At 55.2% G+C, this 62,388-nt stretch overlaps 6 protein-coding genes across 12 annotated transcripts in view; 4 read left to right on the top strand and 2 right to left on the bottom strand.

The window, feature by feature from the left end:
• Positions 1–6,424, top strand: part of adamts1 (ADAM metallopeptidase with thrombospondin type 1 motif, 1) — a 7,435-nt gene extending 1,011 nt beyond the window's left edge. Inside the window, exons 2-9 of the mRNA XM_066705798.1 lie at positions 1,035–1,375; positions 1,480–1,612; positions 1,726–1,893; positions 2,063–2,352; positions 2,583–2,769; positions 2,931–3,109; positions 3,508–3,683; positions 3,833–6,424. Of these exons, the coding sequence (XP_066561895.1) occupies positions 1,035–1,375; positions 1,480–1,612; positions 1,726–1,893; positions 2,063–2,352; positions 2,583–2,769; positions 2,931–3,109; positions 3,508–3,683; positions 3,833–4,553 (2,195 nt within the window). The 3' untranslated portion in view covers positions 4,554–6,424. The remainder of the gene's footprint in view (positions 1–1,034; positions 1,376–1,479; positions 1,613–1,725; positions 1,894–2,062; positions 2,353–2,582; positions 2,770–2,930; positions 3,110–3,507; positions 3,684–3,832) is intronic.
• Positions 6,425–8,032: 1,608 nt separating this feature from the next.
• Positions 8,033–13,909, top strand: cyyr1 (cysteine/tyrosine-rich 1). Of its 2 annotated transcripts, none has more exons than XM_066705795.1 (4): positions 8,033–8,478; positions 10,022–10,121; positions 10,345–10,505; positions 12,604–13,909. In XM_066705795.1, the coding sequence occupies exons 1-4, from the start codon at positions 8,379–8,381 to the stop codon at positions 12,735–12,737; spliced, it is 495 nt and encodes a 164-aa protein (XP_066561892.1). In that variant the 5' UTR covers positions 8,033–8,378; the 3' UTR covers positions 12,738–13,909. The 2 variants fall into 2 exon arrangements, with proteins under 2 accessions (XP_066561892.1, XP_066561893.1); XM_066705796.1 differs by having other exon boundaries at positions 8,050–8,457.
• Positions 13,910–16,113: 2,204 nt separating this feature from the next.
• LOC136750748 (amyloid-beta A4 protein) lies at positions 16,114–37,759 on the top strand. Of its 2 annotated transcripts, XM_066705785.1 has the most exons (17): positions 16,114–16,319; positions 28,047–28,214; positions 28,480–28,609; positions 28,701–28,813; positions 28,921–29,108; positions 29,229–29,440; positions 30,141–30,308; positions 31,195–31,328; positions 31,419–31,493; positions 31,647–31,805; positions 31,888–32,016; positions 32,235–32,334; positions 32,419–32,637; positions 32,969–33,022; positions 33,288–33,388; positions 34,393–34,539; positions 34,719–37,759. In XM_066705785.1, exons 1-17 carry the CDS (start codon positions 16,257–16,259, stop codon positions 34,818–34,820), a joined length of 2,262 nt encoding a protein of 753 aa, XP_066561882.1. In that variant the 5' UTR covers positions 16,114–16,256; the 3' UTR covers positions 34,821–37,759. The 2 variants fall into 2 exon arrangements, with proteins under 2 accessions (XP_066561882.1, XP_066561883.1); XM_066705786.1 differs by lacking the exon at positions 30,141–30,308.
• A 422-nt stretch (positions 37,760–38,181) lies between these two features.
• gabpa (GA binding protein transcription factor subunit alpha) lies at positions 38,182–44,015 on the bottom strand. 2 transcript variants are annotated; one of them, XM_066705788.1, is made up of 10 exons: positions 43,619–44,015; positions 41,051–41,150; positions 40,740–40,884; positions 40,530–40,614; positions 40,096–40,350; positions 39,819–40,013; positions 39,668–39,724; positions 39,391–39,531; positions 39,044–39,236; positions 38,182–38,797 (listed from the first exon to the last, which is right to left on the bottom strand). In XM_066705788.1, the coding sequence occupies exons 2-10, from the start codon at positions 41,125–41,127 to the stop codon at positions 38,569–38,571; spliced, it is 1,377 nt and encodes a 458-aa protein (XP_066561885.1). In that variant the 5' UTR covers positions 41,128–41,150; positions 43,619–44,015; the 3' UTR covers positions 38,182–38,568. The 2 variants fall into 2 exon arrangements, with proteins under 2 accessions (XP_066561885.1, XP_066561886.1); XM_066705789.1 differs by lacking the exon at positions 43,619–44,015 and adding an exon at positions 42,170–42,331.
• Positions 44,016–44,121: 106 nt separating this feature from the next.
• atp5pf (ATP synthase peripheral stalk subunit F6) lies at positions 44,122–47,402 on the top strand. Of its 2 annotated transcripts, none has more exons than XM_066705793.1 (4): positions 44,122–44,263; positions 46,009–46,179; positions 46,373–46,503; positions 47,290–47,402. In XM_066705793.1, exons 1-4 carry the CDS (start codon positions 44,142–44,144, stop codon positions 47,319–47,321), a joined length of 456 nt encoding a protein of 151 aa, XP_066561890.1. In that variant the 5' UTR covers positions 44,122–44,141; the 3' UTR covers positions 47,322–47,402. The 2 variants fall into 2 exon arrangements, with proteins under 2 accessions (XP_066561890.1, XP_066561891.1); XM_066705794.1 differs by having other exon boundaries at positions 44,200–44,311.
• Positions 47,403–47,910: 508 nt separating this feature from the next.
• jam2a (junctional adhesion molecule 2a) lies at positions 47,911–57,901 on the bottom strand. Of its 3 annotated transcripts, XM_066705790.1 has the most exons (11): positions 57,698–57,901; positions 53,323–53,388; positions 53,100–53,213; positions 52,532–52,681; positions 52,156–52,358; positions 51,293–51,395; positions 51,028–51,135; positions 50,785–50,800; positions 49,896–49,967; positions 49,598–49,631; positions 47,911–49,436 (listed from the first exon to the last, which is right to left on the bottom strand). In XM_066705790.1, the coding sequence occupies exons 1-11, from the start codon at positions 57,747–57,749 to the stop codon at positions 49,404–49,406; spliced, it is 951 nt and encodes a 316-aa protein (XP_066561887.1). In that variant the 5' UTR covers positions 57,750–57,901; the 3' UTR covers positions 47,911–49,403. The 3 variants fall into 3 exon arrangements, with proteins under 3 accessions (XP_066561887.1, XP_066561889.1, XP_066561888.1); XM_066705792.1 differs by lacking the exon at positions 49,896–49,967 and having other exon boundaries at positions 57,698–57,900; XM_066705791.1 differs by lacking the exons at positions 49,896–49,967; positions 50,785–50,800 and having other exon boundaries at positions 57,698–57,900.
• Between the last annotated feature and the right edge of the window lie 4,487 nt (positions 57,902–62,388).

Below are 62,388 nucleotides of genomic sequence, written 5' to 3'. Positions count from 1 at the left end.
CATCACGTATCCGGTATTAGAGTCAGGCGTGGCGTTTCTCCTGCTGCCTGGGCACTGCACTGACACCGGCCGGCATGTCCCGGGCTGTGTCCCCCCTGTCCCGGGCTGTGTCCCCTCAGAGGGTCCGGAGGCAGAGCTGTCTGGCAGCTGATATACAGCCTTTCCGTAGGACCTGGGCAGGACGTGGATTATATATTATATTATATTATATTATATTATTTAGGTCGGTGAGAGCCGACAGATCGTCTTCCCTTGTGTTTCACACACTTTAGCTGAATCTCCCTCTCCTGTCTCTCTCTCTCTCAATTCAAATTCAAATTCAATTCAAATTCAAAAAGAGCTTTATTGGCATGACAAGGTTACATCCGTTTTGCCAAAGCAAAACTCTCTCTCTGTCATGCGTTTCAACAGACTTTATTATTATTATTATTATTATTAAACATATTAATATTTACTATCATAAATTGTAAATTGCAACAGAGGATTTCGGACGGAAGAGTGAGCGAGAGAGATTGTGCCGTCCGGCTCAGGCGCAGCTCGCTGTGAGAGAGAGAGAGAGAGAGAGAGAGAGAGAGAGAGAGAGAGAGAGAGAGAGAGGTGCGGTGGGGGGCGCTGGTTCAGTCGCAGCCGGGTCCGGTCTCTGACAGATGGGATCCACTGCCACTCTCCCCTTCCCAGTCCAGCCCAGCGCAGCCCCAGCCCTCCCCTGGCGGTGCCACACGGTGAACCCTGGCAGGCTCGCACCGGCGTCACATCCTGCGGCTCCATTACGGGGAGAGGAGAGGAGAGGAGAGGGGCACGGACTCTGCCTTTCTTTCTTTTGAATGCGTTTTCTGTGCGAGGTCAGCGAGTGTGAGACCCACAGCGCCCCCTGCCTGACAACAGACCCTTCACAATTCACTGCTCGCTCATAACTCCCCCTGGCCCGGGCGGTTGCATCCGTTACTGGTTATTGAAAACTGATCTGCTGAGCTTATTCCTGCACCGCCGACCACAGTGATGTTGACCCTTGTCCTCGCCCCTCTCTCGCGCAGCTCCCCTCAGGGCCCGGCGGTTCGCGTCCACCCCGCGCTTCGTGGAGACGCTGCTGGTGGCAGATCGCTCCATGGCGGACTTCCACGGCGCCGGGCTGCGGCCCTACCTGCTCACGGTGATGGCGGTTGCGGCCCGGCTGTACCGGCACCCCACCATCCGCAACCCCATCAGCCTGGCCGTGGTGAAGCTGCTGGTGGTGCAGGACGAGGAAGGGGGCCCCGCCGTGTCCACCAACGCCGCCCTCACCCTGCGCAACTTTTGCCAGTGGCAACGGCAGCACAACCCCACCAGCGACCGTCACCCCGAGCACTACGACACGGCCGTGCTCTTCACCAGACAGGTACGGCGTGGCACTCGCACGGAACACGGCTGAGCCCCAGGTCTGTGCTAAAGCCCACACGGGAAACTGACCTGACCGCCTGTGCCGTCTCTCTCTCCCCGCAGGACCTGTGTGGCTCCCACTCCTGCGACACGCTGGGCATGGCGGACGTGGGCACCATGTGTGACCCCGAGAGGAGCTGCTCTGTGATCGAGGACGATGGGCTGCAGGCCGCCTTCACCGTGGCCCACGAGCTGGGTACGTCCGCACTGACGCACTGGCACTGATGCCCACACTGACACTGGCATACTATGTTGTTGACTGTGCTGACACTGTGTGCAGAGAATTACCATATTCCTCCCCCACTGCAGGCCACGTGTTCAACATGCCTCACGACGATGCCAAGCACTGTGCCGGCGTCAACGGCATCCACTGGAGCTCCCACATGATGGCGTCCACACTGTCCAACCTCAACCAGCTGCAGCCCTGGTCTCCCTGCAGTGCCCTCATGGTCACCTCCTTCCTGGACGGCGGTCATGGTGAGTGGAGCGCACTCAGCATAATGTTTAAACGGTGCTTTCCGTGTGTGCTTCTCTGTTTGTCATGGTGGAGTGCGTGTGGTGTGTGTGAGAGCGTGTGAGAGTGTGTGGGTGTATGTGTGTGTGCCACATCCCCCTTGACTCCCTGCCCTTTTCCTGCCCTGCTCAGGCCAGTGCCTTCTGGACAAGCCGCAGAAGCCCCAGCCGCTGCCCAAGACCCTGCCAGGCTCAGTGTACGACGCCCACCGGCAGTGCCAGCTGACCTTCGGCCCAGAGTCGCGGCACTGCCCGGACATCAGCACCACCTGCTCCGCCCTGTGGTGCACCATGACAGCCGCCGGGGGGCTGTTGGTCTGCCAGACCAAGAACTTCCCCTGGGCGGACGGCACACCCTGCGGCCCGGAGAGCCACTGCCTCGCCGGCCAGTGTCTGACCAAGAGCCAAGCCGCCCTGCACCAGGTGAGCGCCTGCAGGACTGGGCTGCCATGTCTCTGAGCTCTGGCTAGTGCCGGACCAGGAGACACGGCAGGAACGCTTCTGTAATGTAAATAATGACGTCACACTCACGCTGGAGACAGGGAGAGATGTTCTGTACAGGTGGCAGTTGGGCAGTGTGTGGGTTGGGCGGTGATGGGGGTTCTCCTGCCTGGGGGCTGTGTGTGTAACTGGCTGTGGTCCCTGTGTTTCAGATCCCTGTGAACGGCGGCTGGGGCGCGTGGGGCCCGTGGGGCGACTGCTCGCGGACCTGCGGGGGGGGGGTGCAGTACTCCTACCGCGACTGCGATAACCCCCAGCCCAAGAACGGCGGCAAGTACTGCGAGGGCAAGAGAATCCAGTACCGCTCCTGCAGCACCCAGACCTGCCCCGACAACAACGGTAAGAGCCCCCCCGTGAGTCTCTCGCTGCCTGCCTGGCTGGCTGGCTGCCGGTGTGGTTTGTGCTAGCGGCCCGTCAGAGGGCTCGGCTTGCCACAAGTCCTGCCGTGGGTTTGGTTATTGAGGTGGGTGTCTGACCAGGCTCTCTCTCGCTCTCTGCAGGTCTGTCCTTCCGGGAGGAGCAGTGCCTGGCCCACAACGAGCTCTCCTCGCAGGTGTCGTTTGGTCCCGGCCCGGCGGTGGAGTGGGTGCCCAAGTACGCCGGGGTTTCGCCCAAGGACCGCTGCAAGCTGGTGTGCCGCGCCAAGGGGACGGGCTACTTCTTCATCCTGAAGCCCAAGGTGAGGATACAGGACACTCTCTCGCTGCTTTTGAAGGCGCTATATCAAATACAGTTTATTATTAGTAGTAATAATGATATTTCAGTACGATATGTTCTAATGCAACAAGCAGATGTCCTGGTACAGCTGAGTCGGCCTGTTCTGCTCTGGATTACTAACCCAGCGCGGGCGGTGCAGGGCCGGGCGCTCTGGCTTTGAAGCTGATACAACAGCTAGTCTTGTTTGATTTGTTATTTGTTTTTTTCTAAAAACAAAACCAGTCATTTGAGCGGCCTGTCAAGGCTCGTGTGTGTTCACTGCTCAGTAGCTGTGAGGGGGGCGGGGCTGCTGTCTGTGTGGTGTGCAGCACTGACCTCTCTCTCTCTCTCTCTCTCTCTCTCTCTCTCTCTCTGCCCCAGGTGGAAGACGGCACGCCCTGCAGCCCAGACTCCACCTCGGTGTGCGTGCAGGGCCAGTGTGTCAAGGCCGGCTGTGACCGCGTCATCGGCTCCAGCAAGAAGTTCGACAAGTGCGGCGTGTGCGGGGGGGACAGCTCCACCTGCAAGAAGGTCACGGGGTCGCTGGACCGTGCAAGGTGAGCCCCGAGCCCCGACGTCTAGCACTGTGAGCCAGCTGGGTGGGCCGGGACAGCTGGTGCTGGAGGCCCAACCCTGCGATACCTTTCGCTAAATACCGATATCTCTCTGAGCGGCCCTTAGTGACCTCTGTCCTCCTCTCCCCCAGGCCGGGCTATCAGGACGTGGTGACCATCCCTGCCGGCGCCACACACATCGACATCAAGCAGCGGGCGCCGGGCGGCTCCCAGCAAGACAACAGCTACCTGGCGCTGCGCGGGGTAGGGGGTGCCTACCTGCTGAACGGCGAGTACACGCTGACCACGCTGGAGACGGACGTGTCCCTGCGCGGTGCCCTGCTGCGCTACAGCGGCTCCTCCGCCGCCCTGGAGCGCATCCGCAGCTTCGGCCCCCTGCCTGAGCCCCTCACGGTGCAGGTGCTGTCGGTGGGCAGTGCCCCGCGGCCGCGGGTCAAGTACAGCTACTTCGCCCCCCGGCCCGCCCCGGCGCGCCCCGCCGTGTCCTTCAACGCCATCCAGGAGACAGCCGCGGCCGACTGGGTGCTGCGGGAGTGGGGGCCCTGCTCCCGGAGCTGCGGAGGGGGCGTGCAGCAGCGCCTGGTGGAGTGCCTGGACCCCCGCGGCCGCCCCTCCACCGACTGCGCCCCCGAGCTGCAGCCGCCCGGCTCCCGCCGCTGCGCGCCCGCCGCCTGCCCGCAGTGGCTGCTGGGAGACTGGTCGTCCTGCTCCAAGAGCTGCGGCCGCGGCTTCCGCAAGCGCCTGCTGCGGTGCGTGAGCGAGGAGGGCCGGGTGCTGCCCCAGGACAGCTGCCCCCCCGCGGAGAAGCCCCGCCCCCTGCTCGACCTCTGCAACCTGGCCGCCTGCCACTAGAGACAGACAGGGAGAGAGACTGAGAGACTGAGAGATGGAGAGAGATGGAGACCCGCAGCGTGGCTCTGCTGCAGCGCTCCTCAGAGAGCATCGCCCCACTGCCCAACGCACCCACGCCGTCTCTGGGCTTCTTCTTGCCACCGGTTTTTATTTTTGCTCCTCCTGGACTTTACTGACTCGCATACAGACTGTTTTATATAAATCAATACAGAAACATTTGTATATTTAGATCAAATCTCTTTACATTCCGGAAAGAAAAGAATGTTTACAGTTTATATTTTATTTTTTTATATATAAAGTGTTAAACTACAGAACCGCAGGGAGCGAGAGAGCCATCCTGGGCTGCCATGCGGGACTTGCCAGGCCCAGGTTCTGGGGCTGCGTCCGGCCCGGTGCACTGTGGGAGCTTCAGTTTCAAGAGCAGAGACAGCAAATGAATGCAAATGCAGTGTGGGGGTGCGAGGGCGTGATTGTGTCGGGCCCTGCTCTCCTCTCAGTGCGCTGGGTGCATTGTGTACTCTGCGTGAGTGTGAGTGTGTGAGTGTCAGTGTGTGTCGGCCCTGGCTCTGCTCTGGGCGGTGTCCTGGCTGAGAGAGCACCTGTGCACCTGCCAGTCCTAGAGCGCTCCCAAGCTACCTCAACACCGCCGGCGCTGCAGCCAGGCCCCATCCTCTCAGCCTCTCAGCGGACTGCACAGACTGCTGCTGCCCCCCTGCCTGCTCTGCCCATCTGACGCTGCCCTGGGTTCACCGGGGCGCCCAGCGTGGCTGCAAGGGGTGCTCAGTCTTCAGAGACGCAGCAACACGGTTTAAACAGAATTGGAGTTCTGAGGTTAGGACTGCAGTACCGTGGGATTCTGAAACAGTTGCCGTGTGTGTGTGCATGCGTGTACGTGTGCCTGTGCCTGTACATGAACAGGTGTTGTTCTGTGCCAAACCCATTGTTCTAAGTGGATGCAGGGGTCCACGGAGCGAGGGCAGGAGAGCCGCTGTCCTGAGGCTCCCAATCCCAGCTGAATCGATGGGTCTTGATAGTTGCTGCTAAATAGTAGTTTGTCACTAAAGTGATCCCCAATTAACATGTAGTCTAAATCTGAGTTCCGATCCACATGCACAGTGTCGGTGTGTCCGCAGGCTGAAGCTCACACTGCAGGGCTGCTTCACAGTCCCCCCACCCCGAACCCTGTCTCTGCCCCCCACTGAGGTCCTCGTATGATTATTCTCTGGGCTTTATTTATGTGCCGGGCTGCGGGGCCGTGCGGTGACCGCTGCACGACAGCCCACAGGCACTGCTGTGTTTATGCCATGTTCATATGATTGTTTCTTGTGTTTCTATTTTACATTTTTTATACAGACTGTCTTTGCTTTTCATTTGGTCACGCATACCTGTTGTGATGGGTCTTTTATAGTCTGTTTGTGCAGTGTTGAGCGTGTGACAGCGTGTGAGAGCGTGTGAGAGCGTGTGAGAGCATGTGTGTGTCTGTTCAGTACAGGAGGGGAGGGGATTCTTGGAGCCCCGCACTCCCCCCCGGTGAGGGAGCCCCCACTGCACACCAGCCTCTACTTCATAAGTACAGGTGTCCTGCCTTCTGAGAAGGACTGTTATTATATATTGTGTTTGTACATACAATCCAGACATTATTTATTTTTGTACAGCCCTCTTAATATAATCTTTATTATAAATTATCGCTTTTATTATTGTCGTTGTTATTACTGTTATTATATTATTATAATTGTTATCAAAAAACAGAGGGTGGTTGAGTGTTCAGAGTATTTATGCAGTATTATATATATATATATATATATATGTATATATATATATTTGATGGATGCTAGGTTTTGCAAACTAAAAATTAAAAAGTGACCGTTGAACTTTCTGTGTCCTGAGTTGTTTTCCTAGTGGGGGTGGGCTGTGGCGATTGTGGGTGCAGGAGAGTCACACTCCCCACTGAGGGAACGTCCACTAAAGCCCCCAGGTCGCGGTGCGGATGGGGGGTTACTCTGTGCTGCCCCCGCGCTCAGCTTCCTCCTGTTGTTCATTAGAGGAGCTCCGTGATAAGAGTCCGAGACTCGGCAGCGCTGTGAGCACTGAGGACACTGCAGCACCGAGCGCAACACAGCCGTCCACTCCGCCCGGCTGGACAAGAGGACTGAGATCCTGTAAGACTACAGTGCTTGGCATGGGGTCACACACACACACACACACTGACACAGACAGACAGACACAGACACAGACACACACACACACACAGACACACACAGACACAGACAGACACTCACTGACTCACTCACACACACACACAGGGTAGCCCTTTTATCTTCCACTTGGTGGTAAGTCCATTTGAGGTCGGCTCTTTGTGCAAATGTGTAACTGCGCATGCTCCTCTGTGCTCTGCTTCTAGGTGTGTGTAACTGCGCGTGTTCGCAGGGCTCCGGGCTCAGTGCAGCCCCTGGTGTACATGTGTGCATGTGTGCATGTTTGGGTCAGAGTTAGCATTGAGGTGGTCAGCGCGGAACTACTGCCGAGCTTCTTCACTGACTCTTAAACCGCCTGTGTCAGCTGTCAATTAAAGGCAATTGTACATGTGTGCATGTGTACATGTGTGTGCGTGACTTTGTGCTCGTCAGCTCGTGTCCGTTTCTTTCCTCGGAGAAGTTTTCTCCTGGAATCACGACCTGCTTGCTGTGGGTGAGAAGCGGCTCCAGCGTCTCTGCGCTGTGTTATTATGACGTGTTTGGTTATTATGTATCAGATTAGGCGCTGGGGGGCTCGTTTGGGGGGGCGGTGTTGGAGTCCAGTTGCTCTCAATGGGCTGAGCTGCGCTTAACGACTTCACACCGGCCGTGATTCAGGTGTGCGGCGCCCGCAGGACGAAAACAGACACGCAGACACGCAGACACGCTCACACGCAGACACGCTCACACACTCACACGCTCACACACTCACACGCAGACACGCAGACACGCTCACACGCAGACACGCTCACACACTCACACGCTCACACACTCACACGCAGACACGCAGACACGCTCACACGCAGACACGCTCACACACTCACACGCTCACACACTCACACGCAGACACGCAGACACGCTCACACGCAGACACGCTCACACACTCACACGCAGACACGCAGACACGCTCACACGCAGACACGCTCACACGCTCACACGCAGACACGCAGACACGCTCACACGCTCACACGCAGACACGCTCCCACGCAGACACGCTCACACGCTCACACGCAGACACGCTCACACGCTCACACGCAGACACGCAGACACGCTCACACGCTCCCACGCAGACACGCTCACACGCTCACACGCAGACACGCTCACACGCTCACACGCAGACACGCTCACACGCTCACACGCAGACACGCTCCCACTGTCACACTGGTTAGAAGAGATCAGAAGTGATCGCACAACAACAACAACCCGCGGACGTGCTGGTCGTGCCGGGCGGCCGGGCTGGGGGTCGTGACGGCGGGGGCGGCGCAGGACGGTCATTGAGAAAGTGCGGCTCCTCGAGTCAGCGCTGGAGGAGGAGCAGAGCAGGAGGAGGAGAAGAGGAGGAGAGGAGGAGGGCTGGAAAGAGTGAGAGACAAAGAGCAGGACGACGGGCGCTACACGTGGGGCGGCCAGTCTGAGGCGCTCCGGACAGCAGCTCCGTGTCTCTGCTCTCGGCAGCACCTTTGCGTCGCTTTCCTGCGCTGTGTCCAGCCCGGACGGAGATGCTTCCAGGCGGCTGCTGAGGCTCGGACCCGGGGCCGGGTGCTGTGAGAAGAGTTTGCCAGTCGTGGTCGCCGGAGAGCCGGGGGTCCAGATGGACGGAGTCGGGACCGGACGCGCACTGCCCTCCCTGCGGCTGCTGCGGGACTCGCTGCTGCTGTGCCTGCTGGCCGGTGAGTGCGCGTCCCTGCTGTGTAAGTGTTGGAGACGGAGTGGACAGTGCAGTGGGCAGCAATATACATCACGCGTGTGGGTACATGTTGGACACAGTGGGCAGTGTGTATCACCGGTGTGGGCACATGTTGGACACAGTGGGCAGTGTGCATCACCGGTGTGGGTACATGTTGGTGACAGGGACAGGGAGTACAGGTATCTCCAGTGTCTGTCACGGTCAGGGAGCAGCAGCACAATGGACTGATGCATTATTCACAGCGGCAGGCCGGCGGTGTAACTCAACACGCAGCCCAGACCGACCTGCGACTCTCAGGACTGATAGGAGCCCGTAGGTGCGCTATTGGAAAGAATCTGCCTCTGTGTCATTGTACAATAACCGGTAGAGGGGTAAACACATTCACTGATTGTGATGTTCTAGTTTTGTCATTGTTCTCACACATGGGACACCAGTGTGCTCTGCAGTTTCTGCATGTTTGCCCTGCTTCACTGTGTGTGTGGGCTGGGGGGCAGCCCTGTGTGTGCTCTGTCCCTGCAGCTGGAGCCTCTCTGTCCCTGTGTGTCTCGCAGTGGCAGAGCACCGGCAGTCTGGTGTGGACCACCCACCAAGAGAGAGGGGGAGTGGGGGTGGGCTGTGTGAAACACACACAGAGCAGCGTAGAGCCGCGGCAAAGGCCACGCCGTCTCCTGCTTGACCTCAAGTGGCACAGAACGGGCCCTGGTGCTGTGTGGCCCCATGCCTGATCCCGCCCCAGAACGCCAAACCAGCGCGCTCTGCTCACACAGAACAGACGAGCCGTGTGTCTCCCTGCGCGCACACGTGTGTGTGTGTGTATGTGTGTGTCTACGTGTTCACCAGGTTTCTTTTTGAACTCCTGAAATCAGAAGGAGAGGCTCGGGCAGACTGACTCCTCACTAGAACCAGCAACACACACACACACACACACACACACAGCGCTTTGACTGGCAGGGCCCTGGGCAGTGTCCTCTCTCGCCTCTATCCACCACAGGCACAGCTGGCATGTGGGAGTCTGAGTCAGGGCAAAGTGCAAGAAGGACAGGACAGGTTTGGTGAACTGTTTGGTGAGTGTGTGTGTGTGTGTTTGACTGTGTGTGTGAGAGAGAGTGTGTGTGTGAGTGTGCATGTTTTTTTGATCCACACAGACCACCCAGGGAGCTGAGACTGACACACACACAGTCAGTTACACACTCGCTCTCACACTGGGCACACACACACACACACACCCTGCTGTGCTCCGTGTGGAGAGGGGCAGGTCATAGAGGTGGGGGGGGTTTACAGCCAGGCCCGAGCGTCTCCCTCACCCCCCCTCGCTGATGCTCTAATGACACAGGAAGAGGCCGTGTGTTTACTGTGTATTACCAGCTCTGGGCTCATTACTCTGTACTTGCTTTCAAGCGGATATGACGAGCACACACATTCTAGCACCCCCCAACCCATGCACACACACACACACGCACACACACACGCACACTCTCACTACTGTACAAACACACACAGCTCATGTTTTTTGTGTCACAGTGTGTCACAATGTGTGTCGTTGGCAGGCCGCGGGGGTGCTGAGTGCTCGGGCTGTGTGGAGTACTGCTGTGACGGCTCTCCGCCCTTCTGCTGCTCCTACTACGCCTACGTGGGGGACGTGCTCTCGTAAGTACCCCTGCCAGATACCCCAGCCCTCTGTCTGCCCCCCAGCTCTCATTACCCCATCCCCCTCTGTCCTCTGCACAGCTTCCCGTGGGACACACTGTGTTGGTTTCAGTGTCTGTGTTTGGCCCAGTCCAGTGTGTTGGGGGGGAGTTTACCTTTTGTATCAGTGTGTCATATTAATCTGGTCTTTGTGTGTGTGCGTGTGCGTGTGTGTGTGTTACAGGGGCACAGCGATCGCAGGGATCGTGTTCGGTGTGGTGTTCCTGATGGGCGCCGTGGCCGGCGTGTTCCTGTGCATCTGCATGTGTGTGAAGAGCGGCCGCGGCGCCCGTGTGGGCGTGTTCAGAGCCACGCACCTCAACACCATCACTCAGGGATACCCAGGTGAGCCCCCCACCCCCGCTGTAGTAACAGCCTGAGGCAGTCACTGGTCCCGAACACAGTGCAGTCCAGCAGGGTCTCGGCCCTGGTCCTGAGAGAGACAGTCCAGTCCAATAGTATAAATACCTAAATAATGTTTTCCTTAGTGTTCAGAGGCCCGTGAGCCGCAGTGTGTCTGAGTGGAGGGACAGCAGCTGGGGTTGCAGTGAGCCGGTCTGACCACTGGGTGGCACTGTCTCTCTGTGTAATAGATGCATTTCCGTGTCATTTTTGAACATAAGAACATAAGAAAGTTTACAAACGTGAGGAGGCCATTCAACCCATCATGCTTGAAGACCGTTATTCTCCACTTTGTAACACATGATACGATTGATCTGATTTTCAGGTGTTACCAGTTGGCCTGTCAATATGGATCTGTAACCTAGTGTAGCAGTTTTTTTTGTGTGCTTATGTTTACTCCTGAATAAACTCAAATATCTATCAAATATTTAACATTGAAATATCTCACTCACACAAAAACCCAGGAAATATTGCGTATTTCATTTCTCTCTGCCTTGTTTATCTTCCCAATGTGAAAAGGACAATGGTTGATCGGGCAGATCGATATTGACGTTAAGACGCTGTGAACCTCTCTGACTTGTCAGGGCGCTGGCGTAGCGGCGCGGCTGAGCTCCTGTTTCAGTACAAACACGTTTCTAATGTGTGATGAACGCAAATTACCCAGAATGCCACACACACGCGCAACGCTGGCTAACGTAATGACTATAATTCTCACAGATCCAAGCGAGGGGAGCAATATCTCCTCATCACCGGCCGCTCGCACAGGTCTGGGTACTAAATCATCTCTGAGCAGCTAAAGGCATGCTGGGATTGGAATCTGTTGTCATAAAATTCGAATGCCGACTTCCTCCCACAACCAAAACCGTCTCCCCCGTGTGCAGATGGCGTGTGCCCTCCTCGACACATTTATAATTGATCAGTGATGCCATGCAAGCTCTCCATAGTGAGACGCCCCCCAGCGCGGCCAGTCGGACCACGAGACACACCCGCCACGGACACGGCTCACCTGTGCTCGTCTGTCTCTAAAGGCGTGTACAGAGCTCACTGGTGCGTGACGCTGTCCTTGACATGTTTTTTTCTATAATTTTAATTGAAAAAGGTTTCAAACCATAAATTAAACCAATTAAATGCAGTAAAACGGAGCTGATAAGGAGCAGGCCGGGGATCCCCGCTGTGCGCCTGCAGGGGACGCCGCTCTGCTCGTTATCCCAGATGAATAATAATCAGACGTTCAGCGTGTGTAGACACTGGGGAGAGAACTGTGCATCGACAACTCACTGGACTGGACTGGTCTGGACTGGACTGGACTGACGAGACAATAAGGAATTCAGGCCCAGTTCAGGTCCACGCTGTTTTCTTCCCGCAGTACTCTGGGCTCGTGATTGGGGTATCGCAGGATTACTGAGACCACTCTCCCTGCAATATGTTGAGCGTGTCTTCATCAGTCTTCACACTCAGTCCTCTTGACTCTCTAGGGTCTTCTCGGCCGGCCCCTGGAGAGCCCCCACTCTCTTAGCCTCCTCTAATAGGGTGGTCGAATAAACACACTCACCCCTTTGGCTGGCAGGATGTCGGGGGTGCCCTGGCCCAGAGCAGGTCCAGTTCGTGGCGCCGAGTCGATGACTGAATTTAGGACAGGCTGTCTGTCGAAGGCTGATTCTATATCTCGAGCAGGCGCAGGAGACGCTCTGAGGGACAATGGGTTCAGATCTGGCACGGTTATACAGCCGATATGACATCACAGAGCTGGACGGTCAATATTGTCCATAACTGCAGTCGTAGCTTTCTGGAGGGGATGTAAGAAACACGAACATGGAAGTTTGAAAACAGGAACCGTTGTGCTTTAGAAACGAGACAGAGAACAAGCTATTTAAAACTGAGACGCTCACAAGTTAGTCATGTACACACACTGACTACACACACGCACACGCACACGCACACACTGTGAGCCTCATTAACCCTTCATGGGGCTCTTCAGACTGGACTGCACTGAATCTCTCTCTCTCTCTCTCTCTCTCTCTCTCTCTCTCTCTCTCTCCAGGAGCCCCCCCTCCCTACAGCTATGATTACGAGATGCACCTTCATGATGACTTGCCTCCTCCCTACACCCCCACCCCCCCCAGGACTGTGCAGCTGCCCCCCCCGCCTCCCTACCCCGGCTACAACCGCAAATAGCCTGGGCCTGGGGACCAAGGAGATCCCTGGCCCTGAGGCCCCTCCACTGAGGGAGATGGAGAATTGGAAATGAGACGGACAGAGGCGGACGGACGGAGAGACCCCCGCACCCAGCAGCGCCCCACAGCACAGCGCAGGAGACCCAGTGGAGCCAGGGGGCCTGGGACCGTGACCTCACTGCCATAGTGTCCAAACCCTCGCCGTGCCTACCTGCTGCTGTGCCCGACAGGGGGGCGCCCTGTTCCAGCCGAGCCCTGAACGATTGGAGACACAATTAAGCCAAAATTGTTTCATTGGACCTTTTTAATTACTGTTGGCTTTTAGGTGGTTGGAGGCGGGGCGGGGCGGGGCAGAACTCAGTTAAGTGCCCGAGAGCTGAGCTGGCACAACAACGAAAACAAAGACTACTCCAAGGAAGACGCCCAGCTCCTGCAGGCGAGGCCGTGCCGTGCTGCGTGTCTGGGGCGGGTGAGGCCTCTGCTCTCACCACATGCTGCAGGGATGGGGGGTGGTGTCCTGTGTCCTGACCTGGCCCAACAGAGCGAGGTGTGAGCCCCGGCCCCCCGGCCCCGCGCTGGCAGGCTGTGCTCAGTAAGCCTCTTACCCCTAATCCTGGCGCGGGAGGCTTCTCGCATTCCTGCAGGCTCATTTCTGCCTTATTTATTCTTCTTTCCCGTGCATTTTACGCCCCCCCGGGCCCTGCTCAGCAGGGACAGCAGCCTTGCCCCCCCATTCCCCTGCCCCGAGCGCAGGGCAGGCGACGCGGTGACTGTGACTCTGACGCTCCGACGGCATCAACACAGGAATCAGCGCTGCAGTGACTGAGCGGCCTGCCAAGAGCCTGGGTGGAGAAGGAAATGGTTTTTGTGTTTGTTTGATTGTTTGTTTGCCATGTTTGATCGCTGGGTCCCTTATCGAATGCGGTGCTTTGTAGTTGATTAAAGAAACTGTTCCTTGATTGGAGAACGGGCGTGGTCTGGCCCTGACTACATGGGCAGTCAGTGCGTGACGCTCTCTCCCCAGGCAGAGACCCCCCCGCGCTGGGACACACCGTCACACACTGGGACAAGCGGTTTTGTTGGTTTCCACTGTATTTGTATTATTGCTCTGATTGTGATTTTCTTTCTGAGATGCAATGGACTGCAGATTTTTAATATAAATCTTTAAAGCTCCCTGCTGCCTCTCGTGGGTTTGTGTGTGACAACAAAACTAAACCAAACACAACTTATACAAGCACGTGTGCGTCTGTGTCCTGTGTTGGTGTCAGACGGCGCACACACACACACACACCTTCTGGCCTCCGGCGGCTCAGAGATGCCGTGTCGCTCTCAGTCCTGGGGGAATCCTCCTGATTCCCACGGCTCTCGGGGGTGTAATTGCCTGATGCAGTAAATCCACACCTCCTTTCTCACAGCCTGACAGCTCCCCCGCCCCCCAGGCCTGTAATCTGCGGCTCAGACTAATCCTCCCACCTGAGGAGGAGGGGAATGCTGAGTAAATATACAGCCTGAGACCCAGGAGCTCTGCCTGTCTGGAGGAGCCCCCCCGATTGGCTGACTGACTGACTGACTGACTGTTACACTGATGCACTGACACACTGACTGACTGACTGACTGTTACACTGACACACTGACTGACTGACTGTTACACTGACACACTGACACACTGACTGACTGACTGTTACACTGATGCACTGACACACTGACTGACTGACTGAGTGACTGACACACTGACTGACTGACTGTTACACTGATGCACTGACACACTGACTGACTGACTGTTACACTGATGCACTGACACACTGACTGACTGACTGTTACACTGATGCACTGACACACTGACTGACTGACTTGTTACACTGACACACTGACTGACTGACTTGTTACACTGATGCACTGACACACTGACTGACTGACTTGTTACACTGATGCACTGACACACTGACTGACTGACTGTTACACTGATGCACTGACACACTGACTGACTGACTGTTACACTGATGCACTGACACACTGACTGACTGACAGATTGATTGATCGATCAATACATTGACTGCTTGACTCTCTGCGTAGCCTTATAACAGAAAATAACCGTGTGCGGAGCTCATTAGCACACCGAATCAATGAGCCAGGCGGGGGTCCGTGTTTAGTGAACCCGTGTGTGTTGTAAGCGCTGTCCAGCCCCTCTGGACTCGTTCATGCTGGGTAAGACTGTCTGCAGTGCCGCTGCTCACCATGGGGGTGCCGCCAGACAGTCTGCCTGCTGTCCGGCCCAGCGAGGCCCGTCACTGAGACGCCAGGGATCGGGCACGACAGAGGCCTGCAGCTGGAGAGACACCGGCCTGGCGTGGCATACGGAGCGCTGACCGCCGCGGTGCCGCTGGCTGCTGTAACACGGCTGAGAGAAGTGGGTCAGACTGCTCTCTCTCTCCCTCCCTCCGCGGGGGAGCGGTATCTGAGGGAACTCTGTGATGTAAGGGGATCTCAGCTCTGCTGGAGGAGAGAGCACAGAGCAGAGATCCGATCAGGCCCGGGAGCAGGCCGTGTGTGTGTGTGTGTGTGTGTGGAGAGCTGCAGCCCTGCAGGTTTTACTGGCCTCTCCACACCATCGATCACTAGGTACCTTGAAACACGGGGTGGTTCTGGCCCCTGGAGCTTGTGAGGGAACCGGTGAAGAAGTGGACGCGTCTGGATGAAACCCAGAAGAAGCAAAAGACACTGTGGCTCTGTGGCCCCGGAGTGTTATACTCCAACAGGGGTGTCGTTTCACCAAGCGGTCTGACCTCACCAGCTAATGCCACGGAGCCCCCTCTTTCTGTAGTGGGCATACAGCAGGATGAGGGCCCCGGGGCCGCGGTGACGCACTCAAGGCCAGTGGTGATGGGTGTGCAGCAGGGTGAGGGTCCTGGCTGGTGCAGAGATGGGGGTGCAGACACGCTGGCTTCCCATACCTTCCAATGGGGGAATAACCCCACAATGAGCCAGCTGTGGTTCTGTATTTCCACGTTCGCCTGTGTGCACATGTATGTATTTGATTTGCACACGGCTCAAATTGAACCTCTTGCCAAAACGCTGGAGATGCCAGTATGTTGTGTGTGTTCGAGTGCGGGTTGCTCATGAGTTCCTTTGCATTGCTGTTGTGTAGGGGCGCACCTGTGTCGCTGTCATGTATGTGCGTGTGTGTTTGTATGATGCAGTATCATTGCCACACACCAGAGGACGCCCGCTGCTCCTCCTCTTCTAGCCTCACACTCACACACACAGCCCTCTTCCCTCCCTCCATCATTTGCATCTCTCCAATCCTGTCCCTCCCTCCATTCTCGCGGTCAGGTGACGGTGGAGCCCGGAGCAGCTGTGCAGCCTCCCTCCCTCCCTCCCTCCCTCCCATCGCAGACTCAGACAGAGACGGAGACGGAGACGGAGACGGACGCGGCAGATCGGCGCACTGTGAATTATCTCCGTTATTGTTGTTTTGTGAAGCGGCACCGCAGGCCGAGGACGCAGCGCGACAGGGACGGACATGGTGGACCACTCGGCGCTTCTGCTGCTGCTGATCGCGGCTGGCTCGGCTCGGGCTGTGGAGGTAAGCGAGCGGGCAGAGAGCAGCCATCAGACGCGCAGGGATATGTTTTCCCTTTCTCTCTCTCTCTTCCTCTCCGGAGAGGGAGGACGGTCCTGCCCACGGGCTGCACCGCGCATGCAGAGCCACTGCGGATCCCGGTGCGGGGGTGCGGGGGTGCGGGGGGAAAACGCAGTTAGACACACAGCCTGCTGACGCCGCGCTGGGTCTGTTCAGACACACACACAGGAGAGAGAGAGACATGCACCTAGACAGACAGACAGACAGACAGACATGCGCACACACAGCGCTACACACTCCCTGTCTGCGTGTTGCTGTGTGGTGACACCGAGTTTATTTTTAAGCACTGACCTAAAAAATGCATAAAAGGGAAAAAAAATACTGAGGCGGCCGATGGGCTGCGGTACCGAGGGCTGATACCTGCAGCTGTTGTTTGCAGAGCAGGGTGGCATCCTGGACAATTGTGCAGCCACAGGAGACTGGCATCCACTCGTATCTTGTTTATTAATGCGCTGGGTTCAGACACACCGGTTTGTTTGTTGTTGTTGTGATGATGATAATGGAGATTCATTATGGTCCTCATCATTATTATTATCACTGCTTCCATTTGTGTTCGGCATCATTTGTGTGCAACAATAACGCGGCGCTGCGCTGGTGAAAGAAAGTGCTGATCCGGGCATCTGCGCCGCGGGTTCTAGAACCTCGCCCGGGATTCCACGCCTTCTGTCGCAGCCCGTCGGACGGAGACCCGGGTCCGACTGCGGACCGGGCGGGTTTCTACAGGCGCCCAGGGGGTGATCGAGGCGGGTCACGGGGGGTGGGATCCCTAGTGGTCACATTGTCCTGGAGCTGGAGAGACCTGTACGCGTCCACAAACTACACCGAGCCGCACGGATTGGTATAGATAGAGGAGAGATGTGCGGTTTGTGGATGTGTGGGGACTGATTTTCTTTTCTCTCTCTTCCTCTTCTGTGTTTGAGGTATTTTGGTTGAGGTCCAGAAAAATATGATGCACTCTCCCGTATGAAAAGACCAGTCAAAACACAATGCGCTCAAAATGTCCCCCGCTCCTCCGGGCAGGGCTGTGTGTGGAGGTGTAGTCCTGCGTGTGCGCGGTGGAGGCAGGGTGTTTTCACAGAGAGGTGGAGGAGAGAGAGAGAGAGAGAGAGAGAGGGATGGTGGCGGAGGTAAAATGGCGGCGCTGCACTGCGGTGCTCCAGTGGATCGGGCGGGCAGGTAGACTGTGGCCGGACAGCAGCGCTGCGGCGCCGGGCGCACAGACACGGAGGCGGGAGGCACAGCCCCGCAGCAGCACAGGCCGGGTCTCTCATGCCTGTCTGTTTGCGGTGAATTACTGCACAGGTCTGAGGGAATACACAGGGACCCGCGGGAGAGCAGTCCCCGTCTTCATCATCATCATCATCATCATCATCATCAGCGCCCAGACGCGCCTCCCTCCTCAGGGCTGGTGTTTGTGAGTCTGTGATGCGCCATTCCCACGTATCCAGCCCGCATAATGAAGTGCTTCCAGGGTGGGGGGGCTGTGGTGTTTAATTGCGGTGTAATCGTCCTGGTGCTGTGTGTGCCCCCCACCCCCCCTCACTGCTATACCCGGCGTGTTTTATTGCCCTTCTGTGTTGTGCAGATAGAAAAGAAAGAGAAGCCGAATGCGATCCCTCCCCCATCTCTCTGTCTCTGTGGAAAGGTCACTCTGTCTTCAGCGGAATTGCAGGAATTTATAGCTGATCTGTGTAAAGTGGAAGAATGGCCCTTTATGTGGGCCGGGGGGGCTGTAATGGGACACTGTAAGGTGTGTGTGGAGGCGGGGGTGGGGCTGTATTGTGTTTTCTCTTGACACACTGTAAACACACCATTCACTTCACAGCCCCCCCTGCGGCTGCCATCGCAACCCCGGCCCAGGCTGCCAGTGTTGCGTGTGCGTGGGGTGCGCTCTCGCTCTCTCTCTGCTGTGTCAGTGTTTATCCTGTTCACACTCAACACTAACAATATCCTGTGTGAAAGGGTTGCGTGAATCTCGCTGCTACTGTGTGCCGCAGAGTGGAAACCTCTGATTACAGGACACAAAGAGCAACACAATTGCACTCCCACAGCCCAGCCAGGTGTCGGGTGTGTCTGCGGTGGCATGGGAGGCCTGTGGGAGAGGGAGAAAACACGCCGCTCTTCCTGTTCTCCTGCCCTGCGCTGCTGGCTGCGCTCCCTTCGCCCGTACTGGGGCCGTACCTGCTCCCTTTGATCAAGCTAATTAGAGTTGTATTTAGTTCAGTTTAATTGGGAGGGGGAGGCTATTCCTGGTCTGTTCTCCGTCCCTCATACTGTACTGGATGTTCAATGGTATTATGACACAATCTTGTCGAGACGACTCATTTGAGTTGCACTCAATTAGAGAGACTGTTTACCTGCTGTATTTATTGTCCCCTCGCCCAGCTCTTGAGCGCTGGACCTGTCTGTCCCTGCTGGGGCTGCACTGCTGTCAGTCAGTCAGGACAGTAAAGCCGTTTGGAGTTGAACTGCCTGAGCGATCGAGGGCTGGTCTGCAGTCTGTGTGTGTCGGTGCAGGGGCTGCAGTCTCCGATCTCCAGGGGTGTCTGTGCCGAGGCGGAGCCCACGGGTGCCCTTAGGGGTGGAATTACACTGCGAGGGCGTGGGCAGGGCAGGGGGTGGGGTATCTGTTCCCGCTGCAGTGAAACAGCCCTGCATCCCCTCCTGAACACTGCTGTCCTGTCGTCTCTTACCGTCATGGCACTGCTTGGGTCGAATCGCTCTCCGTACCCAGGGAAGTGATTGTCACGTGCACACCGCGCCCCATGTGGGGGGTGCAGTCCAGCAGATGTCAGAAGTCTGTATCATTATTATAATTATTTATTTATTAGCAGACACCCTTATCCATGGCAACTTACAAAACAAGCCATCATCTGTGCCTTAAGAATGGAATGCTGTTAAATTAATCCAGTTAACCCAATTAAGAGTTGAATTGGGTCTTTAAGAGCCCCTCCAGACCTGGCCTACCTGCACCCCCAGCCTACAATCCTGCAGGCCTGGGCCAGGAGCGTGACGCAGCTTACCTGGAGATGGCCCCCAGCTCTGCCCTGCAGCGTTCCTCACGTGGACGGGGGTCTCTCGAACCTGTAACACAGTGAGGTCAATGTGCTGCTCGAGGGAAGGTCTGCTGTGATTTTTTTGTCTTGAAGTGCACCTGGCCCCTGGTCGAGCCTGACACAATCAAAGAGCAGAGAGAGCGGGGGGAGGAGGTTCTTTGGCAGGAGCTACTTAAGCCTATTCTTGGTCTAATTAACTTGGAATAAAACCTGAAAATGACCTTGTTTCTCCAGGAGCAGAGCTGCAGACCCCTGACCTGGACCACAGTCTCTGCAGCTCCTGTATGAGCTCCCTGCCCTGTGAGTGCGGTGTGCTGTTCAGGTGCTCTGTGCCGTATCACTCTGTGGTCTGTAGACGGAAATCACGGCCATGTCATTGTCCGTCTCCAGTCTTTTGACAATAGACAGCACTGAAGCATTACCTGCCACGGGATGTGTCCCACATCACACCCACAGAGCGATCATCGAGGAGTCTGAGATTGTGTCACCACTGCAGGGGAGGGGATTCTGATTCTAGACTAAATCAGACGTTGCTGGCGTCGGTGGGGGGCCGTGCACAAGGGCTGTGCTGCTGCCCCGGCCCTGGGGGGCGCTGCTGCTGCTCGGTGGCTGTGATCGCTGCCCGCCGGGCCCTGCCCCTGCTGCCTGACTGTTCCTCTCTGGCTGCAGGAGTCCCAGGGCTATATTTAGTGGCGCCCCAAGGCGGGGGTGTATTCCTGTCGCTGGGTTGTTTCTGTTTTTACTTCTTAAATCACACGGCAACCGCAGCCACAAAAAGAACAGCAGCAGCCTGACACTGTGGCCCCCGCCAGGCCTGCGTCCACGCACCAGTTTCTGGTGTTACACCCAGTGTCTGTGCGGTGCGTGTGTGGCTCTGTGCGTTCACGGTGCGTCATTGCAGTGCATGAGTGGCACGGTGTCTGTATGTGGTGCGTGTGGTACTGTAAACCGCGTGTTAGTAGAGTGTGAGGGTGTTTATACTGTACTGTACTGCTCAGTATCACTACATTGTGTGTGTGTGTGAGTGTGAGGTTTCTATATAGCTCTTCCCCTGAGCTCTCTAGAGCAGGCTAAGGGTCACACGTATAGATACACTATAATGGAGAGACATGCCTAGAGACGCACGCACACACTGGCACAAACACGCACTCGGACCCCTGTGACCGCAGTCCATTCGAATGCTGTGGCCTGATTTGATCTGCGCCTTTGTGGGCGTTGAAAAGTCCAGTCCAGTCCCGTCGCAGCCCTCTGCCCCGGGCCAGAGAGACACCGTTCGATTCTACGCCGGGTTACAGGGCTCTCTCCCCCAGAATAATGAACACGGCCGAATGTATCGGTGTACAGAGTGCCGAGTGTGTAGGGGCACACATGGGTGACGGGACAGTCGCACAGGGCACGGCGTCCCAGGACAGTGGAGCACACCCTGTACCTGAGCAGAAGTTCAGTGCCAGCTGATTCCTATCTCTCTCGCTCTCTCTCTCTCTCAGCCCGCAGACCTGCAGATCTGCCACAGACATCTGACTCCCAACTACAGATCTCTGCCTCCTGTTTCCCACAGCCTCCCTCTCCTCTGTGCCCAATCGCCGTCCTTCAGACGAGCACGCTGTGTTTTTGCCCGGCTGTCTCCGTGGATGTGTCCCGAGTGCACAGTGGCAGCGTGTCTGGGCTGCTCACGTCAGTGTGGATGGGCGCTGTATGTCTTTCTCATCCCACCGTCTTCTCTTGCTCCTCTGCTCCTCCATCTGTTCCTCCCTCGCTCTGTGTAGACTGATCTGAGCCAGCTTGTTAATGGAGGAGGGGTAATTCTCTGCCTCTCGCCGCCTCGTCCGTTAGCGTGGCAGCCTGCCGTGCCGTGCCGTGCCCTGGCGGAGCGGTGCCGTGCCGTGCCGTGCCCTGGCGGAGCGGTGCCGTGCCGTGCCGTGTCCTGGACGTGCCGCTGGACGCAGACGGAGCCTGAATTTCTCTGGATCTCAGTTGCTAAGCAACGCCCAGAGCAGAAGGAGGGAGCTTGTTGAGAGAGAGAGAGAGAGACCACAGGGGGGCGGCGGCTGTGGAGGTCAGGAGGCCAGTGGAGATGCCCCCCACCTCGAAGCAGCTGTCTGGACAGTTGTGCTGTACAGCGCCCCCCCCCCACCCCCCAATAGTTTCTTCTCATTTAGGGCCTGAAATTCTGAAGCTGGGTTTTAAAATCCACAGACTGCATGTCTGCTCTCACAGTCCATGACAAAGAGCCCCAGACATTGTCTTGATTTGGGAGGGCTGTGGGGGGGGGGGGGCATTATTAAACTGCCGGTCTTCCGCCAGCGGTGGGATCCCGGAGCTCAGAGCAGCCCCCGCTGCGGGCGATACGCGGTGCTGAAGCCCCTCAGAGTCCATTCGGACATTCAGTTATTTCATTCAGGCGTGCGGGGGCTGAGGGACGCACTGAGGGATGCACAGAAGGTCTGGATCGTGCGCGGGGTGATCGTGCCAGTGTGACATAGGCAGCGAGGGCAGGACAGTCAATTCTGCTCTTGAAGACCGTTTTAGTTTCCTGGAAGGTGTATACAATGTATAAATATGGCAGTTTTGTAAGGTTACAGTCTGAAACATTGTGCTCGAGTCCAGACAAGAGGGCATGCTGATGTCCCATAGTGTTGGACATCAGATGTAGCTATCTGGACGAGCTTTATACTCTGAATGTCCCGTACACATACATTGCAAGCCTTATTAACCCTTCATGGGCATCCTTCCCGCTGTTAGCGTCCTGGCTGTGATCGTGGAGATCCGCCCCACTGAGTGCGACGGCAGTGCCGGGGGGACGGTGTGAGGGGAGGCGCTGGCCGCTGCTCCAGAGCTCAGCTGCCGCCCCATCACCCCCCTCCCCCGGCTCTGTTACCGCCCGGGGCCGGCCCGTGAGCCCTGCTGTTCTCGGATCCTCCGATCAATGAGGCGTCGGCAGCTCTCGGCTCTGCCGTCCTGATTTGGGGGAATCCCGAGGCCTCGCACTGGTTTAATTATTCATCCTCCTGCCTGAAACTAATCCTGTTTGAGCAGAACCGCTTTAACTCCCTGCGCTGTTAATGCAGGGCGACACCTGGCAGATTTAGTGTCGGGCCAGACGCTCCCACGACCGGCCTCCCAGACCCGAAGCATCCCTGTCAGCACAGAGAGACTGGCGCTGAGGGAGAGGCGGTCACTCACTGGCACGAGTCTGACCGGCATGGACTGTTACCTGCTGAGTCACAGTGAGGTGTCCTGACCCGGCTGTGTCCGGCTGTGAGGCGCCGCGAGACCCGAGCTCTAGCGCTGGGGGAGACGCAGGCGCAGACTGAGCGCTGTAGCACCGGCCCTGCTCTGCCCCGGCTGTGTCCCTGTGTCTCCCTCCCTGCCCGTCCACCGGGAAGGGTGGACCGGCGCAGACAGGAAGCGCCTGTCACTTGGCCCCACCGCTCCTTCCTGTGTTCCTGGCCGAGTGACAGAAGGGCTGAACTCTTGTCTGTCTGAGCAGGCGTCTCTCCCCGTCTCTCGGAAGAGCGCGTCTCCTTGTCGCAGAGCTTCACACAGGGTCTCTCTCTCTCGTGCCACCTGCCTGCTAATCCTGTCTTCATCCATTCCTCCACTCTCCTGCCTCCCTCCCTCTCTCTGTCTCTCCCCTCCTCCCTCCACGAACGGCAGGTCGATGTGTGATTTATTCCAGACTGCAGTGGGGTTTGGCTTCAGACCAATGCTGGAGGGATGGGGGGGAGCAGAGAAACGGTGTGAAAGAGAGAGGGAAATGGAGAGAGTGTGAAAGATGAGGGGGAGAGATGTGGGGCGTATCCAGCTAATGCAGGATGATTTCCCTGGGGTGTGGGTCAGGCCTATCCTCTCCTCCTTCTCCTGTCTCTTCCTCCTCCTCCTCCTCTCCCTCTCTCTATTCGTCCTCTCCCAGGATCACGCTACAGACCCCTCCGTCCCCGTGTCTCCCTCTCCCCCCCGTTGTGAGAACAGATGTTGGATGTTAGTGCCCATTTAATCCCACAGCGAGGCTGATTAGCAGTGTGCTGTGGGGGGACAGTGTGGCCTCATGGGAGCGGGGTCGGGGGTCTTGTCATCTGGAAAGGTTGTCTCCTTTGTTAGGGAAGGGGTGGTTGGGGTGGCAGCCCCTTTTCCCCAAGGACGAGTGTTGTTCCTGCTTCCAATCTGCGTCCCATTTCGTAATTGTTTAATTATTAACTGGGCACTGTTGCTGGCTGTCTGTGTCTCTCTCTCGCTCTTTGGGTGTTTCTTTCGGTTTCTTGTTCTCTCTGTGTCTGTTTATCTGAGTCGCTGTGTGTGTGTGTCGCTATCTCTTTCTTTGAGCGTGTCTCTGTTTCTGTGTGTATTTGTCTGTTTCTCTCTGTGTGTCACTGTGTTTCTCTTTCTCTCTCTGAGTGTGTATTTGTCTCTCTCTCTCTCTCTCTCTCTCTCTCTCTCTGTGTATGCATGCATGCATGCATGTGTGTCTGTGTCTGTGTCTGTCTTTCTCTGTTAGTCAGTGTCCAGCCCCTCCCTTGTTCCTGTGCGTGTCTTCAGGGAGGCGCCGATCCACTTCACCAAACCAGCCAGAAATGGTTTCAGTTCTATAAATATCCTTGGCAGGGAGAGTCCCCTCGTCTCCTCAGGACCCCGGCGGCATGTTGGACACGAGTTCACATTCAGATTCATATGTAGAAAGAGCTTCATGGACTGGGTTTCTTCTGTGTTGCCGGGCCTTCACTGACGGGTCCAGTGCGCGGGAACAAAAGAGGCAGGAGGTACTGAGACGCTGCCCTGGACTCTGAGGGGTGAGCCGTCCCCGTGTCGCTGCCCTCCCCCGCTCTGTTTCTAAAGCGGAAGACTCGGCGCTGTCTTGTGACCCCCCTTTAGCAGCCGTTTCATCTGTCTGTGTTTTTATTTAAGTTGATTAGTGTCAAATATAAGAGCTCCTGCCCTGGGGTGTGCGGGGGGCAGGTAGAAGCACAGAGGCAGTTGCAGTAACAGGGTTGAAATGATTAAAAGTGCTGCAACACGTCAGTAATCAGGAGAAACCGTTCAATCAGGCGGTGCAGTATAAAGAGCGCAGGTGTGCCGGGCGGCCAGGTGCGCTGCTCCAGGTACCGTCTGCACCGGCTGAAGGCTCGTCCAGCGGTGCTGTGCGTCTGAGCCCTGACTGCAGTTGTCCACGGAGCTCGGGAGCCATGGGGGGGCGGCTGTGCATCTCGGCCTGAGCCCCCCCACTGTGTGCAGTGATGGGCAAGTGCAGAGGACAGGGCTGTGGCTGCTCTGTGGGGGGGGTGCTGCCGCTGCCGGGTCTGATGCCCAACTCTGGGTGCAGGCAGGGCAGGACAGGCCCTGGTCTGGTGGGACGGGGCCCCTCGTCCTGGAGGTTCAGAGCGTCACACAGCGGGGACTCCAGGCGGCCGGGCTGTTCCTCACTGTGAGGATATTCGGTACGGGAGCGCTGTCCCTCCTGCTCCTGCTGATCGGAGCGGGCGGTTGGCAGGGTGGGGTGGCAGTGGGCGTCTGTGGCGTGTGGAGCACGTGTTCTGGGGAGCCGTGCGGTCTTTCCCACCATCATAAACCGTGGCTTTATCAGCACTGCGGCAGGGTGAGCCAACAGACCGGCTGAGCCGCCTCCCTCGCTCCCAGAGATCGGCTTGTTAATTAAACCCCCCTGCCACACAGATGCACACAATGCAATACAGCCGCACGTCCTCCGCCCCCCCGCTGTACAGTCTGCTGTTAAAGCCCTCCGCTGTGTGATGTCTCAGGATGCTCTCGGACCGGCTCTCAGTCCACCGCACTGCTCCTCTGGGGCGGCTGGGACATGTCCGGCCGCTGACCCCTGTGCTGCAGTCGGGTGGGAGCGGTCACAGTGGGGGGCTCCTGGCCGTGTGCGAGTCCTGCCTCTCTGGTCTGCAGTCAGGGGGTCTTTCTCCCACCGTTTCTCTCTCTCTCTTCTGTGCCATGTATGATGAATGGTCAAAGTCTTTACACATGATACACATGATCAATAGAGACTGGAGCAATAATAATAGTGTGTGTGTGGGGGGAGGGGGTGGATAGATAAACAAACAATAGAAATAAAAAAAGGTTTAGATACACATTTACACACTTATATATAACACACCCTTATAATTACAGTAATATATCATAACACTATGAACAGGAACATGGATATTAACAGTTAGGGAGTGTCCTGTGTCCACCTCTCCGGTCTCTCAGTGACCACAGCGCCGCTCCTCTCTGGGCAGCCAGCTCTGCCTGTGTCGGCCCGTTTCTACGGCCAGGCTGTGGTCACTGAGCCGGTGCTTGGTCAGGTTTGGTTTATAATGTGGTTGACATCTGGGCAGTGTTCAGTCTCACTCTTTCTCTCTGGGTAGTGTTCAATCTCTCTCTCTCTGGGCAGTGTTCAGTCTCACTCTTTCTCTCTGGGTAGTGTTCAATCTCTCTCTCTCTGGGCAGTGTTCAGTCTCTCTCGCTCTCTCTCTGGGCATTGTTCAGTCTCACTCTTTCTCTCTGGGCAGTGTTCATTCTCTCTCTCGCTCTCTCTCTGGGCATTGTTCAGTCTCACTCTTTCTCTCTGGGCAGTGTTCAGTCTCTCTCTCTCTCTGGGCAGTGTTCAGTCTCTCTCTGGGCAGTGTTCAGTCTCTCTCTCTCTCTCTCTCTCTGGGCAGTGTTCAGTCTCTCTCGCTCTCTCTCTGGGCAGTGTTCAGTCTCTCTCTCTGGGCAGTGTTCAGTCTCTCTCTCTCTCTCTCTCTCTCTCTGGGCAGTGTTCAGTCTCTCTCTCTCTCTCTCTCGCTCTCTCTGGGCAGTGTTCAGTCTCTCTCACTCTCTCTCTCTGGGCAGTGTTCAGTCTTTCTCTCTCGCTCTCTCTCTCTCTCTGGGCAGTGTTCAGTCTTTCTCTCTCTGGGCAGTGTTCAGAGGGCTCAGTGCCCGCTATGCAAGCCAGCGGATCTCCTGACTTCCTGTCCCGGTCGGGGGAGTCGGGTTACCTCACATATCCCCCCCCCCGGCCAGCTCCTGTTACTGCCTGGCGCTGTGAGAGTGAAAACGGCGCGTGTGTTGTTTAAAGCCCTTCCACTGGACTGTGTCAGGACTCAGACTGTCCCCCCCGAGCCGGGCCGCTCCGCAAGAGACGGTAGTTGGACGAGCTCGTCCCACAACGTGGCAGTCCCCGTCCAACACCCGCCTCCCTCCACGGACAGATAAATCCCAATAACAACAATAATAGTGACACTAACAGGACAGATTGTGGACGTTGTGACTGAGAGCCAGTGCGGTCCAGATCTCTGTCCCTCCCCCTCTCTCCTGTCTTTGTGTTCTGGCACAATGTGGTCTTTCAGCTGAGCTCCTCCCCAGCGCTCTGCTGCTACGTGCGACCGAACAAAGAGCTGATTACACACACTACATACTTATACAGACACATGTACACACTCTGACACACGTACACACTAATACACACACTGACACTAATATACACACACACAGACAAACGTACACACTAATAACACACTGCCACATACACACTCATACAGACACACTGACACTAATACACACGGACACACTAATGCACACACCCTCGTGCATTTTAATAAACGCACATACACTGGTACACACTGATCTGTAAACAGTGATGCAAAGGTACACACTAATACACTCAAGACTGACAAACTCACACTCTGACAGACGCAGCCGTGCACACACAATCACACAGACGCACACGAACATGCGCAGTCATGTATAAACACACACACACGCACACGGGTGCAGCCTTGCTGAGGTCGGCAGTGTACAGTGCGCGCTCTGGGACAGCACCGCACCGCCCCCCAGCGGGGAGACGGGGGAGTGCAGGGCCAGGCAGCCCCCAGAGCTGCGTGTTCCCTGGGCTGCGTGTGCTGTGTGACATGTTGGCAGAACACACACACTGCCCCCCCTCCCCTCCCTCCAGAGTGGTGACCTCTCTACCTCTTTAATTGCCTCTAATTATAGCAATAATGTAAATCAGATTTCTGGAGCAAATCCCCCCGGACACACCGAGAGAGCGAGAGATGGAGAGAAGGAGGGGTGAAGCCCAGTCCTCCGCCTCCTGATGGAAAAGAGATTCCATAGAACAGGTGTAAAAACAAAGGGAGTGAGGAGAGAGGGAGAGGGAGGTCAGACTGGAGGCAGGGTTGGACTGAGAAAACAAATAAGGGAAGGGAGAGAGAGAGAGAGGGTTGGGGAGAGACCCCTGACCTCGGGCACACATGTTCCACGGCACCGTCCTTCCGCACTCTACTGTACTGTAATGGGACTGTTGTGTTTCTGCGGGACTGTGTTGTAATTGTAGCCGGGTGCTGTGACTCTGCTTCCTCAGGAATGTGATTGATGCTCTACGCAGGAAGCAGGGATGTGCTTGACAGCTATCCGTGTGCGTGTGCATGTGTGTCCGTGTTCATGCAGTCAGGGAATGAATGATAGGAATGAGATAGGAAGGGAGCTGTCTGTGTGTCAGTCTGCGTGTCCGTCTGTCTGTGCAGTCCGCGTATCTGCCGTGCACTGCCAGACCCGTGCAGGAGCCGTGTTTTGTTCACATGTAAACCCCCTCTCTCTTTCTCTCTCTCTCTCTCTCTCTCTCTCTCTTCCCCAGGTGCCCACGGACGGCTCGGTGGGCCTGCTGGCGGAGCCCCAGGTGGCGATGTTCTGCGGGAAGCTGAACATGCATGTGAACGTGCAGAGCGGCCGCTGGGAGCCCGACCCCACTGGCACACGCAGCTGCATCGGCACCAAGGAGGGGATCCTGCAGTACTGCCAGGAGGTGAGAGAGGGAGGGAGGGAGGGAGAGGAGGAAGAGGGGAGAGGGGGAGGAGAGAAGGCTAGGGTGGGGGGAAGGCAGGCAGGAGAAGGAGAGCTGCTACAGGGCCAGAGGGAAAGAGTGAGTGAGTGAGTGAGTGTGTGTGTCTGTGAACGAGTGCGTGAGTGGTATGCATGTCTGAGCTGTATAGTCCATTGAGAATATCCTACTCACCTGCTCTCTCTCTCCCTCCCTCCCTCCCTCCCTCCCTCCCTCCCTCTCTCTGCAGGTGTACCCTGAGCTCCAGATCACCAATGTGGTCGAGGCCAACCAGCCGGTCAGCATCCAGAACTGGTGCAAGAAGGGCCGTCAGCAGTGCCGCAGCCACCTGCACATCGTGGTGCCCTATCGCTGCCTGGGTATGGGAGGCCTTTTTTCGCGAGTACGTGTCCGTGTCCGTGTGCGTATGCGTGTGTTTAGTGTTAACCCTGTGTGTGTGTGTCTCTGCAGTGGGGGAGTTTGTGAGCGACGCCCTACTGGTCCCAGACAAGTGTAAGTTCCTGCACCAGGAGCGCATGGACATGTGCGAGAGCCACCTGCACTGGCACACCGTGGCCAAAGAGGTGAGTGCGTGACCCCCGAGACCCCACCGCACCCGCCTGACCCCTCAGACCCCTGCCTCTCTCCTCTCGCTGTGCATCTCCCACTGACTCTCTCTCTCTCGCCCCAGTCCTGTGGGGACCGCTCCATGAATCTCCATGACTATGGCATGCTGTTGCCATGTGGGATTGACCGCTTCCGTGGCGTGGAGTTCGTGTGCTGCCCCTCGGAGGCGGAGCGTGACGACAGTGCCCAGCTGGAGGAGGACGACTCAGACGTGTGGTGGGGCGGAGCTGACACGGACTACACCGACAACAGGTACACACACACTCGCACACGCGCACACACACTGTCTCTAAAACACACACACACACACACACACACACACACACGCACGCACACACACCTGTACTGACAGCCCCTCTCTCCCTCCCCCAGTGAGCCCCGGGAGGCGGGTCAAGCCGAGGTGAAGGAGGAAGGTGCCGAGGCAGCCCTGGGGGAGGATGACGAGGATGTGGAGGAGGAAGAGGAGGAGGAGGAGGAGGAAGACGACGAGACGGAGGAGCCGGAGGCCAGCGAGCGCACCACCAGCGTGGCCATGACGACCACGACCACGACCACCACGGAGTCGGTGGAGGAGGTGGTGCGAGGTAGGCGGGGGGGCGGCACAGCGGCCGCAGGGACCACCGAGGGCCACGCCTGGGGCCGAGTCCAGGGCCCTGCACTCAATCAGACCCTTGCAGTCCTGAGTCATGGGGTCGGCTCAGCTTGACCGCTCGGCTGTGAGAGAGAGCCCCAAGACCGCGGCGCTGCAGGGGGTTGGCCAGCGTGTGGGGGTGTAGCTGTGATCAGCAGGGGATCGGGCCAGCTTCTCTGCAGCCAGTCAGGTGACCCCCAGTCCCTGCAGGGTGTCGGACAGAGTGCCAGAGAGTGTGTCACAGTGTGTCCTGCAGGGTCAAGCTCAGAATCAGTGTCAGCGGGTTACACTTTGTGTGAGGGTGTCAGATTGTGTTCTGCAGACTATGAGGGCATCAGCGCGTGAGGGCGTCAGTGTGTCAGAGCATCAGCGTGTGAGGGCGTCAGTGTGTCAGAGCATCAGCGCGTGAGGGCGTCAGTGTGTGAGGGCGTCAGTGTGTCAGAGCATCAGCGCGTGAGGGCGTCAGTGTGTCAGAGCATCAGTATGTCAGAGCATCAGCGCGTGAGGGCGTCAGTGTGTCAGAGCATCAGCGCGTGAGGGCGTCAGTGTGTCAGAGCATCAGTGTGTGAGGGTGTCAGTGTGTCAGAGCATCAGTGTGTGAGGGTGTCAGTGTGTCAGCATCAGTGTGTGAGGGTGTCAGTGTGTGTTTGCAGAGGTGTGCTCAGAGGCGGCGGAGACCGGGCCGTGCCGGGCCATGTTGCCGCGCTGGTTCTTCGACAGTGAGGAGGGCCGCTGCGCTCAGTTCATCTACGGCGGCTGCGGTGGCAACCGCAACAACTTCGACTCCCAGGAGTACTGCCTGTCTGTGTGCGGCAGCGTGTGTAAGTGACAGGCACCGCACTGCCCCCCCGCTCCCACTCTCTCTCTCTTTCTCTCTCTCTGTCACAGTCAAGGCTTCGTGCCACCCTGGTCTGACTGCCTCGTCACTAACTCTCCCTCTCCGTGCTGTGTGTGCGTGTGCAGTGTGCGTGTGTGCTCACATGCCTGTCTGCGTGCGTGTGGCGTGTGAGCATGTTCTAACCTGCTGCACTGGCAGCCCGCTGTGGCAGACTGCGCTGTCCGGGGTCTGTCTCACTCACTGCTGTGTGCGTAGCTGCTGTAGTGTCTCTAGCGTGTCACTGACTGGCCTGGTGTGTTGGGGGGTTTCCGTGTTGTTGTCGGTGACGCTCTTTCTGCAGAAACTTCACAACAATGACACAAGCGTGTAACAGTCTTTACCTAAACACTTTGTTTACTTTGTGTACCTTCCTGTTTGTCTTCCACTCCTGCGCTTTTTTATCACAGGGACCCAGCACTGACGCGCGCGCACACACACACACACACACACACACACACACACACACACACACACACACTAACACACACACACTAACACACACACACACTGACACGCACACATGCACTCACGCATACAGGTGCGCACAGACACTGACACGCACACATGCACTCACGCATACAGGTGCGCACAGACACTGACACGCTCATACGCACGCACGCACACACACTCTCACACACATTCTCATACGCACACATACGCACACACACTAACCTGCCTGCTACATTAACACCCTGTCGCATGACTCCGTCTGTCCGCCTGCCTGCCCGAGAGCGCTGGGCGTCCCGGTGTCTGTCGTCCTGCCAGCGCAGTTACACCGGTGTGGAACACCCCGTCTGTAACGCAGCGCTGTTTCTCTCTGCCGCCCCCAGTGCCCACCACCGCCCCCAGCCCCCCCGACGCCGTGGACCGGTATCTGGAGACGCCCGGCGACGAGAACGAACACGCCCACTTCCAGAAGGCCAAGGAGAGCCTGGAGGCCAAGCACCGCGACAGGATGTCACAGGTGGGAGGGAGGGAGAGGGGGAGGTGCATCTCTTCAAAATGAGCTTTATTAGCATGACAGGATAAACACACACAATCTCTCTGTGTGCAGGTGATGAGAGAGTGGGAGGAGGCAGAGAGACAGGCCAAGAACCTGCCCCGTGCCGACAAGAAGGCCGTCATCCAGGTGAGCAGCGCTCTGGACACGCAGGACACGCACGCGGGACACAGTGCTCACACACACCATACACCCTACACCCTACACCCTACACTGGACTCATACTATGCCTACACTGTGCCTGTGCCCACACTATACACATTGTCTGCTGTCTCCCCGCAGCACTTCCAGGAGAAGGTGGAGTCTCTTGAGCAGGAGGCGGCGAGCGAGCGGCAGCAGCTGGTGGAGACGCACATGGCCCGTGTGGAGGCGCTGCTGAACGACCGGCGCCGGCTGGCCCTGGAGAACTACCTCACCGCCCTGCAGGCCGACCCCCCCAAGGTACCGCTCGGCGCACTCCTCTCCACACCGCTGTGCGTCTGCACGCCCGTGTCTGTCTGACCGCGCTGTGTCTGTCCCACAGCCGCGTCACGTGTTCAGCCTGCTGAGGAAGTACGTCCGCGCCGAGCAGAAGGACCGGCAGCACACAATCAAGCACTACGAGCACGTCCGCATGGTCGACCCCAAGAAGGCAGCGCAGATACGGCCACAGGTACCGACCCGCTGACACGCTGACCGGCTGACACACTGACTGAATGACACACTTGCTGACACACTGACTGACTGAATGTCTGACACGCTGACTGACTGGCTGACACACTAACTGACTGAATGTCTGACACGCTGACTGACACACTGACTGGCTGCTCGGTGTTGTCGGTGTACGTGGTGTGGTGCTGATGGCAGTGTGTGTGCCGGCGCTGTGTGCAGGTGCTGACCCACCTGCGGGTGATCGAGGAGCGCATGAACCAGAGTCTGGGGCTGCTGTACAAGGTGCCCGGCGTCGCCGACGACATCCAGGAGCAAGTGGGTGAGTCACCGCGGCCCGGGGCCCCGTCTGTGTCTCCCTCCCTCCCTCCCTCTCTAACCCTCTGTCCCCTCTTCCCCCTCTCAGACGAGCTGGTGCAGAGGGAGCAGGCGGACGTGTGGGAGCAGGTGGCGTCTCTGCAGAGCGAGGGCAGGGTGAGCTACGGCAACGACGCCCTCATGCCCTCGCTGGCGGACAGCACCGCCCCGCTGGACCTGCTACCCCAGGAGGAGGGCGGCATTGGCCGGGACGGGCTGGGCTACATCCACCCCGGCGGCTTCGGACCCGCCAACACCCAGAACCAGGGTGAGACCCGCACCCGCGCGCCCCCGGGGCCGTCCTCAGAGAGCGCGTGGCAGCTACTGGGGCTCTGGATGGCAGGGTGGGCTTCCCCATGGAGGGTCAGACTCCAGTCCTGGGGGGCCGCAGTGTCAGGAGCTCTCGATTAGACAGTGCACGTCATTATTGTCTCCAGGAGGCTGATCTGTGACTTTTACAGCTGATCACTTCAAATGTTATTGATTACTGGCAGTCCACCCAGTGCAGCATTTCATTATGAAACTGTTCCCAACGGCCTGGCGGAAGAATAATCTCCCTCATCCCTCCCTCTCTCCCTCTCTCTCCCTCTCTCCCTCAGTGGAGCCCATCGATGTGCGTCCCGCCCCTGACAGAGGACTCCCCACCCGGCCTGGTATGCAGTTTCTCTCCCTCCTTCCTCCTCCTCGCTATCTCACTCCGCTACTCTCTCTCTCTCAAGCTGCCTTCTTGGCGTGTCATGTGATGAATTGCCAAAGCCTTTACAGAAGCAGATGATCAATAGAAACAGGAGCAATAACAGTGTGTTTCTGTATTAGTGTGACACACAGTTACACACGTCAGTCAGAACAGCACCACATACAGTAAATATATAGTGTGTGTGCATGTGTGTGTGTTCATTATTGATCTCTCCCCCCCAGGCTCAGGTCTGCCGGGGGTGATTGTGGAGGAGGTGCCCGAGTTGAGGATGGAGGCAGAGGAGCGACACAGCACTGGGTACGAGGTGCGCCACCAGAAACTGGTGAGTATAGCACAGCGTGACACACTGATGCACGGAGACACTGAAGCACAAAGACACTGACGCCTGAGCCAAAGGACACATTGTTTCTTGTTTGTCTGTTTTCCTTCCTGTAAGCTAGATGATTCACTGTCTTCTGTGTCCCGGTCTGTCCTCATGTTCGGCGGGTCGGAAAGTCAAGCTCAAGTTCAAAATCCACTACAAACAAGCATTTTTCAACATTATAAAGATCATGTTTTCACAATACACCCCTCTATTACGAATGCCATGCTTAGTTGTTTGCAAAATAACCTGGTCTGAGAGGCTGGTGTTACAGCATTTTGAATTCCTGTACAACGTGCCCGGAAGTTAAATTATGACTTAGACACGCAAATGTATTAGTAATGTAGATTTTGATTAAATGGTGTTTATTTATATTTCGCACAGAAAGATGTATTTGTGCTGTTGCAGTTGCAGGCGGGAGCTTTTACGATATTCAGTGTGAAATGGTTTTAACGGACAGGGAGACGCCTCTGAACTCTGGTAAACTGTAGTGTTGATTAAAGTTTCAGTTACAGGAGTTACCAGAGGAGAGCGGTTTTATCATGTTTCCAGGAGAGGGGCAGCGGGAGACGGGGCTGTTGTGTGTAGTGCGGCACAGGACCGTGCCGACGTCGTCTTTATTATTATTGTGTTTCTATTGAATGATGGTTGTTTATGTTGAAGGTACATCAATTAACAATCCACTTGCAAATGTAAACATTGTGCAATTTGACTGATTATACAAGGAAACGATATCGGCACGCATGACACACACACCCCCGGAGACACTGACGCACTGAGCACACTGCACCCTGGCGCACTCCCGACGCCCTGGGGGCCGGAGCCGGACTGCAGACTCCGAGCTTCCAGATTCGATCTTTAAAAATAGCCGTGTCGACGCGACATCATCGCAGCGCTCACTGGCCGGAGGGACGGGCGGGGGCCGCTGAGATCGGTGCACTGAGACGCTCTCTCCTCTCTCTCAGGTGTTCTTCGCGGAGGACGTGGGCTCCAATAAGGGGGCCATCATCGGGCTAATGGTGGGAGGCGTCGTCATTGCGACCGTGATTGTGATCACGCTGGTGATGCTGAGGAAGAAGCAGTACACGTCCATCCATCACGGAGTGGTAGAGGTGAGCGCAGTGGGGGGGCTCGACCTCTGTCTGTCCTTGCGCTCTGACTGACTTGACTCGTCTGTCTGTCTGTAGGTCTGTGGGATTGTCCGTCTGACTCTGTTCCTTGCTCCCTCCTCCCTCTCCCTCCTCTCCTCCCTCTCTCTCTCCTCCTCCTCCCCCCTCTCTCTCTGCCCCAGGTGGACGCGGCAGTGACTCCAGAGGAACGCCACCTGTCCAAGATGCAGCAGAACGGCTATGAGAACCCCACCTACAAGTTCTTCGAGCAGATGCAGAACTGAGGCCCCACTCTCCCTCCCTCTTCCTCCTCTCCTCCTCCTCCTCCTCCTCCTTTCCCTCTCCTATCGTCCCCAGGCCCCTCCCCCTCTGACCTCCAGGCTTGCCCCAGTGTCCAGGGCAGTGTGTGTCCAGCACTGACGCACTGAGCACACTGCGGCTCTGTCAGTGTGTCCTCCCGTCCGTCAGTGTGTCAGTCAGTCACTGTGGGTGTCTGTCTGTGTGTCCGTCAGTCAGTCAGTCTGAGGCACGGCACTCCCCTGTGCTGTGATTGGACCGGATCCGAGAGGCCTGTTCTGATTGGACAAGGGGCCCTTCTCCACAGCAATAGACCACTACCCCCCTCCCCCCTGTTGCTGGGGAGAGGTGTCTTTGTCCAATCAGCAGGCTTGCAGCAGGGAGGCCACGCCCCCTCGTGCTCCGGTGAGGGGCGGCACGGAGGCGGGCCGCTGACTGGCAGTGAGCCGGTGCCGAGAGCGGCCCACACTGCCCTGGCAGGGTGGCACCGGGGACAGGGAGCAGGCGGGGCTCTCTGCTCGATGCCTGTGCCCTACTCTCTCTCCCCTCCCCTTCCCTCCTCTCCTCTCTCTCCCTCCTATCCCTCCTTCTTTCCCTCCTCCTCTCCTCCTTTTTTCTGGTGACAGCTGCGCTGTGCTTGACCACACACAGGTTCTTAATGAAAAGAAACAAAAACACTCAGTAATGTCTTTGATGAGCTTTTTATTTTATTATTTTATTGTTTCTTTGTTTGTTTTTCCAAAAAAAAAAGAAAATGGAAAAAAAACTAAAACAAAAAAAACAAACCTGATTATAAATAATCGAATCACTGAAGAAAGACAGGAAGTTCAAATAAAAAATGGAAAAAAAGGTGAAAACGGAGGACCGCCAATCCGAGCTGAATGTTTTTTATTTCCGTGTGATGTGTCCAGTTGCGGACAGAGGCCAGCTGTTGCTGTGTAGTGCATGACCATAAATACAGGACAAAATGTTAATAATGAAAAAAAAACTAAAAAAATGGAGAAAAAAAAAGTGCTAATTGCGCGTTTGTTTTCCGTTCCGCTATCTGGCCTCGTCCTTCTCCTGTAGAGACTGTGTATTTTAGCAGGGTTGTAAAGTTAGTACTTCTTTGTGATCACGTGGTTTAAAAAACGAAAACAAGACGATCTCAGATTCAGAGTCTCCGGTCTGCTGTTTCAGAGACTCCGCTCCGCTCCGCTCATCCGTCTGTTGAGTTCAGGTTTTCGGGGGTCTGTTTATATATATTTTTGTTCGTCCTCCTATGTAGCAGCTCCCCCTGGTGTCCAGAGCTCGCGTCGCGTGGCCGGGGGGGCGGGGGTTGTGCTGTTCATCGGAGCGGTCGCGTTGGCTTCCTATGCATTCTGAGAGAGTCGTTCTGGATCTCGTTAAGACGTTTCATTTTATTTTATTGTCTGGTGTTTGACTTTATTCTCCCGTTGTCACCGTGGTGGTGCCCGGGCCCCTGGGGGGAGGGGGCGGGGGAGCCGGCCTCTGTTCCTCGTCATCCTCCTCCTCTCCGGACAGCTGGACGGACCCCTCATCCCTCGCTCAGCCTCTCTTCCTCTCGCCTCGCAGTCTCCCCTCCTGTCCCATGGGTTGCCGTTGTGCTGTCCTGGCAGTGGGAGCCGCCGGTCGAGTTGGAGGGAGTGGTTAGTGGTGTGGGCGTGGCTTTGTGCCACCGGCTGCTTTTGTGGCGGGGGGGTGGGTGGCAGCAGACGTGTCCGAGCATGTGCAATGGTGTGGGTGTGGCCGGGCCGTGGAGAGTAACGACAGGGTGAGAGAGGCAGAGGAGAGTGAGAGAGAGACGTGTTATTGTAGAGAGATGAGAGAGAGGATGTATGTGTGAGAGACGCACCTCCTTTTCTGAGCAGCCTCCCCAACACCCCCAAGCTTCCCCTCTTAAGTCTTACCCCCCCCATGGCCACAGCCCCTAATTGGCTCCTTCGTTACTTAATTGGCCTGTCGGAATGTGGAATGTAGCAAGACGGCCCCGGCAGCCGGCTCCTGCACTAGCTGTGGCCTCCTGCCCCCCCACCCCCCGTTATTAATGTTCAGTCGTGGGAGTGTGTGTCGGGCGGCGCCGGGTCCGAAGGCAATGTTGTGTTTCTCCACCAGATCCCCGTCAGGCGACTGACAGCGCTGCCCAGCTGCAGGAAGACAGGAGGCTTAGAAACAACACAGTCCGGTGGGGCCTCGGACCAGGGCGTCCAGAGCTGCTGACCCGGGCCGGAGAACGGAGTGGGGGGGTCGGGGTCGGGGGTCAGAGTCCGGGACAGGGACAGGGTGCGGAGGATTTGGGCATGGGTCAGTGTGAGGGTGTGTTCAGCAGACGCCTCCTTTAGCTCCGTCAGTGCGTGGCAGTCTCCAGCCCATGTGTGCGTCCGAGAGGGACACACACACACACACAGGTATTCACACACTCGCTTAGTCGCACTCACTCACTTCCTCTCATGTAGTCACACTATTGGCGCACTCTGACACAGTCGGACACGCACCAAGTCGCACTCTTAAACCAAAGCTCTCGAACCGGGTGCGTGTCTCTCCACGCTGGGCCGATCAGAAGCCGGAGCTCTGGCCTGTTGAACTCTGACCCCCTGTGGTGGGCGGGGCAGCCTGGACTGTACCAAAGCCAGCGCAGGCGGGGGTGGTGGAGTGGGGAGAGGGGTGTGGCTTATTTCATCCGTGTGTGTCAGTGCAGGCGACTCTTCTTCTTGCTCTTGTGACGATGCTGTGCTTCGCCACCAGCTCTGGACGGACCACCCCGCCCCGCTCGCTCTCTCTCTCCCTCTCCCGCAGTGCGAGTGCGGGCCCGGGGGCCGTGGAGCCGGGGGATTCTCTGTATCTCTGTGCGACTGTACAAACATTGCTGTGACTGGGAAAGCTTTCTACACTGTATTACATAAATAAACTTCAAAAAAACAAGGCGGCACTGCGCTCTGGCTCTGTTCCTGCTGTTGTGTGTGGTTTCATTTCTCCAGGAGTCAGTGACTCGTTTTCCTGCACAATCAAGACCCGGCCGGCTTGCTCAGTGACTCCAGTCAGACCTGCTGTGTGTGGCCTCTCCACCCTGTCACTCGGGCTCTGTGGGGGCTTCGATCCATTACACTCGGCTGCCATTGCATTAGTCATTCACACACCCTTTTAAAAAAAGGCATCCACCTGTGAAACACTATCTATTACTCATTCAGGCTGTTGCAGTGTGTGTGACGTCATAGGATGGAGCTTTGGCAGCACGAGTTCAACTTATCCTGCAAATAAAGCATCTAAACTGGACCTTAAAGATGCACACTGTACCCCTAGACAGACTGATAGATGAACACTGCACACCGCAAGGACAGGGAGACAGTGTAAGAAAACAGCACTCCTCTTTATTGGCTGTGCTGCGCAGACGCACAGCGTTACAAACAGCGGCTATCAAAAACAGGTATATACAGCAGAGCCTGCAGGCCTACACAGGCACCTCTCTCTCTCTCTCTCTCACACTCTGTGTGGGATCCTGCAGGAGGCTGGAGTACGCAGCTGGTGGTGTAGTTCTCGGCAGGTTAGCCTCACACACACACACTCACTCATTCACACACACTCGCGCTATGCAAACCCCCCACCCTCAGCAGAAGCCAGGGGACTATTTACAGGCTGTCCCAGTTTCAACGTCAACCCAAACCCCAAGTGCTCCTCCACCTTCCCTCTCTTCCCCACCCCCAATCACTCCTTCACCCTCCCGCCTCCCCCACAAGCTCAGCCGTTGTCCTTGTCCTGCAGCGCACTGGTGGCCAGCGTGACGGTGGTGAGCGGCTGGCCCAGCCCGTGCAGCTGCATCCGGGCCAGCTTCTTCTGCTCGCACTCCGTCACCAGGTGGTTGAGCTCGGCGGCGCTGTAGCCGATCAGCGTCTTCAGGTCGCACACGAACTTGTACACGAAGCGCTTGCCCTGCACCTTGCAGATCATGTCCCCGTCATAGTAGTACCTGCAGCGCAGAGAGAGACCCCGTCAGACACGGACACACATGGCCTGCAGCTTCAATGACACATGCACTCCAGATGTGAAATGAGGGTGTTCCTGTATTGACCACCAGAGGACAGCACACACCTCACTGTGAAACATCACAGGCTGCACAGACAGGCGAGCCACACTGACTCCACAAAGAGACAGACAGACAGGGATGGGCACAGTGAGCGTATGAGGACAGACGGACGGGACAGGCTGGCGTTACCGGAGCGCGCGGCTCAGCTTCTCGTAGTTCATGGTGGGCTTGTTCTTGCGCTGGCCCCACTTGTGCGCCACGAGCTCCGGCTGGTTGAGCTTGAACTCGCCGTCGTCGCCCACCCAGGAGATGCAGTCCCGCGCGTCCTTGTCCGTCAGCAGCTCCAGCAGGAACTGCCACAGCTGGATCTGCCCGTTGTTCCCTGAGGAGCAGCAGCGGTCAGCACAGTCACGCGTCTGCGCTGGACACAGAGACGGACGGACAGACGGGGAGCGGGGCGGGGGCACGGATGGACGCGGGGAGTGGGATGGGGGAGGGACAGATAGACAGGGGTACGGGGGGGGGTGCGGTCGTACCGGTGCGGTTCCCGGGGGAGCTGCGGTCCTCGCCCCCGGAGATGCGGGGCGTGCGCTGCACCTTGCTCTGCTTGCTGCTGCTGGTCAGCACCTTGATGGCGGGGGGGGGCTGCTGCACCGACGCTGGGATGATCTGCACGGCTGTGGGGGGGGGGGGGGGGGAAAGAGAGAGGCGATCAGCAGCTGGAGAGAGTGGCGGACCAGGGTTCGACTACTGCAAGACAGACAGACAGACCTGACACCCCACCCTGTGACACAGTGAGCTGCGGTTACTCACGCTGGTCGATGGTCACGGTGGCGATCTGTCCAGACTGCTCCTGGCTGGCCAGCACATCTGTGGATTCACACGACAGAGTAAACACAACGTCTACACACTGCCAGCACAGACACAGCCGCACCCACTGCGCAGTCTTCCCCGCTCCACTCACACTTGCGCAGCAGCTCCAGGTGGCTCCACAGGATCTCCCCGTGCGGCACGCGCTGCAGGAAGTCGTCCTGCGCCAGGCCGCACAGCTCCCGCCCGGGGATGTGGATCCCCGACACGTCCACGTCCACCATGCCGAACTCCTTCATCACCCACACACCCCAGTGGATCACCTGGTCCGCGCTCCACTGCACCGGGTCTGCGGGGGGGCAGGCAGGTTTTAAGAACACATGTGCATGTGTGTGTGGCGTGCATGTGGCATGTTCGGGGGGTGTCCGCACCATAGGGGATGCCCAGCCGGACCTGCTCCTTGCGGTACCCCTCCAGGGCGGCCGCCCAGCGGGTCACCTGCTCCGAGGTCTCGTCCGCCACCAGGGTGCCCACCCCGGCCCGGGAGCCATCCAGCGCGATCACCTGCCCCTCCTCCACCAGTTGCCCGTCCTCGCCCACCCCAGCCGGGGCGTCGGGGTCGATCACCACCTCCACCGTCTCCACGGGCTTCACGATCTCCAGGATGTTCAGCCGCGGCTCCACGCCTGCAGGGGACACGGGGACGAACAGGGGGACACGGGCAATGAGGTAGAATGAAGTAAAAGCACACTGTGTTCAGTGTGCCAGGGGTGCATGCAGCGTACAGTGTGTGTGTAGTGCACATGCATCGTGTATACACATCCAATGTGTGTACAGAGCGTGTGCATGGAGTGTTGTGTGTTACCTTGCCGGGAGATGACCTGCACACTGAGCTGCACGGTGCCGTCAGTCTTCACCCCCTGGTCAAACAGGCTGTGGTCCGGGTCCAACTGCACATGGGCCAGCAGAGCACAGTGAGAGAGACACACACACACACAGGACAGCAGTGAGAGAGGAAGACCCCATGCAGAGCTGCACATGTCTACAAACACACACATTCTCTCACACACAGTACCTGGATGTCCTGCAGGCAGATCTCATGGCCCTCCAGTGAGCACTGCAGGCGGGGCTCCAGCAGCTTCTTGAGGTTCCCGATCGGCTCGTTGATGTCTATGGCCTGCGTGACGAACTCGGCCGTGGTGATGGTCTGCTCCACGATCCTGCGGGACGGACGGACGGACAGACAGACAGACAGTGAGGAGAACAGAGAGACAGGGGCAGGAAGACACAAGGTCAAGCAAAGACGGAGACGGAGAGATGGCACAACGCGCCGACAACACTGATGTCAGACAGCCGCTCGTGTTGATGCGATCGAGGGTCTCTCACCCCTCCTCCATGCAGTCCTGCTTCTCCTGGCCATCGATCTCGATCTCAATCAGCTCCTCCGTCTCTCCCTTCGACATCACGGACAGCACTGATGGTCTGCCTGAGGGGAGGAGGAGTGGGGACAGGTGGAGATGAGAGAGGAGAGAGGACAGGGGTGACAGAGAAAGGGAAAAGGGAGAACAAGAGAAGAGAAAATATACAGGTTTTAATACAAGGCTGTAAAGGCTGTGAGTGAAAGTACTATACACAACATACAACAGAACATGCACACTTCATACACAGGGCACTAGATGAACACACTAATAGTCAGCACACAATACACACACAAAGTGCTGGACGCTGCACAGAGCGGACACCCACAGCTGGGTAGTGCTGCCCCTGGGATCGGTATTAATGGACCTGTGCTCAAAGACACTCACTACACTACTGAGTTATTCCTGAATCTCTCATTTTCAATAGTGTGGCGTCTACAGTGAATAGTAAAATACAAACTAAAATACTCCAGCACCCAGGAAGGAATTATTTAAAGCCCCGAAGAGAGGCCTGTAGCCCGGCTGGCTCTCCTGCCCATACGAGGGAGAGTGTAGAGGAGTAGGTGGGGGGGCGGGGAGAGCCAGTCACGCAAAGCCGAGGCTTCGTCGTCGACCACTAGGCCCGAGACTGTTATTGCCATAACTATTTGCACAAAGCTCTGTCTGTGCGTCTTTAACTCGGGGGGAACTTGACGGAAAGCGGCCTGGTTGCGTCTCCAGCCGCCCCCGGAGCACTGACCGCCGAGCACACGGAGACCCGCGCAGTGCAGTAACCGCGCCCCGCGTCGGTGCGCACACACCGGGACAACTCGACCCCACTGCGGGAGTCGGCGGCCAGGGATGGGGAGCGCGGCCAGCCGGGGGTGGGACTGAAGGCTTCGGTTTACCGGACTTTTCTCTCCAACTCGGAGAACTTCAAACGGAAATGGCGAGAAACGGAAACAAAACACAGGCGGCCGCGGCGCGCAGGCCGGAAATCAACAGCAGCGAGAGAGCGAGCAGCCCGGCAGCGGCAGCGGACCGGCACCGGACCGGCACAGACCAGCGGCTCCTCCGCAGCCGTGTTCACTGCATCTCCCTCACACACCGTCGCGCCGGGGCGCCAGCGCACAGGTCCGGGTCCCTCTCTGCGCTCCGGGGGCTCTCGCCTGTGCTAGCGGTGCGGCTGTTGTTATTCACGGCGATGCTGCTGATGAAATGAGCGCATTGGACGCTGATGCTATGAATGCTTCTCCGTGCAGCCCAGTGCGCGCACACACACACTAACAAACACACACACACACACACTAACAAACACACACACACACACTAACAAACACTAACACACACACACACTCACACTAACACACACACACACACACTAACAAACACACACACTAACACTAACAAACACTAACACACACACACACACACTAACACTAACAAACACTAACACACACACACGAACAAACACACTAACAAACACACACACACACACTAACAAACACACTAACAAACACACACACACACTAACAAACACACACACACACACACACACTAACAAACACACACACACACACTAACAAACACACTAACACACACACACACACACTAACAAACACACACACTAACACTAACAAACACTAACACACACACACACACACTAACACTAACAAACACTAACACACACACACGAACAAACACACTAACAAACACACACACACACACTAACAAACACACTAACAAACACACACACACACTAACAAACACACACACACACACACACTAACAAACACACACACACACACTAACAAACACACTAACAAACACACACACACACTAACAAACACTAACACACACACACACTCACACTAACAAACACACACACTCACACTAACAAACACTAACACACACACTAACAAACACTAACACACACACACACACACACTAACAAACACTAACACACACACACACTCACACTAACACACACACACACTAACACACACACACACTCACACTAACACACACACACACACACTCACACTAACACACACACACACACTAACACACACACACACACACACACACACACACACACACACACACTAAAAAACACTCACACACACACTAAAAAACACTCACACACTAACAAACACACTAACAAACACACACACTCACTCACACACTCACACTAACACTCACACTCACACTCACACTCACACACACACACACTCACACTAACACACACACACACACTAACAAACACACACACACACACACACACACACACACACTAAAAAACACTCACACACACACTAAAAAACACTCACACACTAACAAACACACTAACAAACACACACACTCACTCACACACTCACACTAACACTCACACTCACACTCACACTCACACTCACACTCACACTCACACTCACACACACACTCACACACACACACACTCAAGCCCAGCTGTGCACTGTCGCTCCCTGACTGAAAACACAGGGCAAGTTTATCCACAAGTGCGCCATCGCTCTCCCGCAGCCGCGTCCCGGGCCCTTACCTTCAGACGCTCGCTTTGGTCCGCGTTTGCAGCGCTGTGTCCGGGTCGCCGTGTCGCTCGCTGCTCTGGTCCAGCGGCCCCGTCTCTGTCGGTCCCGTCTGCGTTGCGTGAGAGGCACAGCCGGGGGGAGGGGAGCGCGGAGTCGCGGTCAGCGCGGAAAACAGCCGTAACTGACGGAGAAATAAAGGTCAAAATGAACCGCAAGAGCTGGATGTGTCAAATGCAGGACGACACTCACGCCTGTCCGCCGTGGAGACACTGTGCGCGGGATAGGCCCGCTATAAACGCCGGGGAAGAGCTCGCCACTTATAAGACTACAATTCCCAAGTGCTTTGCGCGTCTGTGTCCCTTTATCCCACCTCAGCCTCTCGACTTACAAGATGGCGTCTGTAGTCCTTTTTTAATTGAAATATAGTGTACGCTTGTAATTAACAATGAGAAAGCACTACGATCTAATCTGAATCTACGGGAACTGAGTCATATGTTTGGCAATTTTTATAGAAAAACACGAAGTTTTTTTTTAATGCGCGGACCGGAAGTTAGAGTTGGGAGTATTTCCGGCGTATCCGTCCTCTACTCTACCCAGAGTGCACTGCGCGTCCGTGTCAGCCATTGCTCGGTTTGCAGCGCAGTGTCAAGTACAAGGTGACTATCGCTGCTGTTTTGGTTCGGCCCGGTTCCGTGCTTTTCCAGGTGCCGTGAGTAGACAGGGCAGCACCGGGCGGTGGGGCAGTGTTTAGTGCAGCAGTACGGGTGGCAGCCGGTGCATCAGGGGGCGGGGGCGGCGCAAGGTGACTGGAGCCGGGCAGGGAGAGCAAGGGGAGCCGTGTGGCCGAACAGCAGCTGCGGGGCTGCGGGAGCTGAGGGCCGGTCACCAGCTCTGGCCTTTAATGCAACGGGATTGAGTGTGTGACTGTGAGACAGACTGTGTGAGAGACTGTGTGTGTGTGACTGTGAGACAGACTGTGTGTGTGTGACTGTGAGACAGACTGTGTGAGAGACTGTGTGTGTGTGACTGTGAGACAGACTGTGTGTGTGTGACTGTGAGACAGACTGTGAGACAGACTGTGTGAGAGACTGTGTGTGTGTGACTGTGAGACAGACTGTGTGAGAGACTGTGTGTGTGTGACTGTGAGACAGACTGTGTGTGTGTGACTGTGAGACAGACTGTGAGACAGACTGTGTGTGTGTGACTGTGAGACAGACTGCGTGAGAGACTGTGTGTGTGTGACTGTGAGACAGACTGTGTGAGAGACTGTGTGTGTGTGACTGTGAGACAGACTGTGTGAGAGACTGTGTGACTGTGAGACAGACTGTGTGAGAGACTGTGTGTGTGAGATTGTGAGAAAGACTGTGTGAGAGACTGTGTGTGTGTGACTGTGAGACAGACTGTGTGTGTGTGACTGTGAGACAGACTGTGTGTGTGTGACTGTGAGACAGACTGCGTGAGAGACTGTGTGTGTGTGACTGTGAGACAGACTGCGTGAGAGACTGTGTGTGTGTGACTGTGAAACAGACTGTGTGAGAGACTGTGTGTGTGAGATTGTGAGACAGACTGTGTGAGAGACTGTGTGTGTGTGACTGTGAGACAGACTGTGAGACAGACTGTGTGAGAGACTGTGTGTGTGTGACTGTGAGACAGACTGTGTGAGAGACTGTGTGTGTGACTGTGAGACAGACTGTGTGAGAGACTGTGTGTGTGAGATTGTGAGACAGACTGTGTGAGAGACTGTGTGTGTGAGATTGTGAGACAGACTGTGTGAGAGACTGTGTGTGTGTGACTGTGAGACAGACTGTGAGACAGACTGTGTGAGAGACTGTGTGTGTGTGACTGTGAGACAGACTGTGTGAGAGACTGTGTGTGTGTGATTGTGAGACAGACTGTGTGAGAGACTGTGTGTGTGTGACTGTGAGACAGACTGTGTGAGAGACTGTGTGTGTGAGATTGTGAGACAGACTGTGTGAGAGACTGTGTGTGTGAGATTGTGAGACAGACTGTGTGAGAGACTGTGTGTGTGAGATTGTGAGACAGACTGTGTGAGAGACTGTGTGTACATAGACGTGTGAGTGTGTCACCGGTTCCGTCACAGCAGCCCAGGTCCACTGTGTCCACTGAGGCTGTCCGTATTGGCATGACCCGTTACACACGTGTGGCCATTGCATGACACATGAAGCAAAGCTCTCTCTCTTAGCAGCTGTATTCATCTGTGTTAATGTGTTAGTACAGTGTCTGACCTCTCCTCGCTCTCCTACTGCCCTTTTGTAATGCTTTAAGTTTTATTTTGAATTGATGTTAATTCTGCACTTGATTGTGATGCTTGACAATGTTTATTGTGTCGACTCGTAAATCTAATCAATAGATATGAAAGTGTGACCTCTCTCTCTCTCAGTATGACTGTGCAGCGTCTGTTCCGCCTGTCCTCTCTGCTTCGCTCAGCGGTGTCCTGGCAGCTGCGCAGGAATGTGGGCCTGTCCGCCGCCGCGATGACCGCCGCCAAGAACCTGGACCCCGTGCAGAAGCTGTTCCTGGACAAGATCCGGGACTACAACACACGCAGCAAGTCAGTCCCTGTCCGTGCGTCTGTGTGTGTGTGTGCAATTCATAATCCACGAGTGAAGCCCCGATGGCGGTGGGACCCCGCGTCCGTGGCCCCGAGCAGCACGGTGTAGCGCTGCTGACCACGCGGGGCAGGAGGGCGAAGGGTAAGCGCCCCTGCCCCCTCTCCGTCTCTCACCTCTGCCCCTCTCCTGCAGGACGGCGGGCGGGGTGGTGGACGCCGGCCCAGAGTACCAGAAGAACATGGCGGACGAGCTGGCCAAGCTGCAGCGGCTGTACGGCAGCGGTGGAGAGGACCTGGCCAAGTTCCCCACCTTCACATTCCCCGGTGAGCCCCCCACACCGCTCGCCACGCTGTGCCACCCTGAGACGCGCCCCTCCACAGGGTCTGCTACCTGCAGGCTCGGCGTGGCCATTTTATTGTCACTTTTGTGTGGACGGGAGACGGAAACGTAGCTCTTGCTGCTGTATGAGACTATTAAACACTCGCGATAAGGTTTAAGGTGAAGATCCGTGTCTGTATCGCTTCAAAACATTTTTAAATCAAACGGCCTCTTCGATCTGCAGGGACAGCTTGAATTTTTAAACCTCCAGACTGAGTGCCAGGTTCCTTCATATAACATTTTATTCCTGGATTTCATTCATGGTTTCTTTGGAAAGCTTTTGCTTCACATACAGGTGTTTTAGTCCAGAGTCGTCGCGCAGTGCATTATGGGATCAGTTCTTCCATGTACTTTTATAATCACACTTATTTTTAGGACTTGTGAGTTAAACATACTGTGTGTGTTACAGCGGTATGACTTGTGACACAAACATTCGAGTGTCTGCTCTTAAAGCGTTCAGCGAGACGACAATAGGGGACACTGGTTATATGTTTAACGCTTATAATTGTTCCATTTCATTGCAAAAACTGAAAACAGGCCTTTAAAAGCATAATCTGTATATAATTAAACCATTCTTTTGGCAAAAAATTGACCACATTTTATATTCTGTCTTCATAGTGAAGCTTACAGGGTTATATAATATACTTGTAGGTTTATTGATTAGCTCCACAGCCCAGCGCTCACAATGCAGGAGAACACAGCGCTCAACTCTCTCCCTCCCTCTCTCTCAGAGCCCAAGCTGGAAGAAGTGGCGTCTAAGTGAGGCCTGCGGCGGCCCGTCCCCCTGCTCCTGTGTCCCCACTGCTACACTAGATATTTAATTAATAAACGACATTGGTTAGAACATGTCTGCGGTCTTCCTTCATTGAGAGTGAGTGTGTGTGTCTCTGTGAGCGTGTGCTACTGAAAACAGTCCCCCTGCGCTGCCCGCTGAGCGTCTTGTCCACCTGCTGCATTTGGAAGTAGAATGATGTAAGTGCCCACTGCGGCGTGGGGGACGGAGCAGGACGGGGGCTGTGGGACCAGGGGTCAAGAGCCCTTTAAATAATTGAAGTCTTTGAAGCACAGAGGATAAATATATTTATTTAACGAGCTCAGAAGAAGAGGGGCAGCCCTGCAGTGAGACTTAACTCTTAGAAGAAATGAGTGCAGCTTTAAAGGGAAAATGACAGAGGGTGCTGCGACTGTTCATTCAATCAAAGGCTTCAAAAGCTGCAAGTTCTGCAAAGCGTGTGGCTGCTCTTCCGGAGGAGGGAGTCATCGTGTGTTGTGTGCGTCTGTCTGTGTGTGTTGTGTGTGCGAGGCCAGCGCCATGTGCAGCTGAGCACGGAGACCCCAATAAGGCACCAGTGTGGGTAAGAAAAGCATGTTTTAATACTGATGCCACAAAATACAGCTTCTGTGCAAAAACAAACGAACAAGCCAGCGATCCGTATGATTCCAGTTCGCAGTGCGAGCACAGTGGCCGCACCTCGGCCACACAAGGAACGCAGTGAGGCGCTGTTAGAAACACACGCGTCTTATGAGAAGCCTGTCGACAAGTCCACCCCTTTCTGTGTTTGTGGTACTGCACTCAGAGCGGAGCGGGTTTCAGCGCTGCCTGATCCCTGCTTGTCCCTCGAGGGAGGAGTGGTGGACAGGACAACCCTGTCTCCACTGACACTCTCACACTGGCACAGCCCTGTCTCCACTGACACTCTCACACACAGCCCTGTCTCCACTGACACTCTCACACACAGCCCTGTCTACACTGACACTCTCACACACACATATCCGGTGCGGTTTGGAGCTCAGGATTCCACACCGCACGGATGAGCCCGCTGCGCCAAAAGACATGGGGCCGGTTGCATAAAACTATATCAGACTGGTCTTAATTTGACAGACCAGTCTAATGCAAGTTAGTCAGTTGTGTAAAATTAAGACTAAGACTTGGCCTGAAAAGTCTGCCTCCTCACCCCCAGGCTGACTTAAAATGTGTCCAACTTTCCATTGAATCTGCTGGCCTGAGACTACAGCGACAGTCACTGATGCTGAGGGGCAGAGCCTCCCATTGGTTCACACCAGCCCCCGTCCCGCCCACCAGCGATCCCCCAAAACATGAGACTCCGCCCCACAGACTTCAATACCCAATCCTGTGGCCTGTACGTTTTGAGGGCGGTCCTCCTCCAGTACGAGGAGATTCTGTCGTTTCTGCCCGTGTTTTACAGGCCACGCACACGTTTCCCTTCATTATTTTATCCCACGCCTTGTGTTTGAGTATATACCTCTCTACATTATATAACAAGCACAGATTTTCTGTTACTGTGAAATGACTGGGATTGTCAGTTTTAGAGAAGCGCCATGTTTAGTTTTACGGTCTTAAAATTCCCAGAATGCTTTGCGTTACTGACCAGTAAGACAAAGACTTAGTCTAAGTTTATGCAACTGGACCCAGGTTTCGCGACACGGGAGGCTTTACTGATCTACAGAGGGGTTACATCACCTGTAGCGAGCACACGTACATGATGAGCCCTATTACATACATACATACTTACACGCACACGCACATGCACCCCTGTCCACACTGACACACTCACACACAGGGGGTCCTGGTGCAAAGCAGACTGCGCAGCTCCCACAGCCCAGCCCAGCCTAGCGAGGGGTTTAATTATTGGGTCAAGTCCACTCCAGTGGAGCTGTGGTTTGATCCTATTGTCCAGTCTAGCATGGCAGTGTTCTGATTGCACTGTCCAGTCCAGTTGGTTCCAGTTGGTGCGGGCAGGGTGTCTAGTCTGGATGGTCAGTGGTGTGGGCAGGATGTCCAGTCCAATGGGCCCCAGCAGAGCCAGGCAGGGCGCCCGGTTCCTCACAGCACGAAGGACTGCGTGTGTTTAAAGTCCTGAGGAGACAGACTGGGCATTAGAGCTCTATTAATCATGCACTGACCACTGGCCATCATCAACACTGGAGACTGATACACTGACCAGTGCGTTGGCAGCACCTGTGTAAACTCTTCATGCCAATAAAGTTAGTTTTGAATTGTAATTTGAAGACACTCACTTCCTGTGGGGCGCTGCTGTAGGGGGCCCCGGCGCTGCAGGGGAAGGACAGGTCAGATAGGTCAGACACAGCCGTCACATGGCTCAGGAGACTGAACACGGAGCCTAAACACTCACACTGAACAAGCACTGCCCTGCGCTGAACACACACACTGCTCTAAACAAACACAAAAGATAACACACACGGCACTGCACACACACAACATATGACACACACTGCACTGAATGCACACACACTGTCTCTCTCACTCTCTCTCCCTCCCTCTCCCTCTCTATCTCTCTCTCTCTCTCTCACTCACGTGTCGTCAGTCCTGTGCAGATTCTGGCTGCTGATGTGAGCGGCGCCATGGCACTGTGGGATCCAGAATGACCTGGGAGGGGTCAGGGGTCATGGGGTACAGAGGGTCAGGGCAGCCACAGACTCGGCCACTGAACACCATGCACAGCAACGCCCAATCACCAATCTCTGCCACTGAGCCAGTCACACAACAGGCTTCAGTGAGGGCCCAGGGGGTTAGCCAATCACAGATCAGGCCTCTGTGAGGCGAGGGTTAGCCAATCACAGATCAGGCCTCTGTGAGGCGAGGGTTAGCCAATCACAGATCAGGCCTCTGTGAGGTGAGGGTTAGCCAATCACAACGCAGGCACAACCAGGGGTTAGGTGGAGGGTGAAGGAGGTGTAGCAGTGATTCCACCAATCAGGAAGCAGAATCCTCCGGCTGAGTAAAAAATCCAAGTGGGAAGAACTAATGGGGATTGTGGTCATATCTGTCCTGTCCCAATCCCTGCTGCGGGACACACCCAGCCAAGCCCAGCCCGGTCCCACTCTCCCTCTCACCCACTACACAACACCACACCCACCGTTAGCAAACAAACTCCACACTGTTAGCACAGGAACACAGAGCTGGTACTCCCTGCACCTGCCTCCCTCACTGCCCCGCTCTCTCTCTCTCTCTCTCTCTCTCTCTCACACCCTTATCACAAACATTATTAAGCACTTGTCAGTCAGACACTGTCACAACAGCATATTATTATTATTATTTATGTCCACACAACAGACAATGCCATATCTTCCCATTCCTTTCCTTGCAGTCGTTTTAAACTGAGATTAACACACACACACATTCACACAGTTTCACACACATTTATATATTTCCAGTTTGTATGCATAGGAATAACAGCACTTACCTTCCACGATGCCCCTCTGCAGAGAGAGAGACAGAGAGTGTAAGTAGTGGAGGGGGTGACAGAGTAAGTCTCAGTGTTGTAGAGCTGTGAGTGAGTGTAGCAGACTAACACCCAGTTCACACAGTACACACACAGTACACACGGTACACACGGTACACACACAGTACACACACAGTACACACAGTATGAGCACAGGCCACACATAATACACACAGGGTATATACACAACACACACACACTCACTGTGAAAGTAGCCCTGGCGGTGGGCGTAGCAGATGCCCAGCCCACACAGCGACACCACCAGGAGCACCACCACCACCGCGGCCACGATGCCAGCCACGTTCAGGTCATCTGCACAGAGAGATGCAGGGAGAGGAGGGAATGGGAGTGAATGTCAAGTGAGACAAAGAGAAAGGTGGACAGGGGGAGAGAGAGGAGACAGAGAAATAGAGAGACAGGAGGACAGAGGGATAGAGAGACAGGGGGACAGAGGGACAGGCTCACTCACCAATCTGCATGTATTTGCCGATGCAGCTCTTGGGCTCCCCCACCCTGTTGTTGGCCTCACAGTGGTACTGCCCGGAGTCTGCCCTGGAGACAGGGTTAAACTGCTGCTCCAGACGGAGAGAGAGGAGAGAGGGGAAGAACAGGAAAAGGAGAGAGAAAAGAAGGGAAGATATTAGTTCTGGTAATCACCACAGTGTGCACTGGGCACAGAGAGGAAGAACAGTAGTGCATTTAGAGCAGAATGTGTGCAGTGTGTGTAAAGTCTGTACAGTGTGCAGTGTGTGTGTGTGTAAAGTCTATACAGTATGCAGTGTGTGTGTAAAGTCTATACAGTACGCAGTGTGTGTGTAAAGTCTATACAGTACGCAGTGTGTGTGTAAAGTCTATACAGTACGCAGTGTGTGTGTAAAGTCTATACAGTGTGCAGTGTGTGTAAAGTCTATACAGTACGCAGTGTGTGTGTAAAGTCTATACAGTTTGCAGTGTGTGTGTAAAGTCTATACAGTACGCAGTGTGTGTGTAAAGTCTATACAGTGTGCAGTGTGTGTGTAGACTCTGTCCAGTACGCAGTGTGTGTGTAAAGTCTATACAGTGTGCAGTGTGTGTGTAAAGTCTATACAGTGTGCAGTGTGTGTGTAAAGTCTATACAGTACGCAGTGTGTGTAAAGTCTATACAGTGTGCAGTGTGTGTGTAAAGTCTATACAGTGTGCAGTGTGTGTGTAGACTCTGTCCAGTACGCAGTGTGTGTGTGTGTAAAGTCTACACTTTACTACACTTTTAGACTCTATACAGTATACAGTGTGCGTGCAGTGCGTATACACAGTGTGCAGCGCGGGGCGTCCTCTGTCGGCTCAGCGCCTCACCAGCGTGCCGGTCTGGGGGTCCAGTCTGTAGGTGATGTTGGTGAGGTGAGGGTCCTTGGTGGAGGGCTGCGGCAGGGCCTGGCCATCCTTGTACCAGCTGTAGGTGGCGGGGGGGACACTCTGCCTGTCCCGACAGCGCAGCTCCACCACCGTCCCCGTCAGAGCAGAGCTGGGGATCTCACAGGATGGCACCATGGGGGGCACTGGGGGTGGTCGGGGGGTGTGATGTTTTGTCATAATTGATTGTTATTTCAGTGACCTTACTGTCTTACCACCAAGAAGACTCTGTGACTGAGATGCAGGTAGAAAGACAGGGAGAGACTGGGAAAGACTTGGAGAGACAAGGAGAGACTGGGAGAGACAGGGGTCTACTCACCCAGCACCCTGAGCGTGATGTTGGTCTCCCCCAGTGAGACCTGGTCCAAGCCGGAGCTGACCTCACAGCGGAACATGCCGGCGTCCTGCTGCGTCACCCTGCGCAGGGTCACTGTGGCGCCGGAGATCTCCGCACGGCCCCGGAAAGAATCTGAACAGACACACACACAGAGCTCACTGTGCTGGACTGGACACGGACACACACACACACACACACACACACACACACACACACAGAGCTCACTGCGCTGGACTGGACACGGACACACACACACACACACACACACACACACACAGCTCACTGCGCTGACTTGCACAGTCCTGAAGTGTACAATCGCAGTGTGCGTTTGTGTGTGTCAGTTGTGTGTTGGGGTGGAGTTAGCGGGGAGTTATTATTGTCGTTCATGGGTGAGCCCCGTGTGGCAGCAGCGGGAGTGATCGGGGATCAGTAGCAGGGCATGGGGACACTTATAGGGGTAGAGGTCTTGGAGAAACTGTCTGTGCGCTCCCATAAGAAGCTGCTGCTGTGCAGTAAACTGTCTGCAAACCCGCCTCTCTCACTGTCTCACCACTGAAGGCCCCCTCGTAGAACACGAAGGACACGTCCCCCCTGCTCATCTTCTTCCACTCGATCCGTGGGGAGTGGTCAATCTCCGTCTTGAAGTGGCAGTTCAGCACTGCGTCTGCGGGGGGGGAGATGAAGGAGAGATAAGAGAGGGGAGAGAGGGCATGATCACACACATACACCCGTACCGTCTCCCTGCCCCCCTCCCCCAGCCCTCTGCCCCTCACCTCCGTCCTCCCGGACCTCCACGATGGGGGTGTCCGTGCTCACAGTGACAGCGCCGGCCCGCGGACCTGCAGAGACACACACAGCGAGGCTCAGGGCTCCAGCCAGAGACAGGAAACTCACTCCCCCATCTCCCCCCTTCCTTCCTCCTCATCCTCTCCCGTTTCCTCATCAGGACACGTCTGTAACCCATCCCCCCTCTTCCCCAGTGTAGTTATTACTGTATTGTAGCAGTATAATTATCCATCCATGCATAAGCTTAATTAATGCCAATCAGGACCGGCCCTTCCACCCTTCCTGCCCAGGACAGGGCAATGGGAACAACAGATACAGGAATTACACATCGGACACATCCACACAGTGTGCACAGCGCCAGGGCCCTGCCTATCTCTCAGTGTGGGGGGGGGCAGGGGTGTGTCCTCCCCCAGCAGGGTGCCCAGTCTGTGTCAGGGGCCGGGCTGTGCGTCAGTGGGGGTGGGCGTCCCTCAGGTTCAGGTCCTTTGCTGCGGGTCGGTCCTGAGCCGGGCTGTGGTCCCTCTCGGGCTGCGGTGGCGCTGAGCCGGCTGTTTGTGTGCCCGGGCTGCTGTGCCAGGCTGCTGAGGGCTCTCTGTGTGGGGGCGCTGTGTCGGTGGTTCTGCAGGGCTGTGTGGCCGTGTTGTGCACAGTGAGCTGCAGGGCGGAGCAGTCCAGTTGGGCCCTGCAGCTGGTGCCGGAGCAGGTGTGTGCAGAGCCCCAGGGGCCGCCCCTCAGCTGGACAGCTGTCCCACTGGCTGTGCTCAGGGCCGGACAGCAGCACTGGGCAGATCACACGGCTCTGCAGACACAGATGTCTCGCTCTCCCCGGGGGTTTAGCTGACTGTCCTCTCCTGATGACCCTGCACGCCTTTTCTGCTCCCAGACGCACTGATTAAACTCTGCGCCTCTGATTGAAAGTGTGTAAAAGTAAATACTGCCAGTCCGCCACTTCCTCTCCCAGACAACACAAGGAAAAGCACAGACAGATTACATTGTGTCCAAATGCCACTTTCCACGGCACGTCCTGTCCACTGGGTGCCACGGGTGAGGGCTGGCAGCAGGGGAGCCCGACTGCAGGGTGACTGTTCTGAAAGGAAAGCAGCTGGGATTCGAAGTATGAACTCTTCAACCCATGCCTTTCTGACAGCCCCCATACACCAGAGCGCTGTCAGCGCCTGCCCCCCCGGCCCCACAGCACCACACCCAGCCGGCCGCTCTGAAGCCCCTGTGACGCACGCGGCGCTGACAGCTCACTTCCTGTATCCCGTCAGGCGTTCCCATTCGACACGCAGCATTGTGTTTGTGAAAACTGCGACAGCTCCATTGCGAGAAGAGGTGAGGGGGTAGTACAGTGCAGTAGAGTGCAGTAATACAGTGCAGTTTAATGCAGCTGAGTGCAGTAATATAGTGCAGTGCAGTGCTGTGCAGGAGTGTCTGGTTTCCTATCAGATCTCCATGATTGTATGCTGGCCTGGCTGATGCAAGGCACACTGCCCTGGTACAGCCCAGTCCAACCCCGGCACGGCACAGCACAATGCAGTGAGAATGAGCTGAACCAGCCACATAAACACAGTCTGACCTTGTTGATATTACAGGACTCTCTGAAGCCACAAAAGATAAACACTATACAAAACAAGACAGGTATCACTACACTACAGCGTGCAACACAACATAATATCCAGAACACACGCATGCACACGCACGCACACAGACACACACAGACACACACACACACACTCACGCACACAGACATACGCACGCACGCACACAGACATACGCACGCACGCACGCACGCACACACACACACACTCACGCACACAGACATACGCACGCACGCACGCACACACACACACACACACGCACGCACACACACACACGCACGCACACAGACATACGCACGCACGCACACACACACACACACTCACGCACACAGTCATACGCACGCACGCACACACACACACACACACACTCGCACACGCACACGCACACTTGTTGATTATTAACAGAAAGAGAGGGAGAGACAGAGGCCAGAGCGTGTGGAGGAGGGAAGTGGGGGAGCGCACTGAGGAACGCAGCCTCTGGCATCCTTCACACACGCAGCGCTGACAGAGCCCTGATGTCTCAGTCAGGGAGATTGCCCCCCCCCCGCTCTTCCCTCCATTCTCCTGCCCCCCACAGCTGACCTGGCCTGGGCTGTCTGTCTCTCTCTGTGTCTGTCTCTCTCTCTGTCTGTGTCTCTCTCTTCATCAACACATTTTCCCCTCAGTGGTCTCTGCAAGGCTAAGATTATACCAGTTTTGTTGAAGTATTGACCAGGGATCAGAGTGGGCAGTAAGGGCCGGTGTAATGTTTTATATTAACTGTATAATGTTTTATATTAATACTAGCATTAGAAATAATAGCATGTATACAGACCGAGCACATGGGATTTATCAAGCTAGCAAAAAGCCAACAAGGCTGCTTTCACTTCTGTTTCCTATGATGAGAGAAGAACCCATGGATGTGCAGCCCGCAGTTTTCTGCCCGTTTGCTGAGTGTCTGTTTGTGGTTTCCTGTTCTTCTCTCGAGGCTGGAGATGGTATCTCATTGTCCATTGTTAAAGAAAACCCCTGGGATGGGCAGTTTGTATGCCATACCCGGAAAACACCTGCTTACATGATGACTCCCTCCTCCTCCGGAAGAGCAGCCAGACACTTCACAGAACTTGCAGCTTTTGAAGCTTTTGACTGGATGAACATTGGATGAGCTGGTTAAATAAATATATTTATCCTCTGTGCTTCAAAGACTTCAATTTTTACAGGGCTGTTCAGCAGTTAGGACCGGTCTGAGAGCAGCCCATGTGGAGCTGAATAAACGCTACTAATCGCAGAGCACAGTGTTCAGACGGCCTCTGCCAGCCCGGTGTTTTGGTTCTGGAAGTCATTAGATCACTCTCTCTTTCTTTCTCACTCTCTCTCTTTCTGTTTCCCTCAATTCAAAAGAGCTTTCCTGGCATGACTTACCAAACAAGTACAAATATAACTATCTCTCCCTCCCTCCCTCCCTCCCTCCCACCCTCCCTCTCTCTCCTCCCCTCCCCCGTGCAGAACAAAGCCTGTCTGTGAGAGGTAATCCACACCACACTCCCACCCGACCCAGGGGAGCGGGGACAGCTGGCAGGCCAGGGCGAGGCAGTGTCCTCGGTCCCACAAAGACCCCCGATGCCCAGGAGCCTGGTTCACCCCACTGCTGAGCACCCCCCCGATCAGGCAGCTCCAATCCAGCCCCCCCGAGCCCAGCCCAGCGTGAATAAACACAGCGGTCTCCCTCTGAGCAAGAGGATTGGTGCAGTACAAAGGTGAATAATTAGTACAATGAACTAATTAAGGAGTAACAAATTACGTCACTGTACATCACCCGGACTGGGACACGCATCCTATTGAGTTTTTCACATTCAACACAGACAACAGCACTGCAGTCAGACGACTCCCAGACAACACTAAAGCCACAATTTAATCAACACCAGCCCAGCCCAGCCCAGTCCGGCCAGCGCAATCCAGACCAGTCCGGCACAATCCAGCCCAGCCCAGTCCAACACAGTGGAGCCCCGCTGTTCCGGACTGGCTTACAGTTTGTGATTCTGGGACCAACAGAGCAATGCCAACAGCACCAGGCAACTCAGTCCAGACACAGTGCCACTCTGACACGATTAGCACACTGCACTCAGATGAAGGTCTATTGTACAGCGGCGCACTGAGACACTTCCACACCAGCACAAACCACCGCAAATAACAACACCACACCACATGTGAAAGGGTGGGGGGCAGAGACACTCAGACTGGTGTGGGACAGTGCAGCCTGACCCTCAGCACACTCCTGTGGGGAAGAAGCTAGAACACAGATCAACAGCACAAGTCACAGGAGGGATCGATACTGGAGGAGGAGGGTCTACAGCTGTATAAATACATAATCAAAATTATCGTCATCATCATTATTGTACAAGGTACTTTACACACTGAGAATAACACAGCAGACCGAGGGGCAGAGAGGGTGTGGGATCTTTAGCGGGACCAGATGAATAGAAAGTGTCCGCGTCCTGTCCCGGGACCCCACGACACGGTATACAATCCTCCGCCATCGGACAGTTTCTCCCCCAGAGGAGCACTGAGACAAAGCGCCCCGGTTTTTGTTGCGCAGATTCCCGCAGTTCTGCGCAGAACGGCAGATTCGCAGCGGTCCCATTGGCGGAGCCGGACAGAACTGCGGACATCTGCGCTACAACAACGCGACAGTGCCTCTGTGCGAACAACGGGACTCACGGGCATGCGAGACAACAAGACAAGACACGGCGAGGACATGAGGGAAGCGATGCCCGGTACTCACTGAGCAGCCCCGCCAGCAGCGCCGACACACACAGCAGCCGCCCGCTCGCCATCTGCGCCGTCCGGAGCCAGTAAACCAATATACCAGTGTGACTGCGACAGTGTCTCTGTCCTGCGCAGGTCTCTCACTGTCCTCTCACTGTCGCAGTGTGCAGTGTGCAGTGTGTAGTGCAGTGTGCAGTGTGTAGTGCAGTGTGCAGTGTGTAGTGCAGTGTGCGCTGTGCAGTGTGTAGTGCAGTGTGCGCTGTGGACGCTGCTCTGCAAACTTTCTCCTGAAGATGGGGGGAGTTGAGAGATTGGGGGGGGGGGGGTAGTATTTGGGTCTACTACTATTTTCCGCCGGGTCCTAGTGTCTCCGTCACACACTCAACCAGTCTGCTCTCTCCAAACGCACAACTTTCAGTGATTGAGTCAGTTCTATATTTTCTGGATTTATAAACTTCAGTGTAATAGAAGTAGAAGTAGTGGTGGAGGTAGTTGTTGTAGTAGTAAAGTAGCAGCTGTAAAGGGGCGTTTAATGTTTGAGCTGGGAGCAGGCAGGTGAGCCGGGGTCTGGTCCCTCTGTAAAGACCACCTGATCCAGGGACAGACTGGGACTGACAACCGGCCCTGGACTTTGACCCAGATACTCCCCCAGTACTATACTGTGCAATGTGAAAGTCTCGGTTCAATCACAGCAGATTTGAATGTTCAAATTTAACACGTTTGAAGTGTATATATGGGAACCACCACAAAAGTGTTAAAATTCAAACACTTTCTCTGAGTTAATTCCTAACACTTTGAGTGTTCAACATTAACACCACAACAGTGCTAACAGCATCACTGTGCTCAGCAAAAAATCATCAGCAAGTTTAACACTGTAGGTGTTAAAATCAACCCTTTTACAGTGTAGGCCTACATGCGCAACCATCCAATAACGTTTAATATTAACACTCATGCATTGTTGGGTTCCCAACCCTCCTAGCGATCCGTTATATATACATACATATATATATATATATATATATATATATATATAAACCTAAAAATGTATTGTAATTTAATTGGTTTTATACTTAACTTTTAAGTAAATACCCAGACCCAGTAAGACATGCAAACTGTTTAATACTGTTTAATACGAAAGTATTTTACATTACAAAATAAAAACAAAAATTTACAAAATTTTAATTCTCATGATTAATTCTTTTTTTAAAGACAGCTCTAAAATCACTTAAAACTTTTAAAATCTTAACATGATTAAAATAAAACAAAATACATGAACTCAAATATACATGTGCAACAAATCATTCAAATCAAACTGTGCTTTAAGGGCATACTGCCAAACCAACAAAACAGTCAAATGCATTAAAGTAAACGGAAAATGCATCAGATAAATCAATAAAATAACAAAAACATCAAAAAAACAATCTGATGCATTTGAATAATAAACATAACAGTTAACGCATTTGACAAAAGAAAAAAAAAAAAAAACAAGTGCATTTTAAAATCCAGAATTAATTAAAACCAATTAAAAGTCATTTTTAAAAGACAATCATTAATCAATAAAAACAATTATTAATCAATAAAAGAATAAAAGATCTCAGACTCGGGCTCCAGCAGGGGGAGATGGCCGTCCCCAGAGGTGGGTCCCATCACTTGAAGGCTTCCTCCTCGCCCCTCTGATGGACCTCCAGATTAACATAGTCCCTTATAAGTACCATGCCCCTCCGCGCGATGACGATTGGGTCCAGCTCCTGCTTGTTGAACAGACAGATGTTCCGTCCCTCCCACAGGGCCTGTTTCACTGCGCAGACGACACGCTACCAGCACCTCAAGATAGGAGATGACAATCCCTTGGCTGGTCCATAAAGGATCTGCTGGGCGGTCGTCCGCACAGGAACAGCAAACCTGCGGAGGAACGGAGAAAACAGGAGCCAGACCCTGCGAGCGGAGGGGCAATCCCTAAAGATATGAGCCTCCGTCTCCTTCCCCAGGCAACCCTTGTAGGGGCAGATGTCATAAGGGGCTAGGCCCCTTCTGTGCATGAACACTCGGGTGGGGAGACACCGAGTCCAGATAAACCGGCAGGTTTCGGGAGGGAAATCTTCTATCCGGCTGGTCTCCTGGGAAGATCTCATCTGGCTACAGAGGGTCTACAGCGCGACTTTATGGAGGCCTACTTTGGGCGCAAAGGCTCGGAGCGCCCTGTAGAACGGCGGGGGTTCCCACGAGTGCGGCCTGGTGTTATCCATGGCGCTGAGGCTGAATGGTCTCAGGCTGCTGGCAAAATAAAAGCGGTTCATGAAACTCACTTTCTTGCCAGCAGCCTGGATGTTCTTGACCACGTAGGCCAGCCCCTGCGCCTTAATGAGCCGCACAACGTCCTTGTCTGGGGGGAAGATCATACCAACGTAGAGAAGTATCGGGAAGAGGATGGCCTTTACGACCAGCACCTTACCAGCCATCGTCAAGGTCCTTGTGCTCCAGCCGTGGATCTTCCTCTGGACCTTAGATAAAGCTTCCTCCCAGCTCCGGGTGCCCGTGTTGGTCCCGTCGATCGTGATCCCCAGAACCTTGATAGACGGCTTCACAGGGAACACGGTCGGCGGGCCCCGGCCGACAGGCCATGCCTTGGAGAGGTAGACCTCGCTCTTGGCCTTATTGACAGCGGCCCTCGTCGCCCTGCAGAAGCCGTCCAGTAGTTCCTCAACCCTGGCCACGGACGGCGCGTCCGTGCAGACCACGGCCACGTCGTCCATATAGGCCAGGGCTTTCAGTTGCTCTCCGCCGGAACCCGGGAGATGGAAACCTGTCACCCCGACATACAAACTGGTCATGCATATACAGGTCATGCTCAAATGAATCACCACCAGCAGAGAAATAGACTAAAGAAAGGGAAAAAATGTGGTAGGTGTTGGCTCAAAGACAAATATAAATATATTGGCAAGTAAAGACACATTTTACACTCAAACAATAATGGCTTTACAATAATTAATATTTACACAGTAATTAAGCACTTAAATAAAAAATAACACAATAAAACATAACTTATTCTGGAAACTACCACAATGCATTGTGGGAAAGTTTAGTTATTTGGTTTTACACTAGTACAGTGTCAATTCAACACTCTTTATTTTGATGCCCAGTATTGACACTGACTCTCAACATGGTTTAACTCTCAGAGTGTTAATTTCACCCAAAGAGTGTTGAAACAACATTACAGCATTACAGAAATTATAATTGACAATATTTCAATAATATATAATAGAGATAATGCAAATATGTCCCCCCTCCCCTTACACAGCCCAAATATAAACAGAACAGGTCCCTTTGCATCCTTCCTCCTCCTCCTCTCTCTCTCTCTCTCTCTCTCTCTCTCTGCTTTATCAGCGCAGTTCCAGGGCCGACAGAAACTCTCTGGACTGGCTAGATATTCGTATCTCTGGAGCTGATGCCCACAGTAATGTATTTCCCTGTGAATTAATACTTATGTAATAGATGCCCCAATTTTGTTTATCAATTTGTTAACATTTAAAATGTAAACTAGTAACATCCCTTGTAGCAGCACAATATTGACGTTGTTATCTGTCTCCATCCCTGCTCGGCCCCCTGTATGTTTTTTTTTTCTTTATCCTTGATTTTTACAAATCGGAATAGCCGTGTAGAGCAGTGGTGTCCAACCCTGGTCCTAGAGAGCCCGGGTCACCCATCTATCACCAATTTTTAAACACCTGCAAGTATTAAATTTGAAACAATTAAGCTGGTGGTTTGGTAAATGCAGTCATTAAAAACCATTGAAGCAATCCTCTGAACACCTTCAGTCTCTTGAGTCAAGAAATTGACTTGGTTGAGTTGCTTCATTGATTAATCACTCCCATGTGTTCCCAGTGTTTAGAAATGGGTGATTTAGATTGACCTCTAAGATGAAGTGGATTGGGGCTCTGCAGGACCCGGGTTGGAGACCACTGGTGCGGAGGCTGCGTCACTGGCAGTGTGTCTGAGGGAGCGGCGGGGGTCCGGGCTGCAGGCCTGTGTCTCAGGGACGTCCGACTCCTGCTATAAGCCCATGGAAGCCCCGGATGATCTCTGGGAGGTAATACCAGTACTGGACCGGCCCACCCATTTAAAAGAAAAATAAATAAATAAATCAGATCTCCCAGCCCAGGTCGTTCAGCTGCTGGAATTTGTTTAATTAATTTTTTTCCTAAAATATAAAAATATAAAATCGCCCCCCGGCCCACATGTCGACCGGCCCAGCGGGAATTCCCCCGGTGCTCCAGATGGCCAGTCCACTGCTGGTGACTGCAGTCCTCCTCCCCGGGGGGTTTGGTCAGGGGGGTTTGGTCAGGGGTGTGTCAGTGCAGCCTGTGTGTGAAGGGATGCAGAGAAAGAGAGAGAGATAAGAGAACCAGGACTGAGACACACACACACACACACACACACACACACACAACCGCAGGAGGCTGCTGCAGTGAAGGCTGTTGCTGACCGCGCCTGTAACACTATCTGACTCAGCACACAGCGCCCCCTGCACCTGTCCCACACCTCCCAGCTGTCCCTCGCTGTCCCGGCTGCACACAGTGGCCCTTTGTCTGTCCCAGCCCTGCTCCTGTGGTGGTCTGAGGATGGTGCTCAGCTGCTGTCCAGGTGGGGGGCTCTGTGCAGCTGAGCACCGTCCACAGACCATCACTGCTCTGGGCACTGAGAGCACCC

This window comes from Amia ocellicauda, chromosome 6, assembly GCF_036373705.1.
Source record: "Amia ocellicauda isolate fAmiCal2 chromosome 6, fAmiCal2.hap1, whole genome shotgun sequence".
Lineage (NCBI taxonomy): Eukaryota > Metazoa > Chordata > Actinopteri > Amiiformes > Amiidae > Amia > Amia ocellicauda.
The sequence above is the reverse complement of the archived record's forward strand: the minus strand, read 5'-3'. Positions and strand labels throughout refer to the sequence as shown.

What these genes read in the sequence shown, in the direction of transcription:
- jam2a (XM_066705790.1), bottom strand. Translation starts at nt 57,749, where the DNA reads ATGGCGAGCGGGCGGCTGCTGTGTGTGTCGGCGCTGCTGGCGGGGCTG. An exon ending in GCTGCTGGCGGGGCTGCTCA is followed by an intron (nt 53,389 to 57,697) that starts GTGAGTACCGGG and finishes GTGTCTCTGCAG; the next exon opens with GTCCGCGGGCCGGCGCTGTC. An exon ending in CGGCAAATACATGCAGATTG is followed by an intron (nt 51,136 to 51,292) that starts GTGAGTGAGCCT and finishes CTCTCTGTGCAG; the next exon opens with ATGACCTGAACGTGGCTGGC.
- gabpa (XM_066705788.1), bottom strand. Translation starts at nt 41,127, where the DNA reads ATGTCGAAGGGAGAGACGGAGGAGCTGATTGAGATCGAGATCGATGGC. An exon ending in GCAGGTCATCTCCCGGCAAG is followed by an intron (nt 40,351 to 40,529) that starts GTAACACACAAC and finishes TGTCCCCTGCAG; the next exon opens with GCGTGGAGCCGCGGCTGAAC. An exon ending in AAGCTGAGCCGCGCGCTCCG is followed by an intron (nt 38,798 to 39,043) that starts GTAACGCCAGCC and finishes TCTGCGCTGCAG; the next exon opens with GTACTACTATGACGGGGACA.
- atp5pf (XM_066705793.1), top strand. Translation starts at nt 44,142, where the DNA reads ATGCGCGGACCGGAAGTTAGAGTTGGGAGTATTTCCGGCGTATCCGTC. An exon ending in AGCGCAGTGTCAAGTACAAG is followed by an intron (nt 44,264 to 46,008) that starts GTGACTATCGCT and finishes TCTCTCTCTCAG; the next exon opens with TATGACTGTGCAGCGTCTGT. An exon ending in GACTACAACACACGCAGCAA is followed by an intron (nt 46,180 to 46,372) that starts GTCAGTCCCTGT and finishes CCTCTCCTGCAG; the next exon opens with GACGGCGGGCGGGGTGGTGG.
- LOC136750748 (XM_066705785.1), top strand. Translation starts at nt 16,257, where the DNA reads ATGGTGGACCACTCGGCGCTTCTGCTGCTGCTGATCGCGGCTGGCTCG. An exon ending in TCCTGCAGTACTGCCAGGAG is followed by an intron (nt 28,215 to 28,479) that starts GTGAGAGAGGGA and finishes CTCTCTCTGCAG; the next exon opens with GTGTACCCTGAGCTCCAGAT. An exon ending in GTCTGTGTGCGGCAGCGTGT is followed by an intron (nt 30,309 to 31,194) that starts GTAAGTGACAGG and finishes TGCCGCCCCCAG; the next exon opens with TGCCCACCACCGCCCCCAGC.
- cyyr1 (XM_066705795.1), top strand. Translation starts at nt 8,379, where the DNA reads ATGGACGGAGTCGGGACCGGACGCGCACTGCCCTCCCTGCGGCTGCTG. An exon ending in TGAGTGCGCGTCCCTGCTGT is followed by an intron (nt 8,479 to 10,021) that starts GTAAGTGTTGGA and finishes TGTCGTTGGCAG; the next exon opens with GCCGCGGGGGTGCTGAGTGC. An exon ending in CATCACTCAGGGATACCCAG is followed by an intron (nt 10,506 to 12,603) that starts GTGAGCCCCCCA and finishes CTCTCTCTCCAG; the next exon opens with GAGCCCCCCCTCCCTACAGC.